At 37.7% G+C, this 71,618-nt stretch overlaps 6 protein-coding genes and 2 long non-coding RNA genes across 12 annotated transcripts; 2 read left to right on the top strand and 6 right to left on the bottom strand.

The window, feature by feature from the left end:
• Window positions 1–817: 817 nt before the first annotated feature.
• Window positions 818–2,155, bottom strand: LOC125201812 (transcription factor TCP20-like). The gene has a single exon (XM_048100073.1). The coding sequence runs from the start codon at window positions 1,885–1,887 to the stop codon at window positions 1,012–1,014; it is 876 nt and encodes a 291-aa protein (XP_047956030.1). The 5' UTR covers window positions 1,888–2,155; the 3' UTR covers window positions 818–1,011.
• Window positions 2,156–6,071: 3,916 nt separating this feature from the next.
• LOC125200599 (probable metal-nicotianamine transporter YSL6) lies at window positions 6,072–10,486 on the bottom strand. 3 transcript variants are annotated; one of them, XM_048098263.1, is made up of 8 exons: window positions 10,051–10,486; window positions 9,641–9,813; window positions 9,222–9,319; window positions 8,988–9,125; window positions 8,642–8,831; window positions 8,341–8,464; window positions 6,969–7,907; window positions 6,072–6,395 (listed from the first exon to the last, which is right to left on the bottom strand). In XM_048098263.1, the coding sequence occupies exons 1-7, from the start codon at window positions 10,403–10,405 to the stop codon at window positions 6,973–6,975; spliced, it is 2,013 nt and encodes a 670-aa protein (XP_047954220.1). In that variant the 5' UTR covers window positions 10,406–10,486; the 3' UTR covers window positions 6,072–6,395; window positions 6,969–6,972. The 3 variants fall into 3 exon arrangements, with proteins under 3 accessions (XP_047954220.1, XP_047954219.1, XP_047954218.1); XM_048098262.1 differs by having other exon boundaries at window positions 6,072–6,353; XM_048098261.1 differs by lacking the exon at window positions 6,072–6,395 and having other exon boundaries at window positions 6,846–7,907; window positions 10,051–10,485.
• A 5,762-nt stretch (window positions 10,487–16,248) lies between these two features.
• Window positions 16,249–24,202, bottom strand: LOC125201290. Its single transcript, XR_007172862.1, has 5 exons — window positions 24,030–24,202; window positions 23,845–23,906; window positions 18,349–19,141; window positions 18,088–18,157; window positions 16,249–16,867 (listed from the first exon to the last, which is right to left on the bottom strand). It is a non-coding gene; the product is annotated as an uncharacterized LOC125201290 (long non-coding RNA).
• LOC125201287 (protein LAZY 1-like) lies at window positions 20,423–23,312 on the top strand. Of its 2 annotated transcripts, XM_048099337.1 has the most exons (3): window positions 20,423–21,477; window positions 22,410–22,629; window positions 22,727–23,312. In XM_048099337.1, exons 1-3 carry the CDS (start codon window positions 20,635–20,637, stop codon window positions 22,744–22,746), a joined length of 1,083 nt encoding a protein of 360 aa, XP_047955294.1. In that variant the 5' UTR covers window positions 20,423–20,634; the 3' UTR covers window positions 22,747–23,312. The 2 variants fall into 2 exon arrangements, with proteins under 2 accessions (XP_047955294.1, XP_047955293.1); XM_048099336.1 differs by having other exon boundaries at window positions 22,410–23,312.
• A 2,565-nt stretch (window positions 24,203–26,767) lies between the features above and the next one.
• LOC125201289 (probable WRKY transcription factor 43) lies at window positions 26,768–28,130 on the top strand. The gene is made up of 2 exons (XM_048099338.1): window positions 26,768–27,167; window positions 27,818–28,130. Exons 1-2 carry the CDS (start codon window positions 26,824–26,826, stop codon window positions 27,993–27,995), a joined length of 522 nt encoding a protein of 173 aa, XP_047955295.1. The 5' UTR covers window positions 26,768–26,823; the 3' UTR covers window positions 27,996–28,130.
• Window positions 28,131–28,624: 494 nt separating this feature from the next.
• On the bottom strand, window positions 28,625–30,253 carry LOC125216590. Of its 2 annotated transcripts, XR_007175433.1 has the most exons (4): window positions 29,982–30,253; window positions 29,262–29,540; window positions 29,061–29,183; window positions 28,625–28,975 (listed from the first exon to the last, which is right to left on the bottom strand). It is a non-coding gene; the product is annotated as an uncharacterized LOC125216590 (long non-coding RNA). The 2 variants fall into 2 exon arrangements; XR_007175432.1 differs by lacking the exon at window positions 28,625–28,975 and having other exon boundaries at window positions 29,000–29,183; window positions 29,982–30,252.
• An 8,378-nt stretch (window positions 30,254–38,631) lies between these two features.
• LOC125216346 (probable disease resistance RPP8-like protein 2) lies at window positions 38,632–39,867 on the bottom strand. The gene is made up of 2 exons (XM_048118040.1): window positions 39,549–39,867; window positions 38,632–39,324 (listed from the first exon to the last, which is right to left on the bottom strand). Exons 1-2 carry the CDS (start codon window positions 39,582–39,584, stop codon window positions 38,650–38,652), a joined length of 711 nt encoding a protein of 236 aa, XP_047973997.1. The 5' UTR covers window positions 39,585–39,867; the 3' UTR covers window positions 38,632–38,649.
• Window positions 39,624–49,244, bottom strand: LOC125198300 (disease resistance protein RPP13-like). Its single transcript, XM_048096678.1, has 4 exons — window positions 48,950–49,244; window positions 40,602–41,373; window positions 39,737–40,271; window positions 39,624–39,693 (listed from the first exon to the last, which is right to left on the bottom strand). The coding sequence occupies exons 2-4, from the start codon at window positions 41,335–41,337 to the stop codon at window positions 39,624–39,626; spliced, it is 1,341 nt and encodes a 446-aa protein (XP_047952635.1). The 5' UTR covers window positions 41,338–41,373; window positions 48,950–49,244.
• Between the last annotated feature and the right edge of the window lie 22,374 nt (window positions 49,245–71,618).

Here is a 71,618-nt window from a genome sequence, read left to right as displayed (position 1 = left end):
GCGCAGTTGAAAGAGAAAATAAGCGCGAAAAACACAAGCTTGCCTTTTTCCAGAATCCACTCGGCTGAGAGCCTGAGACTGTTGTGTGGATCAAGCCTACTCGAATGAATGAAAGCAACAACTAATAATTCCACACGGGGTTTAATCAGAGTCTATTGCTGGAAGCAAGCTGTTAAGGGTTCTACTTAGGTCCAAAAATACAGTAATTTGAAGATCAAGAATCGGATCATTCGTTGTGTCCATCATCCCAGTCGAACATTTTCCAAGAACGAAGAGCAAAATGTTGACAGACCATGTATGTCATACAATTAGCTCAAGATTCACTACTAATATCCCAGAAAAGTATAACATTTTGTGTGGATTAGGCACTGGTCACTTTTTTGCACCAATTTAGACATGTTTACAAACCGCAAACTTCTCATCATACAATAATGTATTGAACCAACAACAAAGCACCTAAATGCAGCCTAATTCAAATAACACCATCCTCACAAAACTTACACACAAGATCTAAGAGAACAAACCTGAAGTGGCAAGATGAGTGGGGAGACAAGAAACTGCCTCAGCATGAGTCTTCTTAACTAAAAAGCTAGGACAGATTTTCAGAAAAACATGGCAACACTCTTGTTCTATGGTTTCACTTCCCTATATGTGAAAGAAAGATGCCTTGAACCAACCAAGAAAATAACCTCAGAAAACCAAACTAATTGATGCCTTAACAATTCTGTAACAACATCAACATCTAAAACCTCAGCAATTTACACATACAGGATCAAGAAGGCAAGAACAAATTGGATGTATTGCAGAGAAGAAGAAGAGCCAGAAACTAAAATAAATTGGTATCTATCTGAGGGTAGGATGAACATATCTATCATTCTTGAGATTTTTTACACTAATGCAACAAAAAAAAATTAAAGAAAAAAGAAAAACCAATCACCCTCACAATTCATTCCCAAAAAAACCAAAGCAACCATTTTTTTCAGTATTAAAGTTTCAGTTTTTCAGCCAAATCTACTGCCCTGATTCTTGAGAATCATCATCCTTCGGCGACTGCTGTTGTTGGTGAGGCTGCTGCTGCTGATGATGATTTAGATGGTGGTGGGAGACACGCGCCGCCGGCGCCATCTGCTGATAAAACTGCCCAAATGCTTGAGAATTCAGCACTCCAATATTTCCATCTTGTGACAATCCAAGCTCCAATCCGGGCAGCTGCTGACCGCTGCCCCCGCTCAAAATTGAGGTGAAACTCATGGGCCCCATATTCCCCCCGGGCAGCTCAAATCCGGCGAAACCCATTTTCTGGAGATAGCTAGGATTCTCCGCCGCCGCCATTGACGGACCAGACGACGCCGCAGAGGATGAGGATGTATGAAACCCGAACCCCGGGGGCGGCCATAGTCCCGTGCTCGGCCTCCCCAAATTGGCCCCAATCACAGGCCAGGGGCTCCGGCTCCCGCCCAAATTAACCCCCAATTCTTCGATTTTCTGGTGAAGGCCCGACGAAATCGAGGTGGGCTGGCTGGAAATCGCGGCGCCGGCAGCGGCTAAAGCGGAGGCGGGGATGGTGCCGGTCCCCGTGGCGGCGATGATGGAGGGCTCGGCCTGCTGCAGCAGCCACTGGATGGTCTCGCCGTCGGATTTGTGCCCTAATTCTCGGGTCAATTGGAAAATTCTGGCGGCGCAGAGGGCCGGCATCCGAATTCGGCGGCCGCGGCCCTCGACTTTGGTGTGGCGATCCTTGTTGGAGCTCCGCTTGGGACCGAGCGCGTGCTTCTTCGAGTCGTCCTTCTCGACTACCACAATCTGCAAATTATTCACCTCTCTGTTCTCTCCGTTGTTGTTGTTGTTCACCATCTCCTGCGGCAGCTTAGAGCTCTTCGGATCCATCAAGAAACGTTTTTTATTCTCACCCTTTTTGATTTATCGAAGACTTGTGTGAGATTTCAAGATTCGAGCATCGTTTTGGTTGAAGTTTTTGGAGTGTGTGAGGAGTTGATTGATTGAAGAAGGTGGGAAGACTTGAAGGAGAAAAGGGGGAAATTGAAACAGGGGAAGGATGCTGTGTGAGTTTTTAATTTTTTTATTTATTTTTGAGTGGTATTCAAGGTTTAATTTTTATTTAAGGTATTTTTTGCTTTATTGCAAAAGGTAAAGGAATGTGAAGGACAAAAGGTAAAATGTTGAAATCCCAATGCAGAAATGGCATCTTTGTTCGAAATAAAAATAAAACTGGATCCTGCTTATACAGTGCCACTTTTGCACTGTTCACTTATTCTTATTCAGGGTTTTGGCTATTCTCTTGTTTTGGATGAGAACTTTTTTTCTCTTTACAAATCAGCCTAAATTTATAAGTTTGCAAGATTATATTATATATAGAACTGTAATTATTGATTGCATCAATAGTGAAACACAAAATCAATAATTATAAAGTGTTTAAGAAGCATTCATTTCATTAGGATTTAATTATTTTTTTATTACTAGAAAATATATATATAGATGGAGAATGGAACAGAATATAACCAAGTACTATCATACTAAAAGATAGCCTCTACACAAGGATAATTAATCGGACAATATTGATTTAAATTATTTTTCATATACCATATATTTGGACGAAGAACTTTGCATGAAAAAATGCAGTAATTCATATCTATTTATGTTGACATGTAGTTTAATTATCTTCATTGAAGTGATACTATGATCAAAGTAAATGTATATAATGACCTAAGTTCAATGTATACGACGTCGGAAAAATGTATGTAAGTGGTTCTTCGAATTTGCAATAATGAATATGACACAATGAAGCACATTGCAGTGATATAATGACCCAATTACAATATATATAACGATCTAAGTTTAATAATATAATACTCTATAGTAAAAAAATATGTGTATTTTTAAATTGTACTATATATGTATTGTACACTTGCAATTTTACTCTTGTGATGCCTTGTTCGTGTATATATAGTGAATTCGTAACAAATTATATTCATCCCTTATATTTTTTGATCGAATGAATCATATTCGACTTTAGTTTTGATATAAGATTTAGATTAATCCTCAACTCTGTCATATACTCTAACCTGGCGTATATAGTTATATTCAGATACTTATGATCTAAACACTAACAATAACCAATTATATATCACTGAATTTGGTGATCTAATGACTTAAAATAACAAAATAATGTTATGTGGAATTTATTTTATTCAAAAATAGTAAGAATGTCATCAATATATATATATATGGTAGTTATTAAATACCTTAATCTCTCAATCTTTATGTAATACTACAATACTAAATAATCTATATGCGATTTTATGTTACTATGGACTATCCTTATTTTATTCAAATATTCCATATGATCAATATTTATTTTTCTGCTACACGATTTTGTGCATTCACATCTATATTGATAACACGAGTTTCGTTCATTCTCATCTATACTGAGAGCATGTAGTGTTCTCATTTACTGATAGTTGAATCATCGTATATTAATACGCATGCATAATACTCGCTCCGTTCCATAGTAATAAAGGCGTTTCTTTTTTACACGAAGATTAAGGGTGAGTTAAGTAAAGGAAGAATAAAGTGGAAAATGAAAAAGGTAGAGAGATGAAGAGAGAAAAAAGTAAGAGAGAGTAAAGTAGATGTTGAAAAATGTGTTGACTTTTACTGAAAAGGGAAATGACTCTATTACTATGAAATGTACCAAAATGGCAAAACGACTCTATTACTATGGAACGGAGGGAGTACATTTGTTGATATTTGTAATAAAACATGCATATTGATCGTGATATTGACGAATGTTTATCCATATTCAATGCATCAGTTTACAAATTATAGTAATACACGAATATAAATATATCATTATTAACTTATTGATATATTGACGGAGTTTTATGTCCCTGCCCATCTCTTGATATTTATAATGCACATTGTAGATATATCTTCGAGGTGTGTCTCGTTCCTTCAGTTATGTCGCTTTACAGCCCGCCCACTTTTGCAGTGACAAACATTTTCTCAAGTCTTGACGTGTTTGAAAGTCTTCTTGCTCTCACCTTGCTTGATGACCATCACATCTGTTAAAATATTCGTCCCACTTGCATTTACTCTTCCGTTGTGGTTGCACAAGATACAAAACTTGGAATCTATGACCATCACATCTGTTAAAATATGACGAAATGGGATCATTGTGACATAAGATAATGTATATTGTTTGTTCAAATTAGAACTTGCGGAAGAATTTGGAAGAAAAATGAGAAGGAACTGAACAAGAAGATAATATTGAGGTGTGAATGAAGTGAAGGTGTTTATACAAGGGTAGGGGATGAGATAAAGAGAGATTAAAAAATAAAAATAAAAACAATAATATGATAGTTGTTGTCTTTAACGGTAAAAAGGAAAAAATTTAAAATGAAAACTAAAATTCGGTTAGTTTTTAGCCCATTCGCATGGACAACACGTATGCAGCACACGCCACGCGAGAATTGCACGCGTACATGGCATGCACATTTAGTAAATGGCATGCACATTTAGTAAACGGCATGCGCTAACGTATGAAACGGCAACAGGGACGTAGGACATGCATACATGCAGTGGAGTGCTATAACTTATTTCCCTAAAAACACTTTGTAAGAAACGATTGGGATTGTGAGGTAAGGTTCCTTAAGATTCACACTATCATCTATTGAATAAAAAGGCAAAGGGGTGTTAGGGGGAAAGACATTTAGTCATAATGTTAAAAGTATTGAGTTTGTTGACCCACAATAATAAATGTAAGACTTCTTTAACTATTTTAAGGGTTAATCTTGCTTAAAACCGTACCTTAATTTGAAAGGGGAAATAGAAAATGGGTTACAAAATAAATACAATGAACCATTGTAAATCTTATCATTATATTTAATTTAACGATGCCATCAACATAATATATTGAAAAAATATTTAATACTTTAATATTATACTCCACAATTTAGGAATTAACATTATGTTGTGAGGAACAGGCAAACAACACTCCCTGCCATATGTTGTGTTGGAATCCAAATCCCAACATATGTGCACTGTGGATTAGTGTGGAGAGTGATGCATAGTTAAAAAATTATTTAGGTGCCGATATTCAAATTCATTGATAAAAGGACAAAAAGGAAAATGATCATAAAGACAACAAATGTTATGATTTATTTTTAAAATAATTTATATTCCATAAAAGAGAAGTTAGCTAGTTCCAATGATTGAACAACCCCGCCACCAACTTTGGAGTTAAATAATTACATAGAGTGGAGATGTCAATTTCAATTTTAAGGAAAAAAGGCTATCGTAAATCACACAAATCTCTTGTTTATAGGGGCATCACATTAATCCACGCCAACAATCATGGCCATAAAGTTAAGATTGAGAAAGAAAATGGTTGGAGGAATATAATCTAATCATATGAAGTGTGAGGAGCCCCATCACATGAGATGAAGGTAGCTATATCTATATATATTCTTGAATATATAATTTATTTGTGTTGTAGAGTATATTATTTTCAATTTTTTTCCTGTTATCATTGCTTGAGACATGTGCCTAGCACTCCTCCAATTAAAATATTCACCTGAGGTGGTTTTTTAATAATTGAATTTGGTCGTTCACATTTTATAAAAGAAATGAAAATCCAATTGGATCTGACCAAATAGTGAAAAAAAAAGTTTTTTATGAATTTTTTATCCATAATTGAAACCCGTGAATTTGAATGCAACTGAGCCTAAAAATGCATCTAAAATTCTTGCATTTGTCACATTTTTATTCACATTAATGATTAGGAAAGGCAGAGACTAGAGAGTACAATGAAATTGAATGGCTCTTTTTCTTTTTTGCCAAGGTAGATTGCCTAATAATGTAGAGACAGATAATCGACGTCGACAGATTCCATTTATAAGAGTCAAAAAAATTCTTGGCATGTGATTGATTTCAGTGCCTTTTATCCCTTTAATTTCTCCCATTCAATTCCATGCGCAATGAAAAAATTGGACAGCATCCTGACTTTTACATACACAAAATAAACTTTATCAAATGTATACAAATCACGTATATTTCAAAGAATGAACCATGCGATATAGAAAAAATATTATACATACAACATATAGTAAAAAGCAAGAATAAAGGAAAAGGTCATAAAGAAAAAGAGACAGGGGTGTGGGAGCATTCTCCTATGAATCAGGGAAAATAACCCACAAAAATTCATCATACCTAATTGCTCAATATTACTAATACTTTCATAAGACAGTGTGTTCGAACGGCCAATACCACACTCGGACACTCGGTGTATTTCATCACGTGTAGCATCGATTAACCCATCCCGCACCAAAGATTCCCTAAGACAAATCATGAGTAATTTTTGCTACAATATCCCATCCCTAACAAAATATATGGATATTACAAAAACTATTGATGGGGGAAAATAAGAACCATGAACATATCTCTCATTCAATCAACAATCAGATAATAGTGGTACAACATATTCCACTAGCTTTATTCACATTTTTACCCTGAAATAAAATAGCATAGGTACAAAAAGAGCAGAGTTCTCAGGATTTGGGATAATGCAGCTAAAGGTGAGAAAAAGGGGTTCACAGATCAATGAGATAGAAAATTCGAAAGATTTTCACTCAACTTCCACAGCTTTTCAATAAATCATTCTTTACTATTCTATATTTCTAATATCCCAAGTGTCTAACTTCTGTTCTGTATATGCACTTACAGTGACTGCATGTATTAATAAAAATGTAGACAAATCCATCGTCGCGACGATGAATGCAATAAGATCATTCCTAAATATCATGAACATTAAACTGCAGAAACAGATGTTGAAAGGTGAATAGCTTTCATTTGCAGGTAAGGGATCGAGAGAGTACATGAACATATTGCGTATTTACAGGCCAAGATTGTTCTGTTTACGAAACGAAGGATTTGAAACAAACATAACTTACTCGTTCAGCTACTTCCGGAAGGCTTGAAGTACATGCAGATGGGTGGATCAACCTTGAAGATTGAGAGAATGGCAGAAGGGATTGTCCATATCCCATCACCACAGATTAAGCCAGAGGCAACGGCGCCTGCATAATCTTCAGCCTCCTTTCTATTTATGCGCTCCCATATGAACAATATCACAGTACCAATAAACATGTCGATTGCAAAGTAAGCTCCTATGTAAAATGGCACTGCCATTGCCATTGGGATGGGAATGTATTGGGAAATATTTTTCGGGGTTAGATCTCTCAAAAGGTTTATAGCCAGGGCAGCAACAAAGAAACCAGTACAGATGGCTAGACAATGCTGAGGAAGTTCAGAGAAGCCCTCAACCCCCAAAATGGCCATTTCCCTGTAAATAACAGCATATGGTGCTTTGTATGGACTATCGGGCGATCCAATGTCAAAGGCAGTCCAATACATCCAAAACGTGAGGGGTGCAATCACACAGCCCATGGCTGTTCCAACTATTTGGCTCACAAACATAGACTTAGCTGACGACTTTGTAAGATAACCAGTTTTAAAATCTTGCATCAAATCAGCAGCTGTGGAGACAATGGACATCATAACACCACAAGCTGCCAAACCAGCCAAAACCCCACCATTGCTTCCCACAATTGAGGCAATAATGAAAAGACCAATTTTGCCATATGTGGAAGCCAGGCTCCAGTCTGTTAGTCCAGTACCATATGAGTTGCAGAAGGCAAGGGCTGGGGCTATTATGTATGAACAAAGGACTAAATACCACTTCAGAGGTGGAAATATCAGTGGCATTGTAGACATAGATACTGCCACCAAGCAAACATATCCAGCAACAGCAACCCAAAACGGTATTCTGTCTCTAAGGAAAATTTCATCACGTTTCTTTTCTTCCAATAGCAGCTTGGAAGTGTTGCTATCTGTTAAATTCAAAATAACAGAAACAATATAAGAGAATGGAATGGAACATCAACATTTCTATCTGAATTGCAGTTAGATGACCATTACCATGAAAACTATCATTGATCTACTTATGCAGCAGTACACAACACAAAGGACCTATGAAATAACAACAAAAACATTCTCTAACAAAATTAATTTCCTTTCCATCCATTTCCTTTGTTTTTGTCCAAACTAGATTCAAAGTTACGGGTAAACTACAAGTTAAAGAGCAGAATTAACTAGTGAACTTCAAAGAGTTTGTGGCATATCATTATGGATCATGAAATTTCCAGCTCTTGAGGGACACAGTATTTCAAATGGGAAGCAAAATAATTTGTGGACAACTCATGCAGATCCATCAATAAACAGCATTAACTATTAGTCAGATCAAATTTGGATAAATAAGTCTACCTATAACTTCAGTAATGGTAGGAAGACTTTGGCGTTTGGTACTCATCTCCTTTATAGTTACATATATGATCTTGATCAAATTGTAGATCCCATCTCCAAGAATAAGGGAAATGGCTACAAACACCTGTGCAGAAAATGGGTTATATAGGAACCAGTCTAAATTCATGTAGGGTCCAGAAAGGGCACTTTATCGCTACTTTTTCTACATGGTCTCTCTCTCACTTAAAATTGTAAGGTTGGATAGAAGACGCCACATACAATTGCAATAGGACAATTGCTTAAAACACATTTCAGTACGTACCTTGTATCCATAGAGACCTTTAAAATCATTGCTTCCAAGACCCGCTGGATACCAATCACCTGCTTTCGTAGAAACAAATGGCCAAAGAAAACCCCATGATATGATGGCTCCAAGGAGAACAGAACAATTGACTAAGTGAGGGCAAATTAGTCCACATCCAACATAAGTAGGGCTGAAGTCAAAATAAAACCTGCAGGAAATCCCAATATTCATATATACGGAGTATGACATTAAGCAACATCAGTAATCTAGAATAAATCATCAAACAAAAGTATCTCATTGAAAGTACGTGTTGGATGCAGCAGACGGATTTTCTATAAGATGTTGCAAGGGAAAAGGAACTTACGTATTGTTGAACAGTGCCAAACCAAAGGTGGGGAAGTTATCAAATCCGCATGAATCCCCAACGCCACTGAAGAACCATTTAAAGAAGCTCCAACAGAAACTTATGCTTAAATATTTCCCAAGGCTATTCACCTGCTTTCTGGGAAAGAATAGTGAAATAATTGGTTAGATGAAGCCTTCTGCGGATAGATGTCAAAGTCCAAAGAGCCTATGGAAAAACAGGGTAGGCACATACTTGGCAAGTTCAGCTCCGGTGTGTGTATGGAAGCTATTAATCAACATAGCCGTTGCAGTTCCACTCGGATAGGTGAGCTTATAATCCAAGACCATAACCTAAAATCATTTGAATTCCAAAAGTTTTAAGCATAGTTATATGTCAAGACCTTAAATAAACTGTGATAGTACAATTTTTAGTTCCTTCAACAAGCATTAACAAGCCTATGTGCAGCTCAGATTGCAGCCAATTTTATCAATTAAAGTAAGATAAACAGGAAAATATCAGCTACACAACATCATGGCTACTCCAAAACACTGGAGTAGCCATGATATTACAATCTCAGAGGTAGATGCCAGTGTTAACTAGCACGGTTCAAATTGTTACTATCTCCCATATCAACTCATTCTTGCATCAGTCAGACTGTGTCAAAAGGTTACCTTTCGAAGAGGAACGAGACTGAACAGCCCCAGAAAACTAACAACAAAGATGAAGCCCATCATCCACAACAACCCAGGGTCCTTCACATCCTCCGCACGATTACCCGGATAATCTTCACCAATCAATTTATACGTTTTCTCATCCATAGACAGCAAGTAAGATCCAAATCCCCCTGCCAACAGTAGTCACAATACAACAGTCCTCAACCCATCCAATAACACAACACAAAGCCAAATTCCCCTAATAGTTATCATTGATTCATTAAACAATTCTGGAACAATAAACTCCTAAACAATCACATAACTATTCCGTATCTCACAGCTATATTAGGAATAAATTTTAAAAACAGTGAATACTAATTGCAAGTGATTATTTTTATAAAATTAAGTAAAAAAAAATGAAAATTTACCACTGAAGGCGAGTCCATAGCAAGCCACAACGCAAGTTTGAATAACGGTATTCTCTTGGCGGGTAAATGGCTTGGTGGAGAATCCCAATTTGGTCAGAAAGCTGGTCCAGGATTTGACGGAGAAGAAGCCGAGCAAACCGGCGGCGACGTTGAGCGAGGGGATGATCCCGACCGTGAGATTGAGCTTGTGCGTGATTATGCAGAAGAGAGCGCCCAAGACGGCGCTCACAACTAGTCCTCTGATGGTAATCTGCTCTTTCCAGTCGGGAATTGGCTCGTCCAAATCGAGCGGGGCAGCCTCATCCTGCTGTAGCAGAGGCTCGGATATCTCCACCGCCGCAGCCGCCGTTCCCATTATTGAGTCAAAATTCGAGAATCGAGAGTGAAGTGTTGTGTTTGGTAGTTGAGAAATGGAGGAAAAGAAAGGGGTTGGTTACATATATCACTATCTCACTTTCGTTTTCTCGTCGTTTTTCTCCATTTCATTGGGAATTGGGATGCAGGAGACTTTCTCTCCAGTTTGCACGCTGCGGTTTTCTTCGATAATCATTATACTCCCTTCTTTCCAGTTCGTATTTCATTTTCTGCATTTGTTTTGAAAAAATAATACTCCCTCCGTTTCGATTTAACAGTCCCATTGACTTTTCTGTCCTCTTTTTGTAGAAATAATAAAAAATAGTTATAGTGGAGAAATGGTAAAGTAAGACAATAATGTACTCCCTCCGTCCCGGCTAAGATGACACATTGCTTAGCCGGCACGGGATTTTAGGAGTTATTGGTTAAAGTGTTTAATTGGAGAGAGAGAAGGTGGGTGTAAGTATTAAAGTAGAGAGATAAAGAAAGATGAATATTTTAATAGGAGTGAGAAAAAGTGGTTGAGTGTATTAATTGAAGAGAGAAAGTTACCAAAAAAGAAATGTGTCATCTTAGTTGGGACAAACTAAAAAGGAAAACGTGTCATCTTGAGCGGGACGGAGGGAGTAGATAAGACTCTTCTCTATATTATTCTCTCTCTTAATTTACCATTTCTCCTCTTTAACTATTTTTTATCATTTTTACAAAAAGAGGGCAGAAAAGTCAATGGGACTGCTAAAGCGGAACGGAGGGAGTATTAAATAGTTAAAATGGAAAAAGAGTAAAGTAAGAGAGAGAATAATATAAAGAAGAGTCTTATCTACAATATTTTCTCTCTTATTTTTCTTTTTCTCCACTTTAACTATTTATAATTATCTTTTTAAAAGGAGTGCGCAAAATGAAATGCCTCTATTACTGTGGTAATAGAGACGTTTCTTTTAGAGCATCTCCAATGGTCGGCTAGCGACCGGCTACCGATTTTTCGCGCTGGCCGATCGGCTAGCCGAACCATTGGAGGCGGCCAACGCAAAATCGGCGAGCGAACCGGCGTGGGCTGGCCGATCGCTGGCGGCGCGTCGTCGATCGGCCAGCGACGATTTTTGTTTTTTTTTTAAGAAAAAAAATAAAAAAACTATATAAACGCGATTTTCGTTTCATTTTCATTTGCACCACTTGTTTTAACGAGTTTTCTCTCTCTCTCTCTAACTTTCTGTACAAGAGCATCATCGAGCGATGAGTAACGCGGGTGGTAGCGGTGGTGGTAGTGGTGGTAGTGGTGGGGATGCTTGAGGAGTACGAACGAGGCTATGAATGCCTACATGAACCGCGAGATGGAGCGGTACATGCGTATGGTGGAAGAGCAGGCGATACCTCGCCCTCCACGGGTTATCCACCGCCGAGCGGTGATTGATCGGGATCACGCCGCCGCACATCAGCGGCTGTACGGCGACTACTTTTCAGAGAACCCGCGGTTTCCCGCCAACATGTTCCGGCGGCGTTTTAGAATGCGCAGGGGAGTTGTTTATGCGCATCGTTGGCGCATTAGAGCGTCAATATCTCGTGTTTCCGCTTTAGGCACGATGCGGTCAGGGCGTGACCCGACCACACCCCTATTCAAAAGTGCACGGTGGCAATCAGGCAAGCTTGGCCTACGGAGGCGCGGCGGACATGTGGGATGAGTACCTCCACATCGGTGAGTCGACGGCCCTAGAATGTCTGAAGGATTTCCGTGGGGGCGTGATAAACGTTTTCGGTGAGCAAGCACCTTCGAAGCCCTACTCCCGAAGATTGTCGAATTTGATGCAGATGTACGGGGAGAAGCATGGGTTCCCGGGATGTTAGGCAACATAGATTGTATGCATTGGGAGTGGAAGAACCGTCCGACCGGGCTGGAAGGGGGCCTACACGACCGGCTACAAGTCAAAGAATCCCACGATAATCCTCGAGGCCGTAGCCGACACGGCCGTGGATCCGGCATGCGTATTTTAGGGTAGCGGGGTCAAACAACGACCTCAACGTCCCGAACTCGTCTCCCCTCTTCAACGAGAAGTGCCAGGGCGTCGGTCCGATATGAGCTACTACTTGGCGGATGGGATATACCCTCGGTGGCCGGTCTTTGTGAAGACGATCAGGCAAACAAGTGATGAAAAGAAGGCCTACTTTGCGGAACGACAGGAGTCGGCGCGCAAGGACGTGGAGCGCGCATTTGGTGTGCTCCAGTCTCGATGGGCGGCAATTAAGGGTCCAACGCGTTTGTGGGATGTCGGATGCGTTTCCCAGATAATGTACGCCTGCATTATCCTCGCACAACATGATCGTCGAAGACGAAGGCGTACAACTGACTAGTTGGGCCAATGATGATGAAGCCGGTCCAAGCCACGGAACGGCCACCCCTAGCGTACGGCGTGGGGTACCTCTCGATGAAGCCGGCCGCCTCAAGGAATTTGCCAACATGCGCCAAGTGGATGCTCATATCAACTCCAAAAGGATATAATTGAAGAGTTGTGGGCACGGAGGATTGCACGACGATAGTTTTTTTTCTTTATTATGTACCTTTTTAAATGTAATTTTTTTTATCTATGTACCTTTTTTAAATGCAATTAATGAATTTTCCCGTATATGTCTCGTAAATTTAATCCCGTAATTTAATCGTAATTTTAATTCCGTAAATGTAGTATTTTTTTATTTATTTTTATTGCGACGGCCTATGGCTGGCCTAAATCTGATGTGGCAGGTGGATTGTTAGTGCTGCTGACGTGGCAGGGGGAGAAACTGTTGGCCGATTTCTGGCCGAAGTACCATTGGAGATGCTCTTAGGCACGGAGTTTAAAAAAAATTGTGTAAGATGAGCTAAGTAAAAGGAGAGTAAAGTGAAAAATGAAAAAGGTAGAGAGATGAATAGAGAATAAATTAAGAAAGAGTAAAGTAGGTGTGAAAAAATGTGTTACTTTTACTAAAAAAGGAAATGACTCTATTACTATGGAACGTACCAAAATGGAAAAATGATTATATTACTATGGAACGGAGGGAGTACTTGTTATTAGTTTGCTTTTTTACCTTCCGTAAATACTTGTCTCATTTACTTTTGAGATAATAGCCTCATTTTTACAAACTCATTCCTCTTATAATTTTTTTATTATATTCCATAGAAAAAATAAATGGTAGTTAAAATAATAGTGAACAATGAGACTCATATTATTAGTAGTGTTTATGATGAGTTATAGTGGTATAAATTGTAAATATATTAATATTGGATAATATGTTGGGGACGATTTTTCATAAATGAAAATGTCATACTATAAAATATGAGATGGCGGAAATGGAAAATTCACATATTTTTATAAATAAAATGAGTGTAAAAATAAACTCAAATTTCAAGTATTATATTTTTAAAATCATTATCGAGTTGAAGTTTGATATTTAACGGGGACGGAGGGAGTACCAGAACTTTTAAAATTTGATAAGGGAAAATGGTTATTGAGATATTGCAGCAACGAGTTAGGGGTCACTGCAGGATGGCAACTGCAGCCTACAGGGAATGTAAATGATTTCATTAAACAAATTGAGAGGAGATATTCTGGATTTTATCGAACTTATTTATTTATTTATTATTGACATAGACTGCCATATTGCTATATATGGATTTGGCCCATAACTCTGGGAAGATGCACCATCTTTTTAGGATAAGAGCTTCGCGGTTATTATCTACTATGAAGTACGTCTAAATTATAACCATCATCTTTAACAATTCTCGCAATAATGAATAATTCATGCAGAATCCTTTGCATAGAAGTGCACACAACGAGAATTACAGTATTTAGGAATATCGATTCGTAATATCAAGAAATTTTTTAAAATTTTATTTTTTTCTATGAATTCCGGTTACATTAAAACTCATCACCATGTCATTTTAACGTAGACAAAATCTGTCACTGCGGAAAATAACAACCACATATAAAATTCGTAATATTATTTATCAAATTAATAGTAGTTCGTGAGAAAAAAAAAACAAATTTTTAAAAAATTCTAGGAGTTTGATATTAGGGGCCAATATCATTTATATTTATACTTCTCATTTTACTTATAACCACTCATTTAATAGAACACTTAAGAAATTATTTAATACTACTATTAGTATTTTACTTCTATAAATTCTAATTTAAATTAGTAAAATTACTACCGCTGCTACTAAATATAATAACTTTATCTATGTATAGTCCTAAAACAATGGCAGTTTGTGTAAGTGATTTAGTTTAGAACCAACCTAACAAAGTTTGAGGTATTTTCGATGAGACAGTTCTGAATTAACGAAAGTTGAAACCATATATAGTCAACCTAAGAGCATCCACAATCTGGCAGCCTATAGCCAGCTCTATAGAAAGCCCTATCCTTCGCCACATCATCATTTTATCCTCCATCCCATCCACCTGCAGTGGTACGTCCTATAAGCCGCTCTATAGTTTTAACTCCTATTTTGTTTTTTTTTTTATATAATTTTTATGTTTGCAAATATATCAATTAGCAAAAATAAATATAAAAACACCACAAATTAAAGGAAAATCCTACCGTCAGTATTTATTTTTTATTTTTTATCAATTACAGATTTTGTCTACGTTAAAACTTCATTTTTTTAAAAATTATTTTATTATTTCAACTCTATATATACGACTCGTTACACTTCATTTTATTCACACCACTTTCTTCAAATTTTTGTTTAATCTAATTTCGTATTTGTCATTTTAATTTGATGGGCTAGGTTATTGGCTAGGCTATTGCTAGCCCATGATGACGTGGCAGAAGAAGTTTTGGCTACGCGTTTGCTAGTCCACGACCACTGTGGATGCTCCCATAAAAAAAAGTAGTTAACCCAAAACTTAATTCGTGTAAGCATAAAAAAAAGCCATAAATCACAAACAAAAAATTGAAACAAACATAAATGATAGCTCACCCAACTTTCACCGTGGACAACCACTTAGATCAAACTACACTAGAAACCCATTTCTGCAAAGTGGCTAAGTCAATAATGCAACCATAGCCATTGATATGGAATTCAAAGGATAACATAACCCTATAGGGGAGAACACTCACAATGAAGCTACATTTCAAAACATAAAAAACTAAGCGCAAGGAAAAGAGAGGAATATCTATACTTGTGCGAAAAAGGAAATAGTAAGAAACTAGGATTTTAAAAAGGAAATAAGAAACTGGGATTTTAAAAAAAGGCAAAAATTGTGCATCAGGGTGCGCCATCTGACTGGGTGGAGCTTGTCCCGCGAGCCACAAAGTCGGGTGGAGTGCTACCATAACTTACCCGCCAGGTGGGCGTGTCTACGTCTCCATTTCAGCTCCCAAGCGATGCGACCTTCACACATACACCCCTTCATTCCCATCTTGCCCTTGTCTTCACCCCCTAATTGATCCGCGGTCCTCGGATATGGCCGTTGCACTTGATGCTGAACATCTGTGCTTGGCTGCTTGCTCGACAAATACAATTGAAGTGGGAATTGCAAAAACACCTTTACATGCATTGACAGCCAATCGAGGACATCGATTTGATATTGAGACCCACATCTTCAAAAATAGCATAATATTCCAAATGTATATATCTAATTCATTATAAGCTCTAGGTAGCCATCTATGTCACAGTTATGCTATTATGAATGTTATTGGCTTTATTCTAATATATTTAAGTCATTTTACGACCATAAAATAGTACTCCCTCCGTCCCACATCACATTTCCCTTTTTGGAAAAAGTTATCTCTTACATGAATATACAAATTATATTTTCTCTCTCCATTTAACACACAAAACAAAACCTCCTAAAATCTCGTGCCGTCCCACAAGTGTGACATCTTTTGTGGGACGGAGAGAGTACTTACTAGTACTATTATACTCGGATGTGTTTTTTCATACAAATATTAAAATAAAGGACATTTAAAATGTACTCCATGAAATGCTCTAAAACACAAACAAAAGTAAAATAATAAATCCATATAAATGAACCGTTGGCGGTTTTGTTTTTGCCATAATTTTCAAATAGTATCCATAGGTAGCGTTCGGTTCATTAGACAATATAATAATGACATATGCTACAATATAGTACAAGTCAAAATGATGTTTGTCGGGAATTAAAGTAGTTGGGGTGAAGGTGAGATGGTTAATCATGAAATACAATACAATCTTGAACCTTTGAGAAAAAGACAACCTAACAAAAGACAAGAATAGATATGACTTTTAGTCACAAGTAATCTTGTCAACTGAACGATGCCTTATTATACTCGTGAGCCCGACTTTCTTGCTGGTATTTCTAGCAAATGCATCATTTTACATGTCACTCCAAAGAGTCCAAAGAAAACAGACATTTCCTTTTCTCCGGTTTCCTATCTATCTCGATCTATACTCTTTTGAGGAGTTGACATAGCTGTGGTCGTAGTGTTGGCAGCTTAATATAATTAAGAATCACTTCACATGAAGAAAAAGTGGGGAAGTCATATATTTATTGAAGAAAGATTAAAATGGAAGCCAAGCCATGTATAGAAACAGAATCGTCCTTTAATATATTGCATGAAAAGTAGAAGGCTTAAGGCCCAGGTTTCAAGTTCAAGATCAATCAATGGGCTTTGACCAATGTTAGAATTTTGAGCCAGTTGCTGGTCATGCAATTCTTGGCATATAAAGCCAGCAGCAATCATTCACTTTATGAGAAAGTGAAAGAAAGAGACACATCCAAATATCAGAAACTGGTCAGATTTGCTAGATCGAGACTAGGGAATGCCTATCCTCCATCCAGATACACACGAATACTAAAATCTCCTCTTTTGTGAAGAAAACTGAATTGTTTTTAGTAAAAGTTTCAGTTATAATAAAAATTCTAAATTTTTGTGTACCATGTTGACAGAACACAGATGCACACATCTCATTCCTCCATCCTCGAACAAATGCTATCGTACCATAAAAAATAATAAACCCGAAAACGAATAGCTTTCTTCTTACCCTCAATTAGTTACTGCATTACTAAAGGATTTGCATCGATGGCAAGGTTAAAATGGAAAGTTTGACATTAATTTTCCATAAAATTTTGAAATAGAACAGTTATTATTATTATTTCAAATACAACACTTGTTATAGGGATGGAGCGTGTTCGTAGCTAGCAGTACTTGTATAACTAGGTGTAGCACCGTGCGATAAAGCAATCTGGTCAGCTTAGCCACTATGACTCTTTATCAAGTTCGACAAAAGAAGACGATCACTAAACGCGACAAAAATGGGGTTTACTGCATGGAACTCTTCATGGGCCTCAGACCTAAAGAGATATTAAATGCATAATAATCTAATAAAATATCCATACTAGCAACACAATGTGGGACCCACAGTCACTCTCTTATTATCTCTATAAAGTTCTAGTGAGTTCACAGTCCCAGCTATGGTGGAGGCTAGTGTTCGTATGGATTTGTTCATCACCCCATATGGTCCCCTACTCCTACTCATTCTTGTCCAACCAAAAGGCACATTTTCTGTTTGTAAGCCTTTTGTAGCTTAGCTCAAAACGAGGATCCCCCATGCCTTATCATTTTAGCAAATATTTGTCTCACCAGTTCCATAACTACAATAATGGACCTATAACACGTATACTAGACAGAAACACGTTGAGCAACAACATGAATCAACTTTCTTTTGCTTACCCGTGGAGTCGCTATCCAGCTATAACATAACAAATTGCTGCTACTTCAACTGCTCCGAACTAGATGGAACCTGCATGGTGGTAATAACTAATAAGCATATAAGCTAGGGAGCCGTAACTAAATCATAGTCGAAGGTAAATAGTTGACTCCCAGTTATATGACATTCCACGTTTTCACGTGGAACCAATTTGGGATTCGGATTAGGTGGTATATTCTCGACTACACTACATGTCATACACCTGGCTTGTTAACTAGGATTACCCTGTGCAGGGGAAAGGGGGTGCATAGCGTCTAGAAAGGGTCGACAATTGAATGGATGAGGTATAGCAAACCTGTAATGATATGTAGTTCATACGAGCACAACAATCGCTAGATATTTTACAATGATATCACAACATGATATGACTACCCAACTTCCTGATAACAATTAATATTTGTAAGATAGCATTTACAATAAGGTGTCAAAGTATGGACAAGCACAAAAAGTCCAAAAGCATCAGCACTCAGTAATGGGATAAAATCAAATTGTCCTAATCCAAGCTTCAGAGATTGCCACTCTGATTCGGTATAGATCTGATAACTGAGATCAACTATAGAAAGAAAAAGGAATATAGAGTGGTTAACATCATATCCTAGGGGCAGACTAGGGCATTTAGTTTGAGAACTCTGATAGAACACTAGTAGCAAGCAAGACAGCACAGTCAGCTGAGGAAACCTTCTATAATCAAATTCTGAAGATAACAATTCTCAAGTAGTAATTTAATATAAGGAAATCTGATTAAATTTCATGCAAGGAATCAAAGAAAGGGCAACAGCAACAACTAAGGATATGTGCCTTTATACATTGAGCATGGGCAGTGCATGGTTGTGGTTAGCAGCCGAAAAATATTTTTTCATGTAACATAACAGTAATTTAAATTGCACATGGCTGTCTAGTCAGTGTGACACACTCTCTTCAGCACGTAATTGCCAAAAATGACTTCTTAATTAAACCAGACTCTTCAACACTATCCATGTGGCCAAGAATTTCTGCTAGATGCTTGTGTTCCTGTCCCTGCACAAACAAGTGTTTCTAATTTATATGAGAAGTGTTGATACAAGGACCACTATTGAGTTTCGGTGCACATTTACAGTCCATTGTCTATATAACATAAGTATAAAATTAATTTGGGTTCCACAAAACACAATCAGAAGGGCGAGCCCAGATCCAAACACACTTAAAAATATACCGCATAATGAGTCTGAATTCTAGTAAGGATACCATCTTAGGGATGATCTCACACAAGTTTTTCCTGCAATCTAGAAATCCAAATTGGTGATACTTGCACCATCCCGTAACATACATCTCAATGTCTCAGCCAAAGATGAGGGAATAGCTCAAGAAGTTGGACAAAAATATCTGATTGCATTACATCACCCAAATTTTTTTGGGAAAGGTGCTAATAAGAGTAAAACAAAGAGCTCAATAAAAATATATTGACGTTGATTGCCAAGCCAAATTCTCAGTGAGCATGAGTCCTTTACATGGCCCAAGTGTAGAAATATCTATCAACTACTTTTGGCATGGGTATCCAATCCTCCTGTGTAGCCTTACCAACTACAACTTCAGAATGAAGTGATTGGCAAAGAGTATGCGATAAGAATTCCCCACGGCCAATCCTATTATTCATATGGCTATTGGACCATGGATGTGCATTTAGGTAAATACACAATATAAATCAATTCATCATGATAACAAACCGTAGTCACGTACAAAAATTAGTATTCAAATTGACATTATTAGTTGCCATGCCACCAACTCTGAGAAATTACATATGCTCGTGGAAAATATAGCATCAACTTGTGGGTCTTGAGGCCCATTATACAATGTTGACAGAGGATATCCAACCATAGTCTTGGAATCTTCCTAATGTTCCCTCTCTGCTGAAACCAACTTAGAATCCTTCTAGGAATTCTACACTTCCCATTTAAAACTAGATGACGAAAAGGAACTCAACATGTCCCTCTATAAAACGTATTCTAAATATCCTCTTTAAAAAAAGATTCATCTATTCAATATCCACAGCCTTTTTCAATCTCGAGTTACTTTTCTCAGATAACCATCTCTGGTCCAGCTTTCACAGGAAAGCTCAATATGACGGTAAGTACTGGAGTCCTAGTTCTTGATGGAATGACAAGGAAGAAGCCTAGAATGATATAATATTAACTTTTGTCATTTGTTACAGTTCCTGAGTTGGATGCATCGTAAGTTGACGCAAAACAGTCTGGAGCCAATGAAGAATTCCATAATAGGTAACTTAAGCGGCATCAGATGTTCCTCTTTAAAAAACTGCAGAATAGATTATAGAACATCAAATCTTCTTTTTTTCATGCTCTTTGAATTTAACTAATATTCAACAATATAACAATTAGAGTTTTAATGTAAATCATTCTGAGTCATTTCAAACAGACTCAATTTGCCTCAACATGCCAACAGCTCGAGCTGAATAATTTGCATATATGTGTTATAATTAAGGAAACTCCTACCCTTGAATACACTGGTTGGAAATGTTATCTAGCCTGTTTCTGTTTAACACAAGTGACACCCATGCAAGAGAATTGAATAGTATAAGATGGCTTACTAACAGGACTGTCATTTTTATTATGATTTCAGGAAACCCTTGTGGTTGTTTATCAGTGCAGACATTTTTTGACGAGAAAAACTATCATGTAGAACCAACCAAGTATTTGTATCACTCAAAAAACAACTTTCACAAGTCTTCAAACAGGTTTGAATCTGATGAAGTTGAACGGCTGTTCCAAGAGGAACTGTTTGAGCCTTTTGAATTTCTTGCAATTGGCACCTTAGGCATGGAATTACAAGGTACAGATCCCCCAACACCAACACTGCCAATGCCTTCCGATGATTTGACCAATTATCGGATAGAGATAACCGAAAATGATCTCCAGCTAATAAACTATGAGCTAGAGAAGTTTCTTGAAGCTGCAGATAAAGAGTTAGCTAATGAGACATCTGGACGGAGTAGTCAAGCAAGCATAATAACCCTCAGCAATAAGCCTATAGAGGGAGAAGATTCTGATGGTCAGACTTTCTTCACAGATTTTCCTCTCCAAAGTTATCTCTTAGCCAATTCAATTGAAGTAGCGGAGACAAATAATGCGACAGGGAAAGAAAAAACATCCCTTGAAGATCTCTTTAGGAGGAATAATATAGCCCACACTGATCCAGCAAGGGAGTTCAAAGGAGCAGAACAGCGCTCAAGGAAAAGAAATGTCACTTGTTTCATGAAAAAAGTGGTAAAGAAGTTCCATTCTTCATCCAGCAGCTCAACAACTACTTCTACGGATGGAGATACAGTGCCCATCTCAATGAAGAAAAAGCTCTCTAAGGTTAGCTTACCCCTGCTCATCAGCCTAGTAATAGTACTAAATATCAAGTTCTATTTTCTGTTATTGTTTTCACCACTTCAATAGGAAAAATCATAAACTATTACTCATTTACAAAGGTCACCACAAGAAAACATGCTAATATATTAGAACTGCAAGTTGTCAAGTTGCATATTTTTTAATATTTTATCCGTCTTTTTGTTCTTATTTAAATATGAATAGAATCATTTCGAAGTTCCTCAACTTAAATAATCTTAGCATATTCCAAATTAATCTGAGATGATTTGATATTAGTAGTCTACACTCATACCTCTAACGAATTGCTGGTACCTTTCCTGTTAAACTAATTTACTTATTCTTGTTTGAATTAAGAAGAATGATTTACTATAATGATTGAATATGAAACAAGCTCTCATTATATCGTTATAATTTAAATATTTTATATTCTGATGAATGAAGTGTCTGTTGGGGAATCAATAAACAATCTTGCACATATAGTTGAATTTAATACTATTTCCTAGCACAATCATTGCAGTAAAGGGATATATGTAAAACAACAACTTTCATGCTGTACATAACACAAAAAACCTTCTGCACATCTGGGGCACTTACAAACATCAGTGAACTGGAACCAAATACCTTACATTATACTACTGCTTAAATAATACATAGCAGAAGATATTCTGCATTAAAAAAAAACATGCAACATGTTGATTAAACATCCGGCATAAAAGTTGGTTCCTGTGGAATCATCTATAGTTCTAGATTTGCAGCTACTACAAAAACCAGCAGTTGATTTAAGTAATCTTTATGACAATAAATTAAACATGTGAAACACATTTACTTGTTCAGTCTGAGGGATCAATTGAGAAATAAATGAAATTTCAGAGCATAAGTTTTTAAACTTTATACTACTATAATGGATTTGGATGCAGGTTCTTAAAAAGCTGCAAAGAAAGGTTCACCCTGAGGATATGACTGGTAAACACATTCTCCATAAAGATGTCTTCAAGACCGAAGTAGTTGATGGAAATAAGATGCTTGGTCCAGCTCCCAGAAAAACGAAGGAAAACAGTAAGAAATTATCTTCAGATGATATCTGCAAAGGTTCTTCAACAACTAATGGAGGGCACTGGATTAAGACAGATTCTGATTGTAAGTTAAATTGTGAAATAACATGCATTATGTTCTTGATTACATACACTTGTCTAAATCAATTTTTCTCTCCTTTCTCGGGTATCTAAATAACAAGACTTGGTCCTGGAGTTGTAAGGACCGAAACAATAAAAGCAAGGCAGGCATCCAAGTTTAATTCGACTTCCATGGGTGGAGTTTGCTCGGGTATGTGCGTTTGTGAATTTATCCAGCAGTGAAGTCAGAACTGAATAGGTTAGCAGGAAATAAACTAGGAGTGTCTCCTAGCCAGTGTGATCTACTGTGAAGTGCTATGGTAGTGGATGGTAATGCTATTTGTATGGTTGTATCTCGTTCTTCTGTACAATTAAAACTCAATTATCGAAAACAATGCTATGTTTGTACTAAAAGCTATTTGTTCAATGCATTGAGTGCTTGTATGACTATAACATTGCACAAAAAGCTTAGAATAGTATCATATTTGAGGTCTCCGTAACTTTTATCAGTTGCATGTCAAAGGTTTTAAACAGGTTCCCGTTTGTTATGACTTATGAGGCTATCATCATGGAAATTAACACAAAGACCACTTTGTCCTAGCCGCAATTACTTTGCACATCTTATTTTCCAGGCTTCCAGCTAAATTGAATATGCTTGAGATGAGACTATGATATGAATTTCACAATTCGCAGCAGACTACTGTACAGAATTAGAATCTCCATCTCATACCTTAGACCATCTCCAGACTCCAATGGTACACAAAAAACCTAAAATGGGATAGACAATTAGCTCCAATGGTACTCCTAAATCAATCCCATTTTCGGTTTTTGAGTAAAAAATACCTAATTTTAGGTTTACACTAAAACTAAACCAAAAACTTTTTCAAATTTTGTGAGTAAAAAAGGCATAATATAGAATATTCTTTTTGAGTTTGAGTTTAGTGTAAATGGTTGGAGTAAAATCATATTTGATGTGACATTTACACTAAAATGTGTTTGGGTTTTAGTGTAAATGGTTGGGGATGCTCCTAACTACAGAAGATTAGTTGATTAGAAAGGGAAGACACATAATCAAATAGGCAGGGATTCTCTCATTAATAATCCATTCAGACTGATCTACTAGAGGTTGAAATCACAAAATTATTGCCTAAATCAATCACTAATTACAAGTTGAAACAAAATCCAGAAACACATTTCACTAGCATAGCATCAATAGAACGCATACAGGGAAATTCCGTACTCATTTCGAAGCAGGGGTAATCGCATGCAATTCTGCGGTCTCCAATTCTTTTCGAATTTCAGCTGCAATTGAAAGCACAAAACAATGCGAATAAAACAAAATTAGAAGCAAGTGAGATTGAAATGCTAATTTTATGCCATGAGTTTAATCTTCCATAAATTGAAACAAAAATAATGTATGTAAACCTGAAGCAAAGCGGAGACGAGAATGCAGTTGACGATCTGTTAATCGGCGATGAGGAAGACCGTAGGCTCGCTATCAGAGAGGTGCGAGAATTTGACCACTGATTTTCAGCTGGTGGATTAACGAAGTACGGAGTAGTATTATGTTTTCCCACCGAAGAAATTGATCCGGAAATTAAAAAATAAACAATGCAAATTGAAAAAACAGTAATTCGAGCATCCAATGAAAAATCACTAAAACACCTCTATTTTACAAGACTACAGCTCAACCACGTGTCAGCCCATTTTGAAGGGCCACATTTATTTATTTATTTATTATTACTATTATTTAAATCACGAAACCGTATGAGTTTTAATGTATAATTGATAAAGTAAGATAAAAATAGAAAGAAAAAAGATTTGAGTATTGTTAGTAGGAAGTGAGATTCGCCTTAAGAATTTTTTTTCTTTAAATAGAAATAAAATTAGTCTTTTTTAAATTTAAAAAAAGATAAATACTACTCGGTATAATTTATTTTTAAGTGACGGATGGAGTACTTAAAATTGGCAATATATCTAAAAAAACATTGGTTGTCAAGGTCAGCGACCAATGTTTGCAATTTGTATTGTTAATATCCACTCCAAGTTATGTATAATTTCTTTTACTCTTTTACTCCTTTTCTATTAGGCTGTTTCTTTTATTCCCTACAAATATGACATTTTACATTTATTTTTTTATCATAATTAATATTTTTAATAATTTGGTATTAGTTTGGAATTTTCATTATTTTGTTTTGTGGTTATATTCTACTCCATTGTCGCCATTAGAAGTCTCCAGTTCATTTTTACTTTAAATGTAGGTACATCTTATATTCTATTAATTAATTCCACACATATTTTATATTCATATATTATTATAAAACTAATAAAAATGAGTTTTATGCTCAATTATTTTTGCTTTCCACTTTTATTTATATTTCTTATATTCTGTTTCAATTTTAAATGAGACTCTTAAATCTTAATTGCTAATGGTGGACGCGGAAAGTATAAAATGTTAGTAATTTAAATTTTCTATACAACTAGTGGTATCTAATTCTAGACTGTGCTATATCCACTGAAATTATTTATAATAAAACTCGTACCCAATTCAATAATATTGGATCCGACACTATAAATATAGTACTTCCCAGTTCAATAATATTGGATCCAACACTATAAATACAGTACTACTAAATTAGAAACACCATTTTCAAACATATATAATATTACTACTAAAATTAAAAACACCATAGTCAAACATATACTACTACAATATGATTCTTTATCATACCAAACGAGAGAAAAAAGAAAAGACAAATAAAAATTCTCTCCCTCTTATGCATGGTCCAGTGTCTCAAAGTAAATTAGATAATGGTGGTAATTGACACGATTAAGCCGCCACAAACTTTTCTCATGTATCTAGACTACACTCTGTTATTTTATGTATGTAACTTTTTCTTACCTTAATTTTGTTGGTCTTATCTCACGTGTTCGACTCCAACGACGTTTCAAATTACGCTGTGCGATTTTGTTTGCATAATCAACACGGCCTTAATTTGTGTTTCGCTTTTAGTCCTTCTAAAAATTAAATATTATAAACATTTCACGACTATTACTATAGAATAAATCTTCATCGAAAATATATTATTTATGATGTTTTAGACCACTTTTAAAGTTCATAGAAAATATCAAAATTGAGCCAAAATTTGTGATTTTAGGAACCAAATCATAACATTCACTTACTTTCTTCAAAAAAAAAATAAAAATCATTTACTTCTTACTCACATTTCTTTAGAAAATTAATAGTACTGGTTTGAAAGATCATATCTCATGATTAAATATGATACTCATTACTCACATTTCTTCAGAATATTAATAGTACTGGTTTGAAAGATCATATCTCATGATTAAATATGGTGCATGAGATTGAATCTCACAACTTAATCATGGATGAACAATCATGTGATAACTAGACATAACCACTCCCCTCCAACTAAAATAACCTTACAACCACTCCCTTCCGACTAAAATAATCTTACAACTTTCTAGATGGATTATCATTAGTATGATAATTAGTAATGACAATCGAACGTCACCTTATAGAATTGAGTCCCATATTCTACATTCTTTTTCTGAACACTTATTTATACCGGGATGTGATCAAATGAAAACTCTAAATATTATACAAACTCAAAACTATGATCTGGACCATTGAAAAATGTCAACAGATCACAAAAAAACATCAACAGGAAAATGTCAACAGAATTTCAACGGTAGTCAATGATTGATGCTGTGTTGATATTGTGTTGATACTGTTGACATTATAATCTTGAAATTTTACACTGTATTGATATTGTATTGAAACTGTGTTGAAACCATGTTAAGGAGTTTTGAGTTTGTACAATATATAAGTTTGCATTTTATCACTTCCCTATTTATACCTATTTTGTAATAGTCGTATCAATTCTTTTTTCTAAACACTTACTTTATATTTCGCAAAACTCTACCAATCCTAAATCGGACAATTAATGCGGAGGGTAACATCAGGTGTTAGGAGAATGATGGTATAATTAAATTGGTGGACGATACATACCAATCCATCATAACTGTAGTGAGACACCCACCTGTATATTACATTCACGTACAATACTACTACTTCTATATTCCATGCTCCTATATATTTCAAGCCGCCCTATTTTCCCATATTTGGACCACACCTTCGATCTTCCATATATTTTACCTCTCAACCTTCATTATTCCTCTCCTCTCTCTCTGCAAAATGGAAGACCACACTTCTAAACTCTTTCCAAATTCATCTGATCCATCTCCCAACATGGAGGGTTTCCATATGGAATCTAAGAGACATAATTATAGTGTTGATTTTAGTACGAGATCCCACATGGCTGAGAAACCTAACACGGCAGCAGGGAGGTTCTTGTCCGAGGAAAGCAACAGCGATGGGATGAACATATCTGCGAAGAAGATGAAGAAGAAGACGGGTGAGAAGAAAGTCAGGAAGCCAAGATTTGCGTTTCAGACAAGAAGCCAAGTTGATATTCTTGATGATGGTTATCGTTGGCGGAAGTACGGCCAGAAAGCAGTCAAAAACAACAAATTTCCTAGGTATATTTATGTTCTTTTTTTTTTATTGTTGTAATAAAAATAAGTTTTCTACTATAACTAATTAGTAAAATCAGTGATTTTAACAGTGTATAGAGATGCTGCTTAAATTAATTGAGGTAAGGATTTGATTGTGTTTGCTTGTTTATAGTTTGGAAAGGGAATTGTTCATCAAAACATGCAACAAAGCTAATGCCATTAGTAGTATTATTTGAAAGGCCATTATAATTATAAGGTTTTGATAGAACGCGAGAACATTTTGCAGTTTATTGTGAAATTAATTGTATTAAAAAGAGAGAAATATTTGTCCTTCGTGATATTCAATCCAATAACCGTAAATGGTTGTTCGCTCTCACAATAATAAATTGTTTTTGTGTAACCTTCTTCCTATATATATATACACATATCACAAAAGCACACTACAGATAGCCGTTTTTATCGTGAGAAGTGAGAACGGAGAATGTTGGATGAATGTAATACCATATTCAAATCTCATGAGAGCTGAAAATTTCATTTATTTAGTTATGCTCTGATTGCTATTCATGTCAATGTGAATATAGTGATTTTAAGTGTTTATTGTAACTCAACCCTATGATAGAAAGGGAAGAAAGTGAGGCAACTATAAAAGTGAGAAATTGTGTTATTGATGGCAGAAGTTACTACCGATGCAGTCGTGAGGGGTGCAACGTGAAGAAGCAAGTGCAAAGACTATCGAGAGACGAGAGCATCGTTGTCACCACATATGAAGGGAACCACAATCATCCGGTGGAAAAACCAAGTGACAATTTCGAACAAATTCTCAGCCAGATGCAGATTTATCCTCCTCTTTGAATTATAATTGTAAAACTCTAGTTATATTATACATATATATCATGTGATAAGATCCTAGAAGAATATTGTATGTAGATTAAATATGTGTAGTGCGTCTATTATATATTTCAACCAGAAATAGTTATCTCTTTCTCTCATGCAGTTCTTATAGTGGTAGATAATTCTCATTTCTATTATGAAGACATTCTTGATTGATTAATTTATTCCAAGTTTTAGATAATTAGTCAAGATTTTGATTTTTTGATTTTTTGATTTGATTTTTTTTTATTTTTGAGGGGGGAAATATAGCCATGAATATTACTTAGCTAATCAAACCAATTCTTGATTGATATACTCGATTGTCATGACAGTGCTCTAGGAACGTTCTGCGACTGGGTAAAAATCCATGGGCGGAACATATTGTTTATCATTCTTAATACAGATTTGCAGGATGTTCTTGCATCATTCATTATGATTTGAAGACAATAATAATCATGCATATGTGGACTCGTAGCTGGTATAATTTGATTTGTCCATACATAAATCATTATTTCTTTTCATACTTTTCTAGAGGATGCCATGCATGTTTATTTATGGTTAGAAAAGTATTCTCAACCTTATGTAACAGACTTTCAACACAGGCGCTCGTGTTGGTCAAAAATTTGTGTTGCCACTTTATATACCAATATGAGTAACTAATAATCATATGTAAAACTACTGAGGCAAAATATGGAAAAGAAGAATGAAGAACATCCTTGCATGCCACTATTCACCATGAAAATCCACTTCTTGCCTTGCTTAACGCATCGCTAATTCTTTTCAAATTCAGACCAACTCAACAAGCTCCGATTTTGGTAGTTCCGCAGATGAATTCATCATCATTGTCAACTTGCCAATAGTCAATCATCAAATCCGATTTAAAACCAATGCCGGTGTACACAACCATAACACCGATAAACACAACTACAAGCCAGTGACGTTCACAAAGAGCCGTGACAATCCTGAGATGCATGAACATAGATAGGTACAAGGCCAAGATAAAAGCACTTATATTGATCAACTCAGTTCAAAGTCACAGTAACACACCAAAACTCAACCAACTTGGAAAAAAGATTGCATTTCTCAACAGAAAATCTCCACTTCCCCTGCCTGAGATTCTACACAAAGGCTAACTTAATCGTGATGCCAAAGATCAGCAAAAGACGGGAGCTGCAATATATTACCACCATATATCAGTTTTTCTTCAGTAAAAGCCCCTTAAAAATGTATCACAGCGGATAAACCTACCTTGGGAAAAAATTCATTAAGAACAGGATGCACAAACCAGATCAAAACGTTTCTTTGAAAAAGAAGATATCCATTATACGCGCATAAAGATTTATTGGGATTTCACATGAAATGAATCAACATAAAAATTATCAAGATTTCACATGAAGCTACATAGGAAAATTGAAAAACATCAAACACATGCCTTTGCTAGGCATAAACTGAGAACCTAGTGCTTAGTCTTTCTTAGGGATATCTTTCTCTGATATTTCCTTGGGTTTTGCCTTCTTCTCTATTTCCCTGCAATAAGATCAAAACAAAGTTAGCTACGGCTTAGAACACAACAGCTAGTAGCATACTCAGCTCCAGGTTACCAAATTGCAACTGAAATTGATAAAAAGATTATTTTATATCACTAACGCTAAACCAAATTCTATCACTTCTATTCCAGAACATCAAGCAGTATTTAAACATAATTGGAATACAAAATTGTGATAATCAGCATCAGAATCCCGAAAAATAGACCTTAGATTGTTCAGAAAATTCAGTTAGCATCTCATTGCATCAATAAAAAAATTAATCACCAAATAAAAATATTAGAATTCGTATATACTCTTCATTCAACTTAATATCCGATAAAAATCAGAAATTTCTTCATTCACACAACACAGATTACAAATCAATTCTCAAAATAACGACAGAAATAATTCGTAGAAAATAAAGCAATTATGCGGTGCGTACTTAGCGGCGGAGGCGGATTCCTCCTCGAGCCAGTTTCGGATTTGGCGGACGTTGCGACGGAAGATGGTGGCGGATTGCTTCACATCGCTCCGCAGCAACAACACGACGGCGCTCACTCCGGCCACAGTCAGTATGAAATTCGTCAACGCCATTTCTTCTTTACGATTCGATTAATTCCACTGAATGGTGATCACAACAAGATTGAATCGCGTCGTTATATCATAAATCAATTCGATTTCAAGGGTTTTGGAGAAATGAAAATTAGAAATTTGGTAAGCGGAAATGAAGTTTGAATGCAATCAATTTGGGCCTGGCCCATATATATAATGGGCTACTTTCTGTTGGGTCACTAACCATACAGTATTTATTTAGCTTTTTTTTAATGGATCATCATTATCTTTTTATTTTATCTTGTGTTGATGGATCCTCATGTTTGATTTTTCATGTTTGGTTTCTTTCAATTTAAGACATTGTACAAGTGGAATGCGTATGCATACTATGTAAAAATCAAATGATTTAAATTCGGCAAAAAATAATCAATTCGTTGAGTGACACTATAAACTAATCACAATTTAGGATGCAAAAGAAAGTGTTCCTAATTGGAGGATAAATTATCTTAATTTTTTATATTTTTTTAGGACGCTTCTATTTGTCTCCTGTAGTTTTAGTTGCGACACCAATAATAAGAACATTTTATGAAATGTTGGTGATATAATTAGAAATATAAATTAGCGTCCTTAATAGCACTAAAAAATTGTCTTTCGCCGTTCTTTTTATTGTAGTGACATATTTGCAAAGAGACGTTTGTTCTTTGTATTCGTAGGATTCCATATGTACAGATGCATTTTAATCTTTGTTAACCAAAATATGAAACTGAATTTCAAGTAATATGTGTAATTTTTAAATGCAAAATGAAAATATGTGAATATTTTGAAAATATAAAGTTGATGGTGGCCAAGAAAGATACGTATGTGCTAATGTAAGGATATGCATTTGCATATTCTCATGCATTTTAAAATTTTGTTTTTTACCAGCTTTGGCTTAGTGATTATCAAATCCAGACGAAGAGAACTCAAAAGGTTGAATATAACCCCCTCCGTCCGCCATTTATACTCCCATTTTGATTCGCTATGGATTTTAAAAAAATTGTTTGACTTTGTGAAGAAAAATATTAGAGAAATGAGTTAATGAAAAGTGAAACAACTCACTTTTATATATTCGTTTTATAATAGAATATCAGTGTAGTAAGTTAGGTGAATAGCGGTTCCCTCACTTAAAATTTTTTAAAAAAAGTAAATGCAACTTTAAATTATAGACATATCAAAATGGAACATTATTTCAAAAACGGAGGGAGTATACTTCTTATATAGAACAATGGCCATGTATTAATGAACAAAGTTAAGTTGCCCACCAGAGTATTGCCACACTCAATATGATAGTAGAAAATAAAATGCAGAAATTTAAAAACTAATGTAAAAAATAAAAAAGACTGGAAAACTGTAAAGACGTACTCGAATACTTTCTTTAAATTTGGTTGATTTACATTATAGAATCTTCTCAACAGGAGGAATGGATTGGTAAATGGAGAAGAAAAAATAGGTGATACGTTTCCTTAGAATCTCGAGGGAGAAAAAGGAAGTAAAAAAGGTTCAATAAGTGAGATATATATACTATAAATCAATAATCACAGAATATATATCTTATCTTACATCAATAGGAAACATGCATTCAAACTTTATAATGTCCAGTACATGTCTCAAAAAGCAAACCGCATCTCATATAGTATTTTTGTATCATTTCATCAATGAAAACTATCATACTTCTTCGATATCACGTTTATTACTTGTCGTCCACTAAATTTAAATTACTATCCGTCTGTCTTTTACTATGTGTCTCACTTTGATCCGGTATAAGTTTATCAATACTAAAAGTAAAATGAGTGAAAAATTAGAAAAGTCGATTCACTTTAATTCTTATTTTTACAATATTAATTTTATAATAATATGTAGCGTGAGTGTAATGAGAAATTTTAAAATAGAAAAGTTGGACATGGGACACATGCAGTAAGTTTTTCATTATTTACAATTAGGATTCCTAATTAATTTTCAGTTTTTTTTTTTTTTTTTTTTTCTTCGGTGAAAAATAGTGAAATCAGAGAGTAGAATTAACACAGGCATTTTTCAATAGAAAATATTTCGTTATATACCCATTAATATTATTTCAACAAAGAATATATCCTGAAAATGAAGTTGTTCTTATCCATTCATTCACTTGATACCACAATAGTACAATACTGTATATGCATCTGATAGATTTTGATGTCATGCAAATTAGGAGTGAGAGATAGTTCAGTTTTGTGTTTCTTTTTATAGACAAATTAATACTACTTCTATTTACTAGTATCAAACAATATATATGAAGAATTATTGCTGGAACTGGAATGATTCAGTGGAATGGATGTTGTTAACAGCATAGTTTAATGATGAACCAACATCATTTTTTTGTTGTTAAAAGATGATATAGAATGGCATATTTCCAGATGTGGTGCAATCAATGTTTCGAAAGTCGGGCAAAAATAAAATGACAAATTTTGTAAAATATACCTCCTCTATCCCATGACAGGAGTCAGTCTTATTATGAACACAGGTTTTAAGAAATATAAATAATAGTAGTAGGTTAGAAAAGTTAGTGGAATATGAGACCCATTTTATATAGGAGTATTAATTTTATAATAAAATGCGAGTGAAGTGAGTTAGTGGATTGCGAGACCTACTTACCATTTATGGTAAAAATGAAGTGAAACTCTTATTGTGGGATGAGCCAAAATGACAAACTATGACTCTTATTATGGGACGGAGCTAGTATGTATGATTTAGATGATATTTATTTTCAAAACCAATAAATTACTGAACCGAAGGTTTCAACCATAAAAACATACTAACAATTACTCCTTCTGTCTCTAGTTTGTCCCATTTTTCTATTTTAGTCCGTCCCACATAGTTTGTCCCATTCACTTTTTACAATTTTTAACAGTGGACCCCATATTTCACTAATTCATTCTTACTAACATTTTATTACTATAAACTATTAATATATAAAAATAGGAACCACATTCTACTAACTTTTTCAACTCACTTTTCATTACATTTTTTAAAATCTGTATTCACTACTTAGTCAAAATGAGACAAACTATCTGGGATGGAAGGAGGAGGGAATACTTACTTGATTTGTTTTTTGCCACATCTATCGTCGACTGTTCTGTAACTTGATACGTTATTCTACTTAAACAATGACTTTTCTATCTAGTTAATGATTAAAGAATCATTTGACGAGCTTTCAAAATTAGATTAAACCAAACAATATTTAACTTTTCAAAATATTCTTCAATTAATTAAAATTTAATTGATTAGTTAGGAGATTAATCTGATGTGGACCATTTAGTCTCCAAATTAAAGGAAGAGCTAGTGAACTTACCTTTCAACTGAAAAAAATATCTATAAGCAAAAGCCATCAAAACTTCAAATTCACTTCGCGTCCATATATATATATATATATATATATATGAACATTGGTGATTTCATTAAGCATTCATATCATAACTAGTAGTAGTACCTGATAAACTGCTACTATATCAAATACTTATGACAATGTGTTTTTCACTCATATTCCGATTCGTTCATGCATATTGGTAATTTAATTATATTAGTGTCTTCAAATGAGTATTCAGATTAACTGTTAGTTATATACTCCTTCCGTCCACGAATAGGAGTCCCGTTTTTTCATTTTAGTTCGTCTGCGAATAAGAGTCACGGTTCACTTTTACTATAAATGGTAATAAGGTCCCACAATCCACTAACTCATTTCATTTACATTTTATTTAAAACTAATATATATACAAGTGAGACCCTTATTCCACTAACTTTTTTCCACCCACTTTTCATAACATTTCTTAAAACCCGTGCCGCCCATAAATAGAACTCCTAATGACGGATGGAGGGAGAATACTTGTAATTAATTAATTTAATTAGTTATTTTATTCTTTAAGAGCGATTTATGTTAAGATGAGATATTATTTGGCATCTTAAATTCTTTATTATTTCGATATTTTTAATAGAAGATCTAGCAATTGCATTCTTGATAGTCATATCTAGTCGAGAATCACGTTGTTTAGATGGAATCACTGTTGCATATGAGATATCACAAAGTTCAAAATAAAGTATTTATTATTCTTACTTTTTTAGTGCATGCCAGAGATATTTTTATCCAACAGGGTTTTTCTAAAGTACAACAAGAACATAATCTCAAGTACTAATATGTAATATCTAACTAAATTTATTACTATAAGAAAGAATCATCTTTAAAGTATTTGGTGATCTCACACAGTTTCGAGAGGATAAATAAAAGTGACCCAGTATGAGTAGATAATGATGAAAGTAATTTCTAGAACACTATTTTTATGATTTCGAAAGTATGGAACTTCTTCTATAACAAAGTATACCTTTGATGAGAAGAGAAAAATAAAATTTAATTTAAATAAGCTGTCCACATCTGGATTTTCGTTCACTTTCTCGAAAAAAAATCAAACACGTCGTGGTTGTTTATAGACGAAATTTACATAGATGGATTTGATTTTCATAATTATAGAGATTGTTTGTTAATTGATTAATCTTAACTGAGCATAAAGTACATTCATTATTCAAGACATGATACGAGTGAAAAACCGAAAATCATATAATTAAATGTACGTATTTTTCCATAAAAAATCATTTTCCTAGAATTTATTCCCATATCTAATAAGAAATAGAAGCAGGTCGATTCGACAAATAATTGGACCGTGCAACTTTTAGATAAGATAATCATTAACAATTGTTTAAAAGGGTTATCCTCCTATAAGTTCATTAATTATCTGTCTAATTACAAGTGGCTGGCTACTTTTGATATTTTTTTAGTATGTGTTTAAGTAAAAGTTTGTTTTATTTGCGTGCAAGATGCTAATTAATATTCTTTAATCTATATTGATATCCACTCTAGCCACGTTTCATCAAGTAACTCAATATAGACCATGCTGATCTTATCCAAGTCTCATTATCACGTTTCAGAAACACTAGGAAATGATCCATTAATTTAACATATATGAACGGCCTCGTATAATAATTATATCATACAAAGCTAGCATAGTCTTTAATTGAACATAATAATAATAAAAAAAATCCTCGCATACACTTCAATTATCAAAAAATACTACTATATTCTTGTAAATTTCTGTAAATTATACTTCCTCATCTCTCTTTATGTATCGTAGTTTTGCATTTTTGGCATGTCCTTTATCAACTGTTTCACTTCACTTTTACCATCACTATAAAAACTTATCTTTTACAAAATTGCGACACTATTAATGCGTTGGAAAAATTTAAAATTTAACAACAATTTATGATGCAAAAGAAATTAGCATTCCTAAATTAAGGACTAATTAACTTAATCTTTTATTCTTTTAAGACACTTCCATTTGCATCATCTAATTTTAGAAACACAATTAAACGTTCTTAATTTTATTAAAAAAAGTCCTTGACGACTTTTTTTGGTATAGTGTACTTATGATAATGGACCCACATTCCACTAACTCAATTTCACTCACATTTTATTATATATATTTATTAAAATTCGTGTTGAGTCAAATTGAGACACATACTAAAAGACGGAGGAAGTAGTAGAAAAAATATATTAAAAATGTACTACTAAGTCTCATCGAAAAATAAATTCCGCGTCCGTCCCTGAGTATGACAGGTATTGAAAAGCAACATCATGCAACATCCTCATGCAGTGATGCATATAAATACCCAACAAAATATCATTTGCTCCCCACAAAACATATCCATATCCATATTTTTCCACTTCTTCAGATTCATCAAATAAATCACAATTAAGGCGATGGATTCCAACCGTGGCAAGCGGCGGAGCTTTTCCAAATCGAAGCTAATCAAGTCGCTCTACCGCGCCGCGAAGCCTTCTACCGCCGCCAATTCTTCGCCGGCTCCATACGAATTCGGTGTCGCAAATCCGGCCCCTTCTCCAGCCGTCGGCTTCATCATCGTCAACCAGGAACAGGCTTTTCCACAGCCGGCGCCTAAAGTCTCGTTCGTCGTGGAGGCGAGAAATCGCGGCCGGACTGAGAATTTCTATGCCGCTGCGGCCGACGAAGGCGTCGACGCGAAGGCGGCCAAGTATATATCCACCGTGCAGGAGAGATTCCGGCTTGAACGTGTTAATTCGGAGCGCAAGAATTACCAAGATATTCTTGTCTAATCAAAATCGAGTATAGTATTTTTTGTTTTGTTTGAGACAATTTTATCTATGTGGCTGTGTTTATTACTTTATGTTATTCTGTTTTACCTAGCAAATTTTACAAAAATGCTACGTTTTTTAGTGTTTTACATAAAAATATGTCCCATGTTGTAATTTACTCCTATAAACAATCTTAATTAGCGTGACGTGATTAAAGAATAGAATCATGAATTATTTATCAATTCCGTCCATCGGTGCCAGCTGCGGGGATACTGTCGTCCGCCAATGCAGCCCGTCCGTGCCAGCGGTACGACACTCTCTTAAATAAGAGCACGTCCGTGCCGCTGAGTAACCATACATGGCAGCTCCTGATTAGCCAACAGCATAGCCGTTGACAAATTGATTTTTTTATTTTTTTAAAAAAATTTTGAAATTAATTCAAAAAAATGTTTTTCAATAAAAAAAAATATTTTCCAACTTTCCAATAAATTATAACCGTTTTATACACATTTTTAATTTATTATTCAATTTTTTTCCCCCAAAATTCACATTTTCATCTATAAATACCCTCACTTCAACACAAAAAAATTCCCATAACATTACACAATTCTCATCTATTCTATCATCTAAATTCTCTCATCTATTTTCTCATCAATTCACATCTATTCTCTCATCTTTTTTCTCATATTCTCTCATCTAAATTCCCACCACACTACACAATGTCCGGCTCCGGCGATCACCCCTCCGGCTCCCGCGGTTGGAACCAAGAATGGTTCGGCTCCGAGCCATTCTCTAGTCCGGAAATACAATTTTCGGCCCCTCTTCAAACTCAAGGTTCTCAAGTTCCGGGTGGCTACCGACCTTACCCGGTAGACGACCAAGATGCCCCCGGGTTCGGGTGGGCACCCGAACCCGGATTGGGAGGGAGCGGTAGCTCTGCTCGTACTCATACTTCTACTCCTACTCCTACTCCTCCTACTCGTGGTACCCGCACCCCGTACACTCCGGATGAGATGATCCAGATGTTCAAAGCCTACTTGGCAGTCTCCGAAGACGGGGATGTTGGCACAAACCAAACCGGGGAAACGTATTGGTGGCGCATCACTCGTCTTTACAATGAAACCTAGCCGGGGGGAACCATCTATTGCAATGATAGTATGGTGCGCAATTGCATCTTCAGAGCCAACGAGGCAATCGGTAAGTTCCAGGGGTATTACCAACAGGAAGAGCGGGCAGCGAGGGGCGACAAGAGCGAGGTCGACATCATCGGTGCTTTGCCTTGGCGACCTACCAAAGCTTGGAGTTGAAACCGTTCAAGTACCTCAGTTGTTGGCAGGAGGGGCGCCAACATCCGAAGTATAGGGATGGCGTAGTAGCATCCTCCTCCAGCTTCTCTAGCAAACGGTCGAGGTCGGTAGCCCTATCTCGACGACGCCTCCGATGATGTGGCTACCCAGCTTGCCGAAACTAACTTGGGTAGCCTCGACGCTGGCCCGAGCAGTTCCCGCCGGCTGCAAGGAAGGAAGAAGGCGACGGCCAACCGCCGTCACGCCCCGACTCCATCCGCCCCCGCTCCCGCTCCTGCTCCCTTTGTGCCACCTCAACCCTCGATCAATTCGTTGTGGGCCCTCTTGGGTCAACTCAATACGACCGATACGTCTAACATGGCTCCCGACCAACTTGCAACACATGTGGCAATGATACAGGGTCTCAAGAGAACATTGGGATAGATGACTAGTCTTCCACGGGGGTATTTTTTAGTCTTAATTATGTAATTTTTAATTTGTAGGATTTTAATTATGTATTTTTTTTTTTATTTTCTAGGATTTTAATTATGTATTTTTATTTTTTAGGATTTTAATTATGTAATTTTTATTTTTTAATTTATTTTTATAATGTAGAAATGTTTTTAGTAATTGAAGTATTTAAATTGAATAATAGAATGGTGGGACCCTTGAGCTTGTCCTTAGCGGAAGAGCACGGATGTGAGTGTTGTGCTCTTGCCTAAGGATAAAGAGTAAAAGTGGATCCAGACCCACTTCTAAGAGCACGGATGAGGATGCTCTAACATTATTATGGTAGCTGAGTATTGTTCCACTAAGCCTCTTGCCTTCATAATCAATTAATTTACCTTGACGAATTTATGATATATAGTTCATTGGATAAAGGCAATTCATGACAAACTAATTCTCAAAGCAGGTATAACTAGCAAGCATGGAGGAGGGAGAATCCAACTAGCCTCCATTATAAGTTGGCTGGTTCGAATCACAACATAAATAATCATGAAATGCAATTCAAGATAAACACCATTTGTAGCTATAAAATTACGTGATACAATATAACAAGAATAGAGTCTACTATTATTATGGATTGATATTCACAAACCTTATTTCGGACGATGCATTGACCGAACCTCTTCAGGGAGGGTGTCCAGATATGGACAATTGTGGATTTCTAATTTCCTAAGAGATAGTAGTGCACCTTTTCCAATTTGTAGATTCCTCAGATTCAATAAATTTTCGATGCATAAGACTTTAAGAACTTCCAACCCAGATTCACGAATACCCATTTGTTGACCTGTGTATGCATTCCGCAATTTGAGGTCGTATAACCCACGTAGCTTCCCTAGTAGTGGCATGGGATCTTCATCAAGACAACTATTAGCCAACGTCAAGGAAGACATCTGGGGAGGGAAACTCTTTGGCAACCTATCAAGGCGTCCATCCAATTTGACTGTTCTGAGATTCTCTATAATACCAAGCTCATCCAAACAAGGCATGCTTCTAAAACTGTGCCCTCTTAAGGTTAGGTGGCGAAAATATTTTAAGTTGGACAATAACCCAAAGAGCTTGCTTACATCTGTGTTTCCATCCAAGTCATGTACACCCAATTTCTGCAGCGGAAAAGACGTTTTCAAGCCTAAGAGCTCATCATCATCAATTGAGACTGAGGTTAACGTCAGCAGCTCCTGTAGCACATCTATCTTGAAAGGCTTCTTGGAAATAACATCAGACATGTAGACGTGGCGAAGGCTACCCAATTCCCATATAATATCTGGTACCTGCACCATAAAGTTTTGAGCTATGTCAAGAACCTCAAGCTTTTTCAAGCGCCCCACCGATTTTGGGAGCTCTTTTATGTAATTATTTCTCAATCCCAAGTATCTTAGTTCCATCAATCTGCCGATCGTTTCAGGTAAAATCTTCAACCCAAAATCTTCAAAGTCAAGTATCTTAAGTTTTTTAAAGCCTTTCCAATAAGATCGACTAGCATCTAAATAACCACCTCCATGGAAGAATAGAGAAACAAGATATTTATCATGATTCGTTGAGTAGGTGAAATTGTCTCTGCTACAAATGATCACACGATGGCGTGGATTTCTGCTGAGTCGAGAACTTCCAAGGATCTCAAAACGTATTCCCTCCTCTGCCTTTTTAATGGATAGTCTGTGTAGCACGGGATTCATGCGATACCGTGTGCTCTTGTCGTTGACTTCATCAATAACAGATTCATCAACTAAACCATATAAATATGAATCACTATCATAAATTCCTCGGCCTTCCACTTTCCAAATCTGCGACAACTTATTCGCCCTCAAAGTTGTATTTTCCTTAAACAAGGCCATATACATGAAACATGGCAGCAATTCTGGGTCTAATTTTTGATAATACGGTTCCAATAACTCCAATGTTGAACCTAAATCAACAGATGCAAGAAGTTGTTCCCATTCACTCCCAATAGAGGCTTTCTTTTGAGCTAGCTGATTTGCAACCTCTTTAATAGCTAATGGCAGACCGCCACATTTTCTCAACATTTGTTTTCCTTGGTACTCCAACTCCTTAGGGAATTTCTGCTCACTCCTCAATTTATTCCCACCGTTTATTGTTTCATAAAACAATTGCCAGCTCATATTAAAATCCAAAGGTTCCATCTTATGAACAATACAGTTGATTTTTACAGAGTCATGCGTCATGTGACTAGTGAACACCAATTTACTTTCGCCACATCCTTACATGAGAACAAACACAAAAGAAATAATTAGAAGACAACTTTTAACTAGTAGAACACTACTAATTAATGTATGTAATTTATTAATATTTAAATAGTTTTTAAACCTTTTTAGAGACTTGAAATTTAAAAACAAAATTTCATATTTAGAAAAATTGTCAAATAAATCATGAAGTTTAAGAATAAAATTTATTAATTTGTTTGGCAATTTGGTTCATTTATACTAGCGCAATATTCATTTATTTATGTTGAAATCTAAGTTACCGTACCAAGATTTATAATATGAATCGGACACATGACCATCATAAGCATTAACAAGTATATACGTACCTTGTGATTCAATAGCTGACAAAAGAGATTCTAAGTATATTTCTTTGGGCAGGTCGTCAAGAACTATCAAATATGGCAATCCTTGCAGGCGCTGGCGAAGCATATCTAGGAGGCTTTGGTTGTCCATTTCTTCCAATGTATGAAGATTTTCACCATCTACTACTACATGCAGAAGTAGTTTGATGACTATCTCTTTAATTGTTAAGACATTAGAAACACACACCCAAGCACGATACTGGAATCGCTTAATGACGACTGCATGGTTGTATATTTCTCTAGCCAGAGTCGTCTTTCCGATACCAGACATGCCTTTGATAACAACCACTGAAGGTTGTTCGTCCGAATAAAAAATCATCGTGCGGATCACCATTTCTATGTCTTTATCCAAGCCGACCACGACATGATCTTCATCAACACTTTCTGAGTTGGGCTCTATTTCCGGCCCATCAACTCCCAGTTTAAGCATCCGCATTTTGATCTCTCCAATCCAACTTTCGATATAATTCATCCAGAAATAGGTGTTTTCTATGTCAAGTACCACATCAAGTGCCTTGTGAGCCATGTGGACCAAATCAGATACCAAAAAGCTGAGCCTTCTTCCTTCTACAAATTTCGTATCTTTCATTATATCCAGAATCTCTCTCATGTCTTTAGTTGCCCATTCCACAAGCTCTGGTTCTTCCACACAATATTTTTCAAGCATTTGTATCAACGATAAAATTACTGCCTCCGCCATGTTTTTGCTTGCTTAATTAGAAAACTGCCCTCGTAGCTGAAAAATAACAATGACCAATATATAAGTTTGATAAATTACTATTACAGAAAAAATTAATGTATTTTGAAATTTAAATTGAAATTCATAATCACGTTGACAAACACGGATTTTGCATGTTTTTAAGAGTTAGATTTGACTTGTTTTAAATGTCAATCAAGCAAATTATGTTATTAAATTGCATATGTTATACATTTGGTATTTTTAACATGTTTGTTGATAAATGATAGAAAAAGATAGAAAAAAAGGTGCAAAAAGGCCAAGGTGCAGCAGCCTCTGTTCGAGCCCATTCTGCCATCAAGTTTGGAGTCCAATCAGTGATTAATTCATATCATTCTCTTCCACTTTGAAAGAGCTTCGTGTGGATACCTTGAACGTCTCAATCGGAGTTCAGTGGAGAAAGATATGAATATTCTATGAACATTGCGCAGTGCAGTCAAAGCTGGCGGAAATTAGGCGGAAATTCAAGGAATGGAGAAATTATTGCCCAAATCCCTCCTTTTAATTGCAGGATTCGAAAATATTATATTTTCAATTAATTGGAAGATACTTTTTACCATTCTAAATTTTTTTCTAGCTTATAAATACCCATAACCTAAATTATAATCTTTGTCTCAGAGCCTCCAATCCTTTTCCCTCTACACCTTCTTCCATTCCATATTCCACACCTAATTCATCCATCTTCCATTGGAGCGGAGCTCTGCAGATCCAGGCAAGAGAAGACTGAAAATTGAAGATTCAATCATGTCTAGTACTTTTATTGATTTTATTACATGTCTATGAGTAGTTAAATATCTTTTGTATGGTTTTTGGTGAAGACTATTCTGAACATGTTTTGATTTATTGAATTAAATTTTTTCCTAGCTCTTGTGAATTTTTTGCTTGTACTTATGCTTTTATTGTTCTTTTGCCTGGCCAACTTTAGAACTATATCCGTTTAACTAGATTAATCGAGAGATAGCTAGTTTTACGTGGTAAAAGGAACGAGTACAACACATAGGTTTATCTGCACTCGAGAGAGGGGACCCTTTGTGAGGGCTTGAGTCTTACGAACTTAAGTGACATACTTGGATTTTGCTTGGTTTTAGAGATTAATCTTGCATGTTTTTGATCACATTTCGTCTTTTATCGGATATGATTATGATTACTTCTCTATTATTTTGGTATTTGACCATTTTGTTAAGAATGTGTAGAAAAAGGTACAAAATATGTGGATGTGCAACAGCCTTGTTTGAGACAATATTAAATGGAGATTTTGAAGTTCAATCAGCCCCTAATGCATATCAATCTCTTCGTCTTCGAAAGAGCTTCGCGTGGGTATCTCGCACGCTTCAATCGGAGTTCCGTAGAAGAAGTTATGACCGTTTTACGAACACTGCGCTGTCCAGAAAATTACACCCGGCCGGGTACTGTGTTTTTGCACTGAAAAGGTCAGAAAATGGTCGAAAATCATCACTCGGCCGGGTGAATTTTACTCTTTATAATTCTACCCGGCCGGGTACGTTATTTTGGCGTATTTTCTTGCCAAAAACACGATTTTTGATGGGGGGTTAATAGGAAGAACGCCTAGGGTTCACGGATTCAACATTCCACCACCTCCAACACATTCCACACTTCCCCAAGAACCCTTTGAAGAGAGATTTGAAGATTGGAGACTACAAATCGAGAGATTGGAGTCTCTAATCCATAGAATCGTTCCACAAGAGTATCTATTTGCTTTCTTTTATGTATTTGATTGAATCCATTGTTTTGGTTTTCATGAGGAACATGAGTAGCTAATTTTATTGTGGAGTTTTGGTGAAGACTATAATGGATGTTTGTGATTAATTCAAGGACTTCTTTTGATTGCTTAGCTCTTGTGATTCCTTTGTTCATTCTTGTGTCTTTTCAATTCAATTGCTTAGCTACCAATTGAGTTTATTTACCTTTATAGTTGTAATCGAGAGATACCTATCTAGGTTTGATAAAAGAGTGAGCATCACTTTGATAATCTACACTCGAGAGAGGGGAACCTTAGTGAGGGCTTGGGTCTTTTGTTCTATGGAGTTAATCTAAACATATTAGAAGGAGACTTCAATATTAAGGGTTAATCAACGGGGTGAGTACACTCGCGAGGGGGCTCAACCTAGACTAGCGACTTTCCTAGTAATCCTAGAGACATAAAATGGGCAATCGAAGTTGTTGAATCAATCACAATACAATTCTATTGTAGTTGGATCCAAAACTCTACTCTCCTCTTTGTGGTACCTTTTCACTTGTGTTTATTTCCTCTTGTTACTTTTAATTCATTTTTCATTGTTATATGCTTATAGTATTGTTAGAACAAAACCATTTCTCTTGGATTGTCTAGATAGTAATCGAAATTTGTTCGTGGTACTTGAGTTGATACAATCTTGTCTCTGTGGGATACGATACTCTTGCTTACTAATTGCAACACTAGCCCCGTACACTTGCAGGTATTATTTGTGTTAAAATAAGTTGAGTCATTAAGGAGTTAGAACCTAATCTATTGGAGGAGACTATGATAGTTAGTCTAATCTACTGGATAGGTACACTCGAGAGAGGGCTTATCCTAGAATTGCGACTTTCCTAATAATTCTGAAGACGCATAAAGATAAAGGTTCTGTGAGATTAATCATCACTAATAGTAGTTGGATCCTAAAACTCTACATTCATTCGCCTGTTTTTTTTTTTTTTTTTGTTTTTTATATTTGTTTATTTATATCTTGTTTATGAAACCAAAACCAAAAATACTCTGTGTCTCTAGATAGTATATGACGGTTAGTATATGATAGACAGTTGCAATCTTATTCCGTGTATTCGATATCCCATTGACCTTTAGCTATTCTAGATCTACTGATAAGAGAAGAACCCTTATCAAGTGAAAAAGATAAAGAAAGTCACAGAGAAACCGTGCTATGTCGACAATCGAAAATTCTAAACGAAAAAACTAAATAAAGATAAAAGACAATAATTATGATTTCATTGATTTCATAATGAGAATAACAATATCCCTATTTTTACTAAGGATACTAACTTAATGAGCAAAACAAAAGATATGGAAAAGATATGTAATCCCTAAATATCTAACTAAATAATGCAACTAAATAATAATGCAAAATATGAAAGAGATATGGTATAATAAACGTATCAACACCCCCGCGGTTAAAATCCGCCTTGTCCTCAAGGTGGTAACCAAGAAGCAACATCAACGAACAAAGTTGGTGAAAACAAAAGCGTCGAGGTTTCCCCTCATGGATCAAATGCAATCACAAACTTTGAGAACATACGGCTCCTAGTAAGCTTGAAAAGAACTCTATTGCATATCTCCTAGGCAGGTTTCTATTTTCCATAGCGATGTCCAACGTCATCTTTGTCTATCTCGTGGAACAATTGCTTTCCTTCACCCGTAGTGTATCTGAAGAAATCTTGCACCAGGAGAAGCCCATTCTCATCTGGATGATCATCCTTTGCATTCTCAATGGACTCATCTATGTCCTCTTTCCGCACAAAACAAGTCTCATCCACAGAAAGTATGCTCTGGCTTTCACTTTCTAATTGCTTTCGAGTGCCTTCAATAAAAACATTACCAGTGATGTTGTTCTCAAAAGGCAAGGTTTCATCTCCCAGCCCAGAAGATTGTATATCACTTGTTGGCTTCATCTCATTAGCCTTGTCGAGGCAGTGTTGAGTGGTACCATTCTCACTGTATAACACCCTCACTGACCCATCAATTCCAGTTGACTTGGGTATCTCCTCAATCAGTTTCAACAAAGTTCGGTCCTGGAGCTGCTGTGGCTGTGGTGACTACAGTGGGCAATGTGATCGCGGCAGTGGCGACTGGGACAGAAGCTGCGTGGGTTGATATTTATGCAGCCATGGATGGTATTCGGCGTAGGAATTTTGCAACAACGCATCTGAATCCGTGTAGGTGCAAGGCTCTTGCAAGACAACAGCTGCAACCGGCCAGCAGGGCTGTTCATGGTAGAATACGCTTGACGCGGTGGGTCGTAGGCCATTTGTGGATTCTGTGGCCCGACGTAAGGACTTCGCAGCAATTCGTACGAATCCGTGTAGGTGTAGGGAGGCTGCGGGGTTGCGGAAGGGTTGAATTGGTGGCGGTAAAACTCAGGATCATACGCCGACACGAGACCATAGGTGGAAATTTGCTGGTTGGGACCGGGCTGGACATAATTGCACGGCTGTCCGTTGGGCGGGTCTGGTGGAGGTCGTGACTGCGCGACAGTTGTAACAGGCCAAGACGGATATTGCAGCGACACATATGAATCTGTGTAGGTGAACAAGCGTTGTTGTTCGTCCATCACGTCCAACTTCTTGTTTATTCTGTTGCACACAACCATTATCCGATCACATTGGTAAGATAGATAAATTTCTTCGTTGGAAGTCATGGATGGAGGATGAGATCGAAGTGAAAGCACCAGTTGATAAGGGAAGAACCCTTATCAAGTGAAAAAGATAAAGAAAGTCGCAGAGAAACCGTGCTATGTCGACAATCGGAAATTCTAAACGGAAAAACTAAATAAAGATAAAAGACAATTATTATGATTTCATTGCTTTCATAATGAGAATAACAATAGCCCTATTTATACTAGGGATACTAACTTAATGAGCAAAACAAAATATATGGAAAAGATATGCAATCCATACTTGGCAAGGACGTATGTCTAAGCCCAGGGATGATAAACTTAAGGCAAGGGATGAGGACTCTAGTGCACAATTTTTATCAATGTCGTCCCATCCCCCACCTCCCCCTATCTTTAGGGTACTCTTTTTCCTCTTGGGGATTTTATCCCAATGGGTTTTGCCCCAAGAGTTTTTAATGAGGCCCGCCCTCCATCCGCTGGAGGGTACATGTTTGTGGTTTCAGGAGTAGACCCGGACTGCCCCCACATAGGTATGCCTATGTTCATTTGTAAACCTCTACTTGGCAAGGACGTTTGTCTAAGCCCTAAGCTGTCTAAGGAAAAGTCCTTTCTTGGTTTGTGATGTACACTGGCTTGATATAAGCCCTTGGGTATGCCCAAGTTACGGTTGTATTGTGTTATCTCCCCACTCCAGCTCGCTAGCTTGACTAGTTGGCTGTATCCCTCGGGTATGCCCGAGTTATTATTGTACTTTTACTTATTTTATTTGATTTATTTAAAAAAAAGAAGATATGCAGTTCCTAAATATCTAACTAAATAATGTAACTAAATAATAATGCAAGATATGAAAGAGATATGGAATACACATTTTTAGTACTAATAAATAGTGTATCACACGTGAACTTAAAAACCATTCACTAAATCTAAGGAAATGAAAGGTAACTGCCTTTTCTTGCCGGCGTGTGTGATTTGATTAAACGACTGTGATATCTTTCAAAGTGAAAGCGAAGTTCAACAAGACTATAAACTTGCCATACATAAAGGCTACGTGGCTAAATTTTGATGACGAAGTTGGCGTTTGTTTCATGATGATACCCATAATTTTTATTTAGATTAGAGAATATTAAAAAAAATTATCTAGTAAAACCACTGTTCGCTAATAAGATACTTACTTTGACTTTACTCGAGTTTAAAAAATGTACTACTAATAGAAAGTGAGTGGAAAAAGTTAGTGAAAAATGAATCTTAATTCTATAATAAATGTGAATGAAATAAAGTTAGTGGAGTGTGAGGTCCAATACTAAACATAGTAAAAAACAAATGAGACAATCATTCACAGACATACGAAAATAACAAATCAGGACGATTGTTGAACAAATCAGGACGATTGTTGATAGATGGAAGGAGTATTAATTTATATGATTATAAATATCCTAATTGCATCGTGCTTTTCCCGATTCATTCATTTAAAACACACTCCCCCTGTAAGGTGTATTCATTTCTAATGTCCTAGCCTAAATGAGATACTCCCTCTGTCCCATTAGACATGAAACGTTTTTTTTTTTGAATTGTCCCATTAAAAATGTAACATTTCCTAAAATAGAAATAATTTTATCTCTACTTTTCTTTCTCTCTTACTCTACTCTCTTTTCTTTAACGCACAAAACAACACTACATAAAATCCCTTGCCAAAAAGCAAACGTTTCATATTTATTGAGATAGAGGGAGTATTTTTTTTTTTTTTTTTGCAATAATTAACTCCATTCTCTCTCTTACTTTATTTTACTTTACTCTCCTTTTTTTTCTCCAATTTTATTCTTTTCCCTAATTTAATACTCTTATAATTTTATTCATTACACACCATTGTCTAAATTTCTATGCCAAAATAGAAATGATTCATTTAGACCAGAACGGATAGTGTTATTATTTAGACAACAAAAACCCAATTCAATTGATAAATGGTCCCCTTCTAAACAATAGGTTATCGTATGCTTTGTGTAAGTTGTGACTGAAAATGTAACATAAAATTTCTACGAAAAAAGTGTTGTTATAATGAAAACTAAAATTGGTATAGACCTCAGTCAAATAAAAAATTTAGATGACCATAAATTTAAAAAATAAAATCATGAAACATAAAATGTTAGCATATTTATAAAATCATGAAACATAAAATGTTAGCATATTTTTAAGAGTAAAGGCCAAATGTGGTCCCTAACATATGACTGTTTTATCAATTTGGTCCTTAACATTATCATTTTGATTTTTTGGTCCCTCACAAATAAACTCGGACCCGAATCGGTCCTCACTTAACAGAACCGTCAAAAAATAGACGGTGATTGCAATTTGACTATATTAAATTACTAATGGTAATTAATTATACCTAATTATAATTCTTAATTCCTATTAAATTACAAATTATTCATTTCATTTTGCAACTGATACTATCTTTTTTTCAATTTTGCTAATAGGAAAAGAATTATAATTAGGTATAACTAATTACCATTAGTAATTTAATATGGTCAAATTGCGGTCATCGTCTATTTTTTGACGGTTCTATTATGTGAGGACCGATTCGGATCCGAGTTTATTTGTGAGGGACCAAATAATCAAAAAGATAATGTTAAGGACTAAATTGATAAAACGATCATATGTTAGGGAGCACATTTGGCCTTTACTCTATTTTTAAATGATTCTTTATAATTTGTAAAAGAAAATAGAGTAGTACATCAATAAAATTAAAGTCTTATTAGCAGGCTTAGGAGTTAGGGAACTTCTTGAAATAATTTATGCACGGTGGATTTAACTAGGAAAGTATCACCTAATCTGCATCCTAATACATTTCTTACTCTACCCCTCACAAACACCTAATCTGCATCCTAATACATTTCTTATTCCACCCCTCACGAACATGTTTTAAAACTGATATTCAGCAATGATATAACGAATAATCATCGTTATTCCACTATTGAAATCAAGATTATTAAATAAAAATACAATTTTGTCACATAAAAAAATTACTATTTAAACTCAGCATTAGAGAGAGAGACTCAAAATAAACATTTATTACAAAAAGATATCAAGAAATGATTTGCGGCTTTATTATGAAGACAGCAGGAAACTAACTTTTCGATTTAAAAACTAAAAATATTATAATCATAATAATAATCTAGCTTAAGGAGAAGGAAAAGTACCTTGGTTTTGTGAATTTTCTTCTTTCGTTCGTTTTGGTTGGCTTTCAGGTTCAATCCTCCCTTATTTCAAACTACAAATTCATACACCTATTACCTATATACACTAAACTTTACGGTCAAATTCGAAAATAAGAAAACTTGAAAAACATAACAGAAGATAAACATAATCCTAGTTGTACTTCTTTTCCAATTCTTTGTTTGTATTATGAAAGCATCTGTGCTTGAAAGGATTTTGGGGTCGAATAAAATTCTATGGAGCAATGAATTAAATTTGAATTAAATTTATGAAAAAAGAAAATACCATTTATGGCAGTGTTGCTTATTATCTTGGGTCGTCTCTGGTTCAATTCTCAGCAGGCTCAAACTTCAGTATACAAAGAAGCCAAAAATGGTGAGCAATTCAGCCTTGATTTAATTAGTTTCCAATCGTTGAGATCTGTGCAATGATTCATTAATGATTGAATATTCTAAATTTCGTTGACTTAATTAGTTTATTTAACGTTGAGATCTCTGCTATGCATATGCAGCCATGTGCTTCTTTTTTTTTTTTAAAGATGGGAGGTATTTGACCACAATTTGTTTAAAAGGGTTATCCTCCTATAAGTTGATTAATTATCTCTCTAATTACAAGTGGCTGGCTACTTTTAATATTTTTTTAGTAAGTGTTTAAATAAAAGTTTCTTTTATTTTTAATATTTTTATCTCTATTGATATCCACTGCAAGCCACGTTTCATCAAGTAACTCAATATAGACCATGCTCTTATCCAAGTCTCATTTTCACGTTTCAGAAACACTAATAAGTAGGAGTAGTTTTATCAACATTCTTTTCAATTTGTGATTTTGAAAATAATTAATTAATGTACAAATATGAACGGCCTCGTATAATAATTATATTCATACAAGATGTAATTCAATAATACTCAACACAATAACACACATATCTGCTAAAGTCGAAGGACTAAATTGCAATTTTGGAAACCTTTGAAATTCGGTTATTTTCGGTTTCATCTCCCAACAGTTGCAATGTTTCATTGCACTGTTTCATCTTCTTCTTCTACTGATCATTTTCTGGTTCAATATATCGAAAATACAAACATATGATCTTCTAATACTCTGAATTTTATCCGATCAAACATTTTGGTTGAACCCCGAAATTGATTTGATCTGAAAGTGATAAACACGACTTTCAGATATCCGGTTTTTGTTTCTCTGTTTTATATCTCCCTAACAAAGATCAAATCAATATGTCGAACAAAGAAACGATGAAGGAAGGAGCGAAAGGTTTCGCAAAGTTAGATAAGTTTGCTGGCCAGGACTTTAGACGCTGGCAAAAGAAGATGCATTTCATGCTGACAAATCTCAAGGTGGTGTACGTTCTGAGTACTCCCATGCCCGAGGCTGTTGATAATGAAACTCTGGAACAGACGAGGAGGCGGATGAAGTGGGAGAACGATGACTACATATGTCGTGGTCACATCTTAAACGGTATGTCTGATTCCCTCTTTGATGTGTATCAAAATGTAGAGTCTGCTAAGGAATTGTGGGATTCTCTCGAAGCCAAGTATATGGCAGAAGATGCCTCTAGCAAGAAATTTCTTGTTGGTAACTTTATCAACTATAAAATGGTTGATTCGAGGCCTGTCATGGAACAATACAATGAATTGTTGAGGATATTGGGACAGTTTTCCCAATATGATATGAAAATGGATGAATCTATTTCTGTTTCTAGTATTATCGATAAATTGCCACCTTCTTGGAAGGATTTTAAAAATAATCTGAAACACAAGAAGGAGGAACTGAACTTGGTCGAACTTGGAAGTGATTTCCAAATTGAACAGTCCATACGTGATATGGAAAAGAGTTCTGGTGGTAATACTAAAAACGTGGTCGGTTCTTCTGTGAACATGGTGGAAGAGGGTGAATCCTCAAAGGCTGGTAAAGAGAAACGTAAGTTTCAAGGGAAACGGAAGTTTCAAGGTTATAACAGTAAGGATGGGAATAAGAAGCCCAAACTGACTTGCTGGAAGTGTGGCAAATCCGGGCACTTCAAGAAGGATTGTAAGTCTGGAAAGGGTGGAGGAAAAGGGAAAAACGAGGCTGGTCAAAATGGATCCAAGGATCCGGAAAAGCAATCAGGTTCGTCTTTTGTACCTAATGATCATTCGGTTGAGAATTATTATGCATCAATAATCTCTGAAGCATTTTATGTGCAGGATGATGATATCTCATGGTGGATTGATTCGGGTGCAACATGTCATGTATGCAAGGATCGTCAATGGTTCAAGGACTTTAAACCAATTGAAGATGGATCTTCCTTGAAGATGGGCAATGTTGCAACTGAACCAATCAAAGGAATAGGATCTGTTAGCCTAGTATTTACCTCTGGAAATTCGTTGTTGTTAGAAAATGTTATGTATGTACCTGGAATTCGTAAAAACTTAGTTTCTGGTATTGTATTGAATAGTTGTGGCTATAAACAAGTATTAGAAAGTGATAAATACATTCTGTCAAGGCATGGTAATTTTATTGGCTTTGGTTATCTTTGTGGCATGTTTAGGTTGAATCTAGATGTCTCTTTTGTGAATAATTCTGTTTGCATGACTTCTTCAAGTATTGGTAATCATGTTAGTAAATCAGAATTGTGGCATGCTAGACTTGGACATGTTCATTATAAGAGATTAAAAGATATGTCGAAAATGAGTTTGATACCTGCTTTCGAGTTGAATAATGAAAGGTGTAAAACTTGCATGTTAACTAAAATAACTAGACAACCTTTCAATAAGAATGTAAATAAAGAAACTAAGGTATTAGAACTTATACATAGTGACTTGTGTGATTTTCATTCGACTCCATCACTTGGTAATAAAAAGTATGTAGTTACTTTTATTGATGATGCTACTAGATTTTGCCATGTCTATCTATGTCATTCAAAAGATGAAGCTCTTGATAAATTTAAAATCTTTAAGGAAAGTGTAGAGCTTTATCATGGTGTGAAGATTAAAACTCTTCGCACTGATAGGGGAGGTGAGTATTATGATCCAGCGTATTTTGAATCGACTGGTATAGTACATCAAACGACTGCTCCATATACACCACAACAAAATGGTGTAGCTGAAAGAAAGAATAGAACGTTGAAAGAAATGATTAATTCAATGTTGTGTTATTCTGGCCTAAGTGAAGGATTTTGGGGTGAGGCTATGTTAACAGCCTGTTATTTGTTGAATAGAGTTCCTAACAAAAGGAACAAGATTACCCCTTATGAACTTTGGCATAAGAAACCTCCAAAATTGAGTTATCTTAGAGTTTGGGGTTGTCGAGCAGTGGTAAGACTAACTGACCCTAAAATGAAAACCATAGGTCAAAGAGGCATAGATTGTGTGTTTCTGGGGTATTCAGAAAATTCTGTTTGTTATAGGTTCTATGTCTTAGAACCTAATGACTATGTATCTGTGCACTCTATTATTGAGTCAAGGGATGCTGATTTTGGCAATGAGGATAGATTCACGTCTATACCTAAACCTGGAGGCATGATTGCAAGGTCTAGTAACTCTGATGATGTTACTGGAAAGGTGATAGATACACCTCCTGAGGCTAGGAGAAGTAGTAGAGCAAGAAAAGCTAAGTCCTTTGGAAATGATTTCCAATTGTACTTACTTGAAGGATCAAGAAATGAAATTAATTTTCAATATCAGTATTGCTTTACTATTGGTGATGATCCAAGGACTTACAAAGAAGCTATGGCTTCAAGAGATTCCGCTTTTTGGAAAGAGGCAATCCAAGAGGAGATGGATTCTATAATCCAAAATGGTACTTGGATACTGACTGATTTACCACCTGGTTGTGAAGCTTTAAATAGCAAATGGATCTTCAAAACGAAGATGAAGGTGGATGGAAGCATAGACAAATATAAAGCCAGATTGGTTATCCAAGGCTTTAGGCAAAGGGAAGGAATTGATTATTTTGACACCTATGCTCCTGTTGCTAGGATTTCCACAATTAGATTATTGTTAGCACTTGCTGCTATACATAATCTTGTAATTCACCAAATGGATGTCAAAACTGCCTTCTTGAATGGTGAATTAAATGAAGAGATTTATATCAAACAACCAGAAGGCTTTGTCATGCCTGGTAATGAACATAAGGTTTGTAAATTGGTAAAATCTCTTTATGGACTAAAGCAAGCCCCCAAACAATGGCATCAGAAGTTTGATGACGTAGTATTGTCTAATGGTTTTGTATTAAACCAAGCAGACAAGTGTGTATATAGCAAATTTGATGCTACCGGTAAAGGGGTTATCATTTGCCTATATGTGGATGACATGTTGATCTTCGGTACTGACCAAGATCAAGTTGATAAAACAAAGGCATTTTTGTCATCTAAGTTTGAGATGAAAGACATGGGGAAGGCTGATGTGATTCTTGGAATTAAGATCACACATGGAGAACAAGGAATTTCCATTTCTCAATCACATTATATTGAGAAGATTTTGGAAAAATTTAACTTCAAAGATTGTTCTCCAGTTAAGACTCCTTTTGATCCTAGTGCAAAGCTCGTACCTAATAAAGGAGTTGCTGTGAATCAGCTTGAATATTCAAAGGCTATTGGATCACTAATGTATGCTATGATTAGTACCAGACCCGATATAGCCTTTGCAGTTGGAAAGTTGAGTCGATATACTCATAATCCAAGTTTAATCCATTGGCAAGCCATGAATCGAGTATTTAAGTACTTAAAAGGAACAATGGATTATAGGTTGTCTTATTCTGGATTTCCTTCTGTTCTTGAAGGTTATTCGGATGCAAGTTGGATCACCAATATGGAAGATCATTCTTCCACAAGTGGTTGGGTATTCCGTCTTGGAGGTGGTGCTATATGTTGGGCATCAAAGAAACAAACTTGTATAACAAATTCAACAATGGAATCGGAGTTTGTGGCATTAGCAGCAGCTGGTAAAGAGGCTGAATGGCTAAGAAATTTGATATATGAGATTCCATTGTGGCCTAAACCGATATCACCTATATCTATCAGATGTGATAGTGCTGCTACCTTGGCTAAGGCATATAGTCAAGTGTATAATGGAAAGTCAAGACACTTAGGTGTTAGACATAGCATGATTCGTGAACTTATTTTGGATGGTGTGATATCTGTGGAGTTTGTAAGAACTCATGACAACTTAGCCGATCATTTAACCAAAGGGTTAAGTAGAGATCTTGTGTACAAATCGGCTATAGGGATGGGATTAAAGTCCACTACAAATCTCTGATATTAAGATACCCAATTCCCATTTAGTATGACACTAGATGCAGAATTCAATGTGGAAAACTTAATGTTGGAGATTGGAACACATTTGAAAATCGTCCCAAGGTATGTGTTCGGACCTACAAGTTAAGGAGGTTGAATATATAGATTCTTAATAGTTCTTTTGAAAAATTGCAAATGTAGGTGCAAGAATAAAGGAGCTACCTATATAAGCATGAAGTTTAGCCGCTTCAAGAAGCTGGGACTTGGTTTCGATATGTTTATGAAGGATAAGGACATAGGCTAGTAAAATATAGTGTCAAGATAGAACTATTCATATGTAAACTTTTGTGTACATTATCTTCGTGTATTCAATGTGAGTTCCCAGGGTTCAATCCTTAGAGACACCCGGGGTATTCGAATATTTGGAATGTGTAATGTACTAATATGGAATTCAATCGTTACGATATTTCATTTATGCAAAAGTTTGAATGTTTGAGATGACTTGTTTTAGTTAATCAAGGATTGCACTAAAATAGGGGAGGATTGTTAGATATTTTAGTGTAATTGGATTAACTTGAATGATCGGTTATTGTTATAATGATACATCATTTAAGTATGGAGGTGCGGAGTGCACGCTTATTTGAATTCGTTATAATATTAGGAGCGAAGCTCCTAGATAGATGAACGGGGGTCCGGGGGCAGCGCCCCCGGGTAGCGGGGTCCAAGGGGCGGCAGCCCCTGGCGGGGTCCAAGGGGCAGAGCCCCTGGCTGGGGTCGAGCTGTATCGGAAATTCATCCGAAAATATAATTTCCGAAAGTCGAAGGACTAAATTGCAATTTAGGAAACCTTTGAAATTCGGTTATTTTCGGTTTCATCTCCCAACAGTTGCAATGTTTCATTGCACTGTTTCATCTTCTTCTTCTACTGATCATTTTCTGGTTCAATATCATCGAAAATACAAACATATGATCTTCTAATACTCTGAATTTTATCCGATCAAACATTTTGGTTGAACCCCGAAATTGATTTGATCTGAAAGTGATAAACACGACTTTCAGATATCCGGTTTTTGTTTCTCTGTTTTATATCTCGTTGAGTGGAAGAAATTGTCTCTGCTACAAATGATGTCACAATGGCGAGGATTTTCAAGGAGTCGATTGTTTCCATTGTTTCGAAAGATCTCAAAACCTATTCCCTCATCAGCTTTTTTAATGGAAAGTCTGTGTAGCATGGGATTCATGTAACACCGTGTGCTCTTGTTGTTGACTTCAACTATAACAGACTCATCAACTAAACCATCTAAATATGATTCACTATCATCCCCTCCTCCAACTGTTGCATCCCAAATCTGCAACAACTTATGTAACAGCCCGCCCTCCTAGGGTACAATAAATGCGGCAACTGCTATCAAACGGACTCGAAGAAATGAACAAAGGCTAGGTGAAAGTAGGTTTTTTCTTAGTGCGTTCAGAAGGAAATAAACAGGTTCCCTCGGTCCAGCAAATCCACCGAGATCACGCGGTCTAGGAACTCGTTGGTCGCAGGAAATCCCGGTCGTCGGACACACAGAGCACTTCTTTCAAAAACCCTCAACCACTTTACTAAACCTAGTATAGGGAAGTAGGGATCGATCCCACAGAGAAGCATGCGTAATACTCATGTTCAAGGATTTGGACTTGTTTTTAGTGTTGGCTGCTGCCACGCATTTTTTCTGGGTTGAGGAAAACAAATTAAACTTGACTTGGGAATCTTAAAACTCCTACGCTAATCGCTAGACCTAGGCGAAATAACAAGAGAGCGTTGTGAGAAAGTTAACTGCTCAATCACCAGATCTAAGAAAACTACTCCAATTACCTAGACCTAGGAAATAAACTGACTGTGGGGACCATGACTGAAAAAGCAGAGTACGGACGAAAAGTTGACAGAATAACTAACTCGAGTACTAACTAACAGCGACATCATCTTCTACAACCAAATTGCGTAAAAACTCATAAGAAAATCAACATGAACGAAATCAGAGCAGAGCAAACTAAATCTAAGTCAAATTTATGCATAACAACGAAGAACTAAACAGATCTGCAGACGCTAGACGAAGTAAAGCATAAAACAAGAAGAAAACTCAAATCCATCTAACAATTTCCTTTTCTCGCTTCGGATCCAACCTCAGACGCTAAATCCACTCCGGATCCAAGCGTCCGACACAAACTCCAACCAACAAAAACACTTCATCACTTCAGATTCGAACAACAACCTCCAATCAGTCAATAAACCACAGATTTATCACCGAATTCCCATATCAAACACCACAACATCAAAATAATATAGAGATCGACATAATACTTGTTAAAATAAACTCTCAGCAGCGAGATCTACGTAAATCAACTCAAAATATCACAACTAAACGCAAATCAACAAAAGCGAAAAGATAACGAGTATCATCAACAGCCAAGTCGACTCCCAAAAGTGAAGTGCGACCGCAAAATGCAAAACAACTGAAATTAAAAGAGATTGTATCTTCGTCCACACGCGGACGGTGTTGCAACTGAGAAACTTCTAAAGAAAGGAACCCTCCGTAACCCGAACTACCCCAGATCTCCCATTCCCAAGTGTGTGTTATGTGTGTGAGCTAAAAGAGAGTGAAAAAGTGATCTGATGTGCGTTGCATGCTCTTCTATATATAGGCGTTGGAGTGGGGCCCAGCGAGGTATAGATAGACCTTGTTGCCCTCAGCTATTGACTCCCTCCGTCACGCCTTCTTTTCTTTTGAATTCTGCTCACTTTACTTCATTCCTTTGCTAGACCATCTCCTTCAGCATTTCCTCGATCTAGCGATTTTTCTCACACACCTGGCTTATGAAACGTGTTAGACCCAACAAATTATAACGCTTTTCACCACATAACCGATGCATGAAATTAGCCTTATCAAACTGCTCACACTTAAACCATACTTGTCCTCAAGTATAAAGACAAGAAAAGAAAAAGAATAAGGCGAATTTCAAGCAAGGTTATCTCCTGACCGACTCCTAGATCTAGACACAATTAAAACTTAAAAAGTTTAAGAAAAACATACAAACACATAAACACATATACATGAGCTAGCTTCAACTTTTAGGCATCCGTCCCCACAAGATTAAGGTCAATTCAATAGGTTGCACTCCTCCAAATAGGCCCTTTCCCTTCCTTTACCTAGTCAATCTGTCAGCTTGTCAAGATAGCCTTTTACTTACCCGATTGTTGGATTCACTCGATCACTCATTCCTCACCAGGGATGTTAGGATCGATTCTCTCTTAAGTTAATGCTACACCACTGAAGCGTCGGGTTATGAGAGTTCCTCCTTTCCTGGGTCAGGCTATTATCATTCCTGCCCTCTAGACAATTTCCCTTTGGACTTCGTCGAGCTTATTCCTCCTCTTTTCTATATTATCTTTTTTTTCCTGGACTTCGTCCAGCTCATTCCTCCATTCCTCCTCTCTTGTGGACTTCGTCCAGCTTATAACACCTTACCCTGGACTTCGTCCAGCTTATACCTTCATAACCCAATTTCCCATTTTTTTTTCTCCTTCACAGCTCTTCTCCCTAAGCATTCAGTGGCGGCCCCTGAACACGTGTTAACTCGAAGTTATTTAAGGCTTATAACTCACTATTATAGTAGGGCTTCACATCTAGGTCAGTAGAGGCATCCTCCATCGTTCTCGCTTCACTCAGATTAACTAGGCTTATTTAAGGAAAAAGCTTCTAAGTTGGAAATGCCTCCTATCTTCAATTACTTTCACTAAGGGAATCATGCCGTATTATATTCACTGGCTCATGCGACAACACTTAGACTTAAAGACTCTTAATATGCAGACAAAGTAATGCATTGACTCCTCTCCCCCTCCCACTTCACTCAAGCTTGTCCCCAAGCCATCGCCGTGAAGGGGGGAAACAGAGAGATCAATGCAAAATAACAAAACAGGTTACAAAAACAGAAAACACAAACTTCTCACACTTAGACCAAGCATTGGGCTAAGTGTGAGAATTGCACAATAAAACAGAAAATACAAACTTCTCACACTTAGACCAAGAATTGGGCTAAGTGTGAGAAAAACACAATAACACAGAAAATACAAACTTCTCACACTTAGACCACGCAGTGGGCTAAGTGGGAGAAGATACAACAATTATAAAAACACACATAGGTAACAGAAATAATAAAAAAAACTAAAAGAATGAAAATAAAAGTTACTTGGTCAAGGGATGGTGATTCACTTCTGGGGCTGGCTCCCTCGAGAGCCAGACTGGGGTAGGATTCCGGGTCGGGTCATTCTTACTTTCTTCTTTGCTGGCTGCTCCAGCTCTTCCTCCTCCTATGCTGCTTGTTCGAGTACTGGCTTCCTTACTATAGACTTTGATTTAGATGGGGCTGGAACTTGTTTGGGAACGGCCGGGGGGATCAACTGCTTGAGCGATTGCTGCGATTGCCTGACGGAGGGACTGCTCTGAATGGGCTGCTTGACTTCACTGCTGGACCCAGGAGTTGTCTTCGACTGGGTCAAGGGGAGCGTCTGCTGCATCCACTTAACATTTTCATTGAAAGCTCCACCGCTTCCGTCATTCGCTCATTCTGTTTGGCGATGTTGCCCCTCAGGGTCTTCACTTCCTAATCCCACCGAGTTCCTTAATCATTTCCCTCCTCATTGACTGCATTTCCTTCTTCATGTCCTGGACTTCCTTGCGTAGCTCTTCAATCTCTTCACTTGGCATGGCTTCCTCGGCTTCCTCCGGCTCTGCTTTCACCTTATCTCCCAACGAGTAGAAGAGAGTTTTGGTGCCGTGAGTCTGCAGCAACCCCTTATTGAAAAATTAATCAACACTGAACACTTCTGGGGGTTCGCACATGACTACCAACGGAGCGGTCTTGGCAATTTTCATTTCTATGTTCCTCTGGAGGTAAGCGCCGATGAGGTGGCAGGTGTACATATGACGCGCAGGGTTGCTCGTCATTTGGTGGCACGCCTGCGCCAGCCAATATCCTAGGTGCACCTTTACACCTTTCGCCATGCACCATGTGAGGTAGAGGTCGGTAGTTGTGAGAGCTGAATTCGTGGTACCCATCAAGTAGTAACTGACAAACGTCTGAGCAAAACGGAGAATCCGGTCTTCAATGTAGGAGGCCTTGGAGTAGCTGGACTTAAACGTACCCGCCTTGGGGTGCGTAATCAGTTCCCATGCCGTCTGCACCTTGAAACCGGGTGTGTTCTTTGGCACTCCAACCATCCTATCATTCCACGCCCCCTCTTCATCCTCGGCTTGGGTAAACAACCCCATCCGCAAAGACCACTCCCGAATGCTCATCTCATACTCTTCATTAAAAAGCCTGAACGTTATAGAATCCGCGTCGAGATCAGTGGTATTCTTCAAACGAAAGGTGGAGAAAAACTCCCTTGCTAGATCCACTGGCACCCTCTCCTGACTGTGCTGTAATAACCACTCAAATCCTATCGATTGGATACAAGCGCGGAATTCCTTATCACATGCAATCATTTTAAGCTCCCTCGAGCTGTACTGCTTCCCTGACTTGGCCATCTTCCCGGCGCTACATCTTTCCTTATACACTATGATCCTCTTTTGGTCGTCGAACTGCCTCATCTCTTCTAACAACTCTTTAGTCAGCCAGACTTCCAGACGTCCTGGAATTGGCTCTTCTTCAGCTTCTTCAGAGTCATAGATGGGTTCAGGGATGGGCTCATCTTGTTCCTCGACAGAGGGTTCCTCGGTTATAGGGGAAAGGGTCTCCTCGACCTCCTGGACGGAGGGAGCTTTCCTAGACCGGGTAGATGAGGTCGCAGCCGCCTTTCCTTTCCTCGCCCTTTCCTTGGCCAAGCGGCGCTCCTCTGCCTCTGCTACGTCAGGAACTAAGTCATCGACTTCATCGAGGAGGCTCCTCCTGGTGCGCCTCCTTTCTGCCCTCTCATCAATCTTCGGTTCATCTTCATCCTGGTCGCCTACCAGGTCCACAATCAATTTCAGCCCTCCCTCGGGCTCCGGTACTCCAGTCGTGAGTAGATCTGCTTCTTCCAATAGCTTTTCCGGGGTTTCCCCCTCGCCAACGGGGTTTCCCCCTCAGCAACATTCTCTAACACAGGGGTTTCCCCCTCAATCACACTATCCACAATAGGGGTTACCCCCTCCACCACTTCATCGAAAACAGGGGTTTCCCCCTCACAAACTTCCCTACCTTCAAGATTAGGGTTCTCAGGTTCTTGCCTTTCTGTCTCCACCATGGTTTCGTCGTTCGTCGGTCCGTCACCCTCCGGTCGTTCGTGTACTGCCTCCTCTTCCTCCGCCTTCTGTGAAGCGGTTTCTGCATGTTGAGATGTAGAATCTTGCGGTCCTTCTTCATGAAGATTCGCCGGTTGTGCAGCCGAGTCTGCCGGAATCGTCAGTGGTGGTACGACCGGCGCAGACGGCATCAGGCTAGCGGCGAACAGGGCATACACTTCTTTTGCTTTCTCGACGCTCCCCAATTTCTGCGTCAATTCCGCCAACAAGGGTTGGGTCGTACACCGTGCTTTGTGAACTTCCGGTGCGTTGGGTAGAATCCATCGGTGCAGATCTGAAAAATGAGAGAAAAAAACTGGTCGAATTTGGTTAGGGTTTAGTTTCTAGAGAGAGAGAGCGAAAGTAGAGAGAAAGGGAGAGTAAATCAGATTTCGTCAATTTGGGATTATTGGAGAGAGAAAGACGACGGTTGCTTTTCTGATGAAAAGATGGTGCGGTTGCAGGCATGATGTAAGCAACCGTACAACTTCCATAAATATCGGCCAGATTTTGAATTTCAAAATATCTTTTTCCCTCCTTGACTCCTTCCTCCAGGCTTCCCTTGACTTCTCCCTTCAGGTTCTTCTCTAGCTGATTCCCTCGACCATGTCCTACATAACAAAGAAATGAAGGTTCCAGACTCCTAGGTCAAGGTTAGAGTATAAAAATATCGGTTCCCTTCGGAGTCTGGTGCTTCGAAAATATTTTTGGATTTTCTAAGTTTGAAAAGCAATTAAACTATTTACACACTTTTTTTTTTGGTATTCCCGAGATTCCCTGGTTCAGTTTGTATTTTCAAAATTGTTAACTTACTCCTTGACCCAGGAATTCATCGGGAATATCCCCCGTCCGTTTAGGCGATAGTAGGGAGTGCATGTAGTGGAACTTCGTCCACAACACACAACTCGGAATTATCCCTATAGACTTTCACTCTATGACCATTGACAAGGAAAGGAACAGAGTTCGGAGCACTTCCCTGGATCTCCACTGCTCCGTTTGCTCGGATGCCGATGATGGTATATGGGCCGATCCATTTAGACTTCAGTTTTCCTGGCATTAGCTTGAGCCGGGACTGAAAAAGGAGCACCTTCTGTCCCACATGAAGTTCCTTGACCCGGAGATTCTTATCATGCCATAACTTCGTTCTTTCTTTGTACCACATGGCAGACTCAAATGACTCCAGCCGAAGTTCCTCCAATTCTTGCAATTGTAACTTCCTCTCTTCTTCGCAAGCTATCGGCTTCATATTCAGTTCTTTCACTGCCCAGTACGCCTTGTGCTCAATACCAACAGGTAAGTGACACATCTTGCCAAACACAAGTCTGTAAGGCGACATTCCAATAGGCGTTTTAAAAGCAGTTCTGTAAGCCCACAATGCGTCTCCGAGCCTCTTGCTCCAGTCCTTCCTTGACGGATTAACTGTTTTCTCCAATATCGCCTTGATCTCGCGATTAGAAATCTCTGCCTGGCCATTAGACTGAGGATGGTATGGAGTCGACACTCTATGGTGAACACCATATTTCTTCATCAAAGCCTCGATGGTGCGATTACAGAAATGAGTCCCTTGATCCGAGACGATGGCCCGAGGAACTCCATATCTGTTGAAAATATTGGCCTTCAAAAATTTTGCCACCTCCTTCGATTCGCATGTTATGGTGGCCTTAGCTTCTATCCACTTAGACACATAGTCCACTGCAACCAATATATATGTATTCCCACAAGACGATGGGAACGGTCCCATAAAGTCCATTCCCCACACATCAAAAATTTCGCACACGATCACCGGGACCTGAGGCATCTCGTCTCTCCTTGAAATTCCCCCCGTCTGCTGGCACCTCTCGCAACATTGGCAGAAATCAAAAGCATCCCTATTTAGCGTCGGCCAATAAAAACCGCTGTCCAAGACTTTCCTCGCTGTCTTCCTTGGTCCAAAGTGGCCTCCACATGCTAACGTGTGGCAATGAATTAACACATCTCTTTGTTCCCATTCGGGAATGCAGCGTCTAATCACTTGATCTGAGCACATTTTCCACAGGTAAGGATCGTCCCAAAAGTAATATTTAGCTTCACTTCTAATCTTCATCCTCTGGGCCCGGGAAACTTCGTCTGAACTTGGCATCTCTCCCGTGACCAAGTAGTTGGCTAAATCAGCAAACCATGGTTCTGCATTTAGTGTGCGCTTCCCCTTATCCGATTCCCCTAGACCGGTCAGAGCCAAAACTGCTTCCCAGTTAGGTGGTCTAGGAAATTTCTCCAGAAGGTACAAATGCTCCTCGGGGAAGGCATCGGGTATGGCCTCTTCTGTTTCCCCCTGATGTATTCTGCTCAAGTGATCAGCTACTCTATTTTCCGTTCCTTTCTTGTCTCTTACTTCCCAATCAAACTCCTGCAAGAGTAACACCCAACGGATTAATCTCGGCTTAGACTCTTTCTTAGCCAGCAAGTACTTAATCGCCGCGTGATCCGTGAAGACTATAACCCTTGACCCAAGGAGATAGGGTCGGAATTTTTCAAACGAGTATACGACAGCCAACATTTCCTTCTCCGTGGTGTCATAATTTTTCTGAGCCTGATTCAGCGTCTTGGAAGCATAGAAGATCACATAGCTTTTTCCATCAATTTTCTGTCCTAGGACAGCTCCCACAGCAAAATCGCTCGCATCACACATTATCTCGAAAGGATGGCTCCAGTCTGGTGCCCTGATAATTGGTGCTGATACTAACCTGTCCTTAAGCAACTGGAACGCCCTTTCGCATCCTTCGTCAAAGACGAATTCCACATCATTATGTAACAACCGAGTGAGTGGTTGCGCGATTTTTGCAAAATCCTTGATAAACCTCCTATAGAACCCTGCATGGCCTAGGAAGCCTCTCACCTCTTTTTGGTTCGTAGGGTATGGTAATTTTGATATCACATCCACCTTTGCTTTGTCTACTTGAATACCCCTCTCAGAAACCACGTGACCCAGGACAATGCCTTCAGTCACCATGAAGTGGCATTTCTCGAAATTCAACACTAAATGCTTCTCTTGGCATCTCTGTAACACTAGATCAAGGCTGGCTAAACAAGTATCAAATGAGTTCCCATATACGGTGAAATCGTCCATGAATATCTCAATGCATACTTCCAACAGATCCGAGAAAATGCTCATCATACACCGTTGGAAAGTTCCCGGTGCATTACACAATCCAAACGGCATTCTTCGGTATGCATATGTACCAAAGGGGCACGTGAATGTGGTTTTCCCTTGGTCCTCTGGATTAACGTAGATTTGGAAATAGCCGCTGTATCCATCAAGGAAACAAAAGTACTGTTTGCCAGCCAGTCTTTCCAGCATCTGATCAATGAAAGGTAAGGGAAAATGATCCTTCTTTGTGGCTTCGTTCAACTTCCTGTAGTCGATGCACATCCTCCATCCTGTCACTAATCTGGTGGGTACCAACTCATTCTTTTCATTCTTAACAACCTGTATTCCAGATTTTTTTGGTACCATATGGACAGGACTGACCCACTCGCTGTCAGGAATGGAGTAGATAATCCCTAGAGCAAGCAATTTTAACACCTCCTTTAGGACCTCCTCTCGCATGTTCGGGTTCAGTTTCCGTTGTGCATCTCGATGAGCCTTCGCACCTTCTTCTAAACGAATGTGGTGCATACAAAGATCCGGACTTATTCCCACCAAATCTGAGAGAGTCCATCCTATTGCTTTCTTGTTTCTTTTGATGACTTCCAATAACTCCTTCTCTTGCTCCTTGGTCAGGTTGCTGTTGACTATTACCGGAAATGTCTCATCCTCCTCCAAGTAAGCGTACTTGAGGCCCGGTGGAAGTGTCTTCAGCTCCTTTTTTGTTCCATTCGTCTCCTGGGGCAAGGGATTTTTGTCCGTAATTTCTGGTAACGTCTCCTTCCCAGACCCAGGAGATTTTTCCAGACTAGCCACATGAGCCGATCCCTTAGATCTAGCTGACTCAGGGCTTTTGCAGAATTCCATAATGGCCTCCGTGAGTTCTTCATCTGTCAATTCTGCTGTGTTCATTGCTGCACACCATCCTACAACTTCTCTGTCAATCGAATGACTCAACTCCGAGTTGTCGATTTGTTCCTGTATCAATTCCGTCTCAAGATACTCTTGGACTAAAGGGTTAATAACATCAATAGCATAGAGATTCTCAACATCTAAAGGCCTTTTCATCCCCTCATCTATGCTAAAGGTATACTTTTCCCCGTTATAGTCCAAGCAAATTGTTCCATCAAAGACATCGATAATGGTCTTAGCAGTACGCAAAAATGGTCTCCCTAAAAGTACCCCACTGGACTCAGCAGACTCATTATCATTCATCTTGATCACATAAAAATCAGCAGGATATAGAAAATCATGCACCTTGACTATAACATTTTCCAACACTCCTTCAGGGCAAATGCAAGTTCTATCTGCTAACTGGATCACTACCTTGGTAGCAACCATTCTCACCCCAGTCAACTTCTTATAGATCGAAAGTGGTAAAACATTTATTGACGCCCCTAGATCACACATAGCATGCTCGACCTTGATATCCCCTAGAGAGATGGGTAATGTGAACATACCTGGGTCGGTGCATTTTGAGGGCATCCTTCTCTTTTGTATCACAGCAGACACAGTCTCCCCGATCACAATCTTCCCATCTGGCTTGGTCTTCCCTGCAATAAACTCCTTGATAAACTTACTGAAGGCAGGCATTTTTAAGGCTTGCAAGAATGGCAGGTTGATTTCCAACTTGCTAAAAATCTCCATGAGATCCTCTGTATCATCCTTTTTCTTCTTCGCCTCCCCGCGATATGGAAATGGTTTTGCTCGCTTTACTGCATTTGTGGAAGTCCCAGCCTGGGTTTCATCAACTCCCTTGTTTCCTTCCTTACTCACTTCTTCAGGTTCGGGGTCTAGGAAGAACGGGTCCCTTGGTCGAGGTAGGGATCCCCCTAAATCTCCCTTCTGGAGGTCTTCCTGAACAAGGATTTCCCTGGGTCTAGCGCCTTCCTCTTGATGTAGCTGACTCTGTTTCCCTTCACTAGCCTGCATAGGCACTTCCTCATCAATTTCCAACGTCGGCCCTTCATAACCCCGCCCAGATCTCAAGGTGATTTGACTAATGTTTGCTCGGTCTGGCGGTTTGACGGTGGCAGGAAGTTTCCCTTCATTCCCTCGCATCTCATTCAAGGAAACTGCGATCTGGGAAAGTTGCTTTGCCATCATGTCCATGGCGGCTTTATGTTCAGACTGAGCATCTTGTAACTTGTGCACCATGTCATTGTTGGAGTGTAGGTTACCTTGCATGAACTGCTGTGAATTCACTAGATCATGGACCATGTCATCCAAACTCCTCTGTGGTCTGGAGTTGAATTGACCAGAATTTGGTCCTTGACCTTGGTTCTGACGATAGTTGCCATGATGATTGTTGTATTGGTTGTTAGACCCTTGATTTCCCTGATGGTTATTGTACTGGCTACCAGACCCTTGATTCCCTTGATGATTTGGTTGGGAATTCTGGTAGTTTCCTTGGTTATTTCTCTGATGAGGTGGCACATAGGAACTCCCTGGATTGTTCTGATTTCTGTTTCCCCAATTAGTTTGATCTTGATTCCTGTACCCCAGCTGCAATTGCCCCTCTTGACCTTTCCCTGACCAGTTGGACTGCCTCTCCGGAGGGTGTGCATAATTCGTGAGCTGAAGTGGGGGTGGCTGGCCTTGATCATGGTCAGTCCATCTGAAGTTTGGGTGAGTCCTCCATGGAGCGTCCCTCTGTCTTCCTTGGTTCCAACTTCCGTCGGGATTCCAACTTCCCATCGAATTTGCCTGAGCTTGACACTCCCCTTCGCAGGGCTGACTGTAGTATGGTTGAAGTTGCCTTTCCTCCTGACCAGGGGGTTTCTCAATTTCCACTGGAGCATGCGGATTGTATTTCTCAATTGCATTTAGCAAGGCCTTTTCCAGTTTATCGATCCTATCTTCCACCTTCTTGTCTTCTTGTTCCATCACTGCATTAGCTGATCCTCTCCTCAATATGCTTCGCGGGTTATCATAGGCCTTCTTCGCCTCGATCAGCCTTCCCAAGGTTTCCCGAGCTTCACTTGCCTTATTCTTGGTAAAATTTCCCCCGCTCGAGGAGTTCATCAAGTCCTTTGATTCAGGGTTTGCACCTTCGTAGAACAGATAGTAAGTCTCCGCTTCTATCATCCTGTGGTTCGGACAAGCATCCAGCAGCCCCTTGAAACGGGACCAATAAGAACTCAGAGACTCATCGTATTCTTGTTTGCACTCCTGAATCTCCTTCTTCAAGGCATTCGTCTTGTTGGATGGAAAAAAGTAATCCAGAAATTCTAGTTTAAAATCCTTCCACGTGTTGATCGAGTCCGGTGGGAGCCTTAGCAGCCAAGTGTTCGCCTCCCCTTTGAGAGCAAACGGAATTGCTCGAAGACGGTAGTCCTCCTCTGTTGCCTCGTTGGGTCGCTTTTGAATGCTGCATAGTTTACTGAACTCGTTCAAAAATTCATAGGGGCATTCGTTCCTACGCCCAGAGAAAGTGGGTAGAACTCCAAGTACATTCGTCTTGATATCGATCGACCTTCATCGTGGGTTCGAGACTATAGCATGAGCGGGTTCACCGTCAAGATGTGCGGTGAGCGACCCTATTTCCGGATCGGGATCTAGCAGATGAGCCATATTCGGGTCCTCCTCCTCCTCCTCGGTCTCGGAATGCTCTGGTTCTGTTGACAACCCCGGGTTCTCCTCTGTCGACGAATTCCACTCCTTTTCACTTTCTGACTCGAACGGGAATGGATCCTCCGTCCTCAATCCTGATCTGGTGGTGATGGTAGATGTAGATTCCTTGACTCGCCACTTGTATTGGCCACTCCCTGATCCAGATGAGCTTGCCCAACTTCCAGAATGGAAGCCTGCTTTCATAAACTGTCAAGGAGAAAGAAAATAACAGAAATTAAAATATTTACACAAAATCCTTAAACGAAATAACAATAAACGCCATCCACCATCCCCGGCAACGGCGCCATTTGAAAGTAGGTTTTTTCTTAGTGCGTTCAGAAGGAAATAAACAGGTTCCCTCGGTCCAGCAAATCCACTAGATCACGCGGTCTAGGAACTCGTTGGTCGCAGGAAATCCTGGTCGTCGGACACACAGAGCACTTCTTTCAAAAACCCTCAACCACTTTACTAAACCTAGTATAGGGAAGTAGGGATCGATCCCACAGAGAAGGATGCGTAATACTCATGTTCAAGGATTTGGACTTGTTTTTGGTGTTGGCTGCTGCCACGCATTTTTTCTGGACTTGTGAATCTTAAAACTCCTATGCTAATCGCTAGACCTAGGCGAAATAACAAGAGAGCGTTGTGAGAAAGTTAACTGCTCAATCACCAGATCTAAGAAAACTACTCCAATTACCTAGACCTAGGAAATAAACTGACTGTGGGGACCATGACTGAAAAAGCAGAGTACGGACGAAAAGCTGGCAGAATAACTAACTCGAGTACTAACTAGCAGCGACATCATCTTCTACAACCAAATTGCGTAAAAACTCATAAGAAAATCAACATGAACGAAATCAGAGCAGAGCAAACTAAATCTAAGTCAAATTTATGCATAACAACGAAGAACTAAACAGATCTGCAGACGCTAGACGAAGTAAAGCATAAAACAAGAAGAAAACTCAAATCCATCTAACAATTTCCTTTTCTCGCTTCGGATCCAACCTCAGACGCTAAATCCACTCCGGATCCAAGCGTCCGACACAAACTCCAACCAACAAAAACACTTCATCACTTCAGATTCGAACAACAACCTCCAATCAGTCAATAAACCAGAGATTTATCACCGAATTCCCATATCAAATACCACAACATCAAAATAAAATAGAGATCGACATAATACTTGTTAAAATAAACTCTCAGCAGCGAGATCTACGTAAATCAACTCAAAATATCACAACTAAACGCAAATCAACAAAAGCGAAAAGATAACAAGTATCATCAACAGCCAAGTCGACTCCCAAAAGTGAAGTTCGACCGCAAAATGCGAAACAACTGAAATTAAAAGAGATTGTATCTTCGTCCACACGCGGACGGTGTTGCAACTGAGAAACTTCTAAAGAAAGGAACCCTCCGTAACCCGAACTACCCCAGATCTCCCATTCCCAAGTGTGTGTTATGTGTGTGAGCTAAAAGAGAGTGAAAAAGTGATCTGATGTGCGTTGCATGCTCTTCTATATATAGGCATTGGAGTGGGGCCCAGCGAGGTATAGATAGACCTTGTTGCCCTCAGCTATTGACTCCCTCCGTCACGCCTTCTTTTCTTTTGAATTCTGCTCACTTCACTTCATTCCTTTGCTAGACCATCTCCTTCAGCATTTCCTCGATCTAGCGATTTTTCTCACACACCTGGATTAGGAAACGTGTTAGACCCAGCAAATTATAACGCTTTTCACCACATAACCGATGCATGAAATTAGCCTTATCACCAGGGTTTCATTTAAAGAGTGTTGACCAAAAGATTAGAAAGAACTATCAGAGTATTTAAAACAACAACTTCACCTAGAAACTTGAATAAGAAAAAGGAAGGTATAATAAATGACGTTCAAGAATCTCAAGAGTATGACATAGTTTCCAAGATAAAAACCACAAGATAGTCTAAGGCCTCTAAACCGAAAGGAGAGTGCAAAATATTCAAAATAAACATAAGTGTATCAAAAACTCAGCGGAAAGCGACCAAGAGAAAGAGTAGCTATGTATGAAGACACAACTACGCTTGAAGTTCAAAACAACCATCTTAATTAATTATCATGCTCAACACCCGCCACCGCTCGCCATCGTTCAACCTGCACATAAGAAAAACACATGCAGGGCTGAGTATTTTGAAATACTCAGTGAGCTCGTTGCCAAAACATTTTATAAGTTATGCCACCCTTACCAAGTGAACTCGAGTTTTAAGCAGTTATAAGAGAATATCACGAGTATCACAAAATATATTTTCCATAGACTGGCCAGTCAAAATAACTCCCCACTTTTCTCATCAAATTCCACAATCACAATCCTTCCATGGTGCGAAGAAAGTGTGGCCACACTTTTCGCCCACGAGACCGGCCGACTAGCAAGGACGGCTCCCGATCCCCTCGTGTACACAGCCTGGTAGGGTTTGCGGCCCATACTCAGACCCGAATTCGTTAAACATATCCATAGCCATATAGCCCAATGGAGCGAACTCTCAAACTGGGCATCAGGCGCACAATATCACAACAAAACAGACATAGGCATGGCATAACAGTTAAACCACCCTTATTTCTCCACATTCATATATTTGCACATTAAAAGAGTTTAAGAGTAAAGCCCACCTCGACTGCTTAGGTTTCAAGTATGTTCTTTCCTTTGTTATCCGGCTTCGCAACTGAGGTTTCACCTTTTTAATCACATAGGCACATATCACAAATCAGATTCAATACAACTCCTAATTCATGCATGTCCCAACGCTTTTTCCCTTTTCCCATCGATTCATCTTATTATCACTAATCAAGCTTAAGTCATGATCATCATATAAATTCCATTCGCATCTCAACTCTAGATCTAACACCAACATAAGTTACACAAGAGTATTTAGCCATCAAGCACACACCACACAACACAACACACACACACGACACGCACACACACGCACACACACACCACGCACACGCCACACACACACCACATGCATACATATTTACATATCCCTTTTATCCCACTTTCACTCAAACAAGATGCATGAGGGTTCAAGAATACCGATTAATCGGTTAGAAAGAAGAGGAATCGTGTAGAAAGAAGAAGATTAATATAAGAATACCTTTTGGAGAAAAACGAACGGTAGAAACGAAGTAAAGACTTGGTTCTTCAAGATTCTTGAGGTTCAAACTCTAATTCTTCACAAAGGATGAAGGATTATTGGAGTAAAGTAGAAGAAAATTGGGAGAGAGTGGAGAGATGAGAGGGGGCGAAAATTTGGGTAGGGGCGAAAATTATGTGATGGCTAGGGTTAGGTTTTTGGCTCCTTATTTATAGAGTTCAATAAAATCTTTAGGTAAATAAATAGAATATTTGGTAAGATCTTATTCTCCACAATTAAATAAATAAATATTGTGAAGTAGGGAAGAAGAATTAACAAAAATAGACTCTAGGGCAAAATCCCATGATTTTCGAAAACATAGGCTCTTAATTAGCCAAGATTTCGTTTTGAATATTTTACGGAGTAGAATAAAATATCACGGAGCAAAATAAAATAAAATCCTCCAAGTATATTGGGTAGTAGGCGTGTATTTTGGGGTTCTCCCATAAGGAACATATTTTGAATATTAACTAAAATAAGATAAGGCAAGATCTCTTGAGGTATGAAAAGATTTGGTAGAATATTTAAATTCTAGGTATGGAAGGAAATCAAATAAGGGATTAACTAAAATAAAATAATTCTTTCCTTCCCACAATAGGTGATTTTCGAAAATCACCAAGAAACAAGGGGGCTCGATTTTTCTCCATAAAAATAAGGAATAATTGGGTTTTGGATTTAATTTGGATAAATATCCCAAGAATTAAATTAAATCCGGAAAAATAGAATTCCTTCTCCAAAAGGTCAAGGGTTCGAAAATCTCAAGAATTGGGTGGCTAGTATTTATGGAAATTTTCTCTAATATTCTCACTCACCCTTAAACAAATAATTCATCTCATAAATTAATAAATCACATGCCACATCATATAATCAACAAGTTTGACTTTTCAAACTTCCAATGCAAACCCTAGACTCGACTCGGCCATAGCATCTCATGCAATAAATGCATTCATAAATTAATTCACGTCTCCACGTCATCAAAATAAATTCTAGGGCTCTAAAATTAGGGTTCGGGAAATCGAGATGTTACATCCTACCACACTTAAAAGAAATTTCATCCCGAAATTTGGTACCTTTATGGAAAGAGTTCCGGGTATAGTTCCATCATCTTATCCTCAAGCTCCCACGTGGCTTCTTCGGGCCCGTGGTTTCTCCATTGTATTTTCACGAAGGCAGTGGATTTATTTCTCGAGGTTTGGACCTTTCGATCCAAGATCATCTGGGGTTG

Source organism: Salvia hispanica, chromosome 1 (assembly GCF_023119035.1).
Source record: "Salvia hispanica cultivar TCC Black 2014 chromosome 1, UniMelb_Shisp_WGS_1.0, whole genome shotgun sequence".
Lineage (NCBI taxonomy): Eukaryota > Viridiplantae > Streptophyta > Magnoliopsida > Lamiales > Lamiaceae > Salvia > Salvia hispanica.
This window is presented reverse-complemented; position numbering and strand designations above follow the sequence as displayed.

Coding starts and splice junctions, on each gene's coding strand:
- LOC125201287 (XM_048099336.1), top strand. CDS start 20,635: ATGTTATCTAGCCTGTTTCTGTTTAACACAAGTGACACCCATGCAAGA. Junction 21,478..22,409: donor TGAAGAAAAAGCTCTCTAAG/GTTAGCTTACCC, acceptor ATTTGGATGCAG/GTTCTTAAAAAGCTGCAAAG.
- LOC125198300 (XM_048096678.1), bottom strand. CDS start 41,337: ATGGCGGAGGCAGTAATTTTATCGTTGATACAAATGCTTGAAAAATAT. Junction 40,272..40,601: donor GTCAGCTATTGAATCACAAG/GTACGTATATAC, acceptor TTCTCATGTAAG/GATGTGGCGAAAGTAAATTG. Junction 39,694..39,736: donor GTCAACGACAAGAGCACACG/GTATCGCATGAA, acceptor TCCATTAAAAAG/GCAGAGGAGGGAATACGTTT.
- LOC125200599 (XM_048098263.1), bottom strand. CDS start 10,405: ATGGGAACGGCGGCTGCGGCGGTGGAGATATCCGAGCCTCTGCTACAG. Junction 9,814..10,050: donor CTATGGACTCGCCTTCAGTG/GTAAATTTTCAT, acceptor TACTGTTGGCAG/GGGGATTTGGATCTTACTTG. Junction 9,126..9,221: donor ACCGGAGCTGAACTTGCCAA/GTATGTGCCTAC, acceptor ATTCTTTCCCAG/AAAGCAGGTGAATAGCCTTG.
- LOC125216346 (XM_048118040.1), bottom strand. CDS start 39,584: ATGATAAATATCTTGTTTCTCTATTCTTCCATGGAG. Junction 39,325..39,548: donor TTCTCTATTCTTCCATGGAG/GTGGTTATTTAG, acceptor TTTATGGTGCAG/GTACCAGATATTATATGGGA.
- LOC125201289 (XM_048099338.1), top strand. CDS start 26,824: ATGGAAGACCACACTTCTAAACTCTTTCCAAATTCATCTGATCCATCT. Junction 27,168..27,817: donor AAAAACAACAAATTTCCTAG/GTATATTTATGT, acceptor TATTGATGGCAG/AAGTTACTACCGATGCAGTC.
- LOC125201812 (XM_048100073.1), bottom strand. CDS start 1,887: ATGGATCCGAAGAGCTCTAAGCTGCCGCAGGAGATGGTGAACAACAAC.